The sequence below is a fragment of the Pinus tabuliformis genome, chromosome 9 (assembly GCF_031772625.1).
Source record: "Pinus tabuliformis cultivar Carrire ecotype Pingquan chromosome 9, CPIR1, whole genome shotgun sequence".
Lineage (NCBI taxonomy): Eukaryota > Viridiplantae > Streptophyta > Pinopsida > Pinales > Pinaceae > Pinus > Pinus tabuliformis.
In genome coordinates this window covers 756,251,358-756,323,446 of record NC_142307.1, presented here as the reverse complement: position 1 = coordinate 756,323,446, position 72,089 = coordinate 756,251,358, and the positions used below count along the sequence as shown (strand labels likewise).

The 72,089-nt window shown below is 36.4% G+C and overlaps 1 protein-coding gene and 1 pseudogene across 1 annotated transcript; both read right to left on the bottom strand.

The window, feature by feature from the left end:
* Positions 1-9,634: 9,634 nt before the first annotated feature.
* LOC149150912 (uncharacterized protein C24B11.05-like) lies at positions 9,635-13,372 on the bottom strand. The gene is made up of 9 exons (XM_089443160.1): positions 13,200-13,372; positions 12,982-13,056; positions 12,813-12,878; positions 12,309-12,406; positions 11,709-11,746; positions 11,432-11,519; positions 11,065-11,310; positions 10,275-10,340; positions 9,635-10,173 (listed from the first exon to the last, which is right to left on the bottom strand). The coding sequence occupies exons 1-9, from the start codon at positions 13,357-13,359 to the stop codon at positions 10,006-10,008; spliced, it is 1,005 nt and encodes a 334-aa protein (XP_089299286.1). The 5' UTR covers positions 13,360-13,372; the 3' UTR covers positions 9,635-10,005.
* A 35,196-nt stretch (positions 13,373-48,568) lies between these two features.
* LOC149150911 (uncharacterized protein C24B11.05-like) lies at positions 48,569-51,658 on the bottom strand (annotated as a pseudogene).
* Between the last annotated feature and the right edge of the window lie 20,431 nt (positions 51,659-72,089).

The following is a 72,089-nucleotide window of genomic DNA, read 5'->3' as shown; positions in this document are numbered from 1 at the left end:
CAATCCTTTCTTTTTTCTCATCTTGGAGACCATGGAACATCCCAAACTAAAACATCCTCTAGTAATGCTTCTTCCATCCTGCTCAATGCCTCTCCAGTCAAAATCTGTATATCTAATCAAGTGGACATCATTCCTCTTATCATACTTCAGGAAGTAGTGGATTGTTCCTTGCAGATATCTCAGTATATGCTTGGATGTTATCGAATGGTCATGTTTGGGATCTACTTGGAATTGAATGATAATAGTCACTGTAAAACAAATGTCTAGTCGAGTATTTACCAAATACATCAACGAGTCAATCAATTGTCTATAACTGGTTGGATACACTGGGCTTGATTCGAAACTTCTTAGCCTCTTCAAGTTTATGATCATGGGAGTTATCATAGGTTTTCAATCCATCATGTCAAACCTCTTCAGCATATCAATCACATACTTTCCTTGACCTAGATAAATCTCATCAGGTCCCTTCCAAACTTCCAGTCCCAAATAATAGTGCATCAGCCCTAGATCCTTCATGTCGAATTCTGCTACCAGTTGGTTCATGCACTCTTGAATACGACCTTCCACACCTATCATGAGAATATCATCCACATACAAAAGAATGAGTATGGGCTCATCCTTCACAACCTTGATATAGATATTTGGATTAGTGAAACTCTTCAAGGAACCCAATCTTTGTAGGTATGCATCCATACTTGCATTCTATGCCCTTGGTGCTTGGTAAAGGCCATATAATGCCTTCTTCAACCTGCAAACATAATTTCCACTATCTTTGACTTCAAATCCCAAGGGTTTCTCTATATAGACTTCTTCATAAATAGTGCCATTGATGAATGCAGTCTTGACATCCATTTTATTGATGTTCCATCCCATTTATGTTGCCAAAGAGACCAGTGACCGTATAGTTGTATACCTTGTCGTAGGTGAAAATGTCTCTTCATAATCGATGCCTTCCTATTGAGAGAAGCCCCTAATCAAAAATATTTCCTTGTATTTATCAATACTTCCATCTGCCGCATGTTTAATCTTATAGAGCCACTTGAAAGTTACCATAGATTTGTCTTCAGGACTAGGTACGATCTCCCAAACTCCATTTTTCATTATTGATTTATACTCTTCATTCATTGCTTCTTTCCACTCTTGATGTTTGATAGCCTCTTCAAAGGTGGATGGTTCTTCTATTAGTTTCGTCATATAGTCTGCATACCCAGAATATCTTTTGGGCTTCTTACTTTCCCTAAATGCACCTTTGGCTACTCCATGTCCCTCTGCATCTAAAAGAGTATATTTCAACCAATTAGGTCTCTTTCTACTTTCAGGGATGACCACAATTTGCACAGGTTCACTGGAACCTTCATTTTCATGATTTGAATCTTCTTCCTCCCTACTACATTCCTCTTCAAATATCGAAAGTTCTTCATCAACAAAGTCTATCGGGAGGTCTTTTGATTTCTTAAATGTATTACTTCCATCAAATATCACATATCAACTGACTTCTATTTAGTGTCCTTCCTTTATGTAGATCCTATATTGCTTTGAAGTATTACTATATCCAACATATGTTCACTTCATTCTTGTAGGATCCAACTTCTTTCTCTTAACCTTTGGTGTGTGAATATAGACAGGACAACCAAATATTCGAAGATGGTCCACACTTGGTTTCTTCCCAGTGAATGCTTCTTCAAGAGTCATGTTGTCTAGTGATCTGTGAGGACTTCAATTTTGAATATATATAGTAGTCTTTGTTGCTTCACCCCATATAATTCTTGGAAAATATTGATCATGTAGCATGGCTCTTACACTTTCTTCAATAGATCGATTATTTCATTTTTTAACTCCATTTTGTTTGAGATTATATGGGACTATCAACTCCCTCTTAAGCCCAAATTTCTTACAGAAATTTATGATTTCCTTTGAAGTGTATTCCCCTCCATTGTCATACCTTAGTATATTTATTCTTCTTTCTGTAAGGATCTCGACTTCAGCTCTGAATTCTTGAAATTTGATGAATACTTCATCATTGGATTTCAGCAAATAAACCCACGTTTTCCTTGAATGGTCATCAATGAATGTCACATAATATAGATGACCTCCAAGAGACTTAGTAGACATAGGACCACAAGATTCAAAATGAATGAGATCTGAAATTTCTTTTGACCTCAAAGCACTACTTCCAAATGGTCTCTTGACATTTTTACCCAATGCACATCCATTGCATACTCCTTCATGATCCTCCTTGAGTTCAGGGATTCCATTCACCATTGAATTTAGATTTGGTACAATTTTGTAGCTAAGGTGACCAAATCTTATATGCCAAATTTCACATGTACTTACTTCAATGTGAGCCAAATCTTGAGAGAGAGTATTCAACAATCTATAGAGTTTTCCTTAATGAATCACAATCATCTTTGCATTTTCAATGCTAGAGTTTTTATCCCATACTACAATATTTCTATCTAGATTAGCGACCCTATCTCCCTTATCTTCTAAACATGAAATAGAGAGTAGATTATTTTGGAAACCTGAAACAAATTAGATGTTGTTGAGATGAATATTTCCTCCATTTTCTAGCTCCAACAAGGTTGATCCAATTCCTCGTATAGGATAGCTCTTCTTATCACCAAGCTCAATCGAGTAAGAGGATTTTCCTCTTGATAAGGTATTTAGTTGCTTGTGCTCACCAGTCATATGTCTTGATGCTCCATTGTTGATTACCCAAATATTATCATCTTCAAATGTGCTAGTAAGTGCTGAGAATAATCCTTCATCCTTTGCATATGTCTTGGTCATATTATTCTTGATGGATAGTAGGAGATTCAACAATGCCTTAATACCTTTCTTGAGATGACTTGCCACCATAGAACACTTCTATAGGGATTTCTTCAAAGGAGTAGCGATCTTCATCGTGCCCTTAGTCAATATTAGGTTTGATACCATGTTGATAAATCTATAGGGCAATAGTTAGTTGTCACGCCGACTTGGCCTTGGAAGGTATCTTGACACTTTAAAATACAAAAATAATTCTTTTTACAAGTTACAATGTGCCTGATGGGGTCTTCCTTATATGAAAATGACTATTTTAACTTCTTAACCCTGGGAAAAATCCTAGAAGCCCTCAATGGGTGCTTAACCTCTAAAATAAAATACCTTGAGCATGAAACCCATGCTTCAAAAATGACAATAATAATTTTTCTTTCATTTTAAAATATACAAGAATCAAAAGTACATTTCATATTTATGGGACCGGACCTAGTTACATATTTTTCAACAATCCTAACTTGAAGAGGGTTCTCAAAATGCAAGTGTAGGAATCTATTTTTCTAACAATCTTACTTTTCTCCCTTAAAGATAAGTGAGGAGGAAATTGGCCAGCAGTTAGGAAGCTGGAAATATCACCGAACCATGGAGATATAAGTGTTATGGAAAATAGATTCTCATCCGAGAACTAGTAATCCACCACTTATTCATCATTTGTAGACAAGGTTATTCTTGAAGCAAAATCTACAACAACATTATATTTTCTGAGTTTTTCACAACAGTCAAATCAAATTGGTATAGCAATAGTAACCACCTACTTATGTGAGCATTAACATCCTATTTATTCATTAAGTATTTGACCGTTGCATTGTTAGTATGTACAAAGACCTGATAGCCAGTAATGCAATGCCTAAATACATATTTTTACTAATAAAATAAATTTCAAAGGGAATTTTACCTTCGAGTCATCCTATTACTTCCCCAACTACTTTATTTGATGCATCAATATGGATATGGAAGGGAAAAGTCAAATTTGGACCTCTAAGGACAGGTGCTTTCATTAGTTTCTCTTTAATTTCCTCAAATGCTTCTTGGCATAAATTTGTCCACCAAAACATCGCATCTTTTGTTAATAATGAAAATAGAGGAGAAGCAATATTGTTAAAATCTTTGATGAATCTTTGATAATATCTACCAATGCCTAGAAAAATTCTAAAATCGTTATGTTTTTGGGAAGAGGAACCTTTTTTATGATGGATATTTTGTTAGGGTCCACTTGGATTCCTTTAAAAGAGAGAAAGTTCCCTAAGACAATCCCCACATTCATTAAAAATAGGAATTTCTCATGGCTTGGGTAGAGGTTCATCTCTTTACACCTCTGCAAGACTTTTCATAGGTTTAAGAGAGCCTATTGGAAATCATCCCCATAGGATCTAAAATCATCCATGTAGATTTCCACTTAATCATGCACAAGGTCAGAGAATATACTCAAAACAACCCTCTAGAAGGTTGCAGGGGCATTGCACAAACCAAATGGGAGAACTTTGTAAGAAAATGTTCCCATTATTCCATTCTCCATCCCCTTCGTAGTGTCCTCGCAAAGTTAAGCTACATAACAATTAAATTTTTTTAATCATTTCTCTAAAATAAAAAATAAAAACCATGGAATGTCAAAACTCAAAACGAAATCAACTCTAATTATTTAGGAAGTGATAAAGTTAAAATACTATATATATATATATATATATATATATATATATATATATATATATATATATATATATATATATATATATATATATATATAACAGTTTGATATATTTTTTAATTATTAAAATAGATAATAGGTTTTTTTTTCAATTATCAAAATGTATTGTATGGCTTTATATTTAGGTTAATTTTTTTTACGACTTTATTTGAATTGGAATACTAACTAGCCAACGAATGTACTTATTTCGAAATTAGGTTTTGAAAATATAGGGTTTTAAAAAATAAACACTGAATATTATCCATCGTTATAAAAAAGAAAAAGATGACTATAAACTTAGACTTGACAGTTATTTCTATTGTTTTTCTATTTTTTCCTTTATAATTTTAAATATTTCTAATTGGGGTCAAGTGTCTAGGTAGCCTCCTATAATAATACTACCTTGGCGTAGTTGTAACTTATCGCACAATCTTCTATAGTTATATAATGTTATTGATTATAATCGTTTCTTCATTAGATAGTGGGAAAAGCAGGACACTTACTCAAAGACTATACTTGACCAATGCGATTATTATGTGGCCACTCTGTGGCTCAAAGACAATGTCGATATTCTAGGAGTGATGAAAAATATATAATATGACCAAATGGGGAAAAGTACAATCTTCATATTAGGGATATTATAGCCTAGTAGTGTGGCAATCATAAAGTTTAACATGTAAGTTACAACAACGACACATTTTTTAATACCAATGTCGGGAGTTCATAAATGAAATTGGTTTTCTTCATTTCTCAATTTTGTTTTCGTAGATGCTTCTCATATCAAATCAAAAATTGTATATGAATCACATTCATATTTTATGATTAACAACATGTGTTCACGAGAATCTCTCTTTTCGTAAGTTAAGTAGAATTTATTGCTAATCGGGAAAAATATACAACAACATAGTTAAAACTATTTCCACCATGACTAGGGAAAGTAGACCAACAGCGAAAATGTAGATTGCAAGTCCAAAAAATTACATACAATTCTAATAGATAAGAGTATGACCAGAGTCATCAGAACATAAAGTATAACAAAAAAAAAAACTAAGTAACTAGGTTGTTGTTACCTTGCTGAAAGTATATAATCGCTAAAAGAGAATTCATCAAAAAATTATGAATTGATGTAAGCCACAAAGAAACCAATGTTGATCATATTGAAGTAGACATCTCAATGGGTGCTATAGGGATACCCAAGGAAACTAATCCTTTTCCATTGAAGATGAGGGCCTCAATACGGTTAAGTTGTTTAGCCATTTCTTAGTGCTCTAAAGATAGGTGCCTTATCTCTGCTTGAAGAATACTAAGTTGGAGGTAAAGCCTACTTTTGTGTTCCTCTTTATCTGCAAGGGCCATTTTGATGAGGGTCTTCATGTTCCAGTAGAGATCTATTGTGCACGGATATTGGTTTGACAACCACGAGTGTGGCCTAGGTTGGGTAAACAGTCTATAGTTTGAGATGGAATTTCCTCGTCGGGAATGGAGTCTCTTTCATTCATGGTTTCAATTTTTTCATGGCCCATCATGTGTAAGATAAGTTTAGGAGTGGCCTCTTGATATTGTCGGGTAGAATTTTTGGCACAGGTCCGATTTTTGGAGCTTCTAGCTCCTCTACTAGCAGAAACTCAATGACATTGCATGCACTGTCATGACATGTTGGGCTTGAGGGGGGCGAGCTCGAGGGAGAAGAGACAATGTCAAGGTTAGTGGGTGGAAGATACACAAACAAAGAGAAGGAAGGATTGAAGGTGTCAAGAGAGGCGTTTGTGTCTGGAAAGTATGGTGCAAGAGAGAGTTGTGGACGTCCAAGATGACTTCAGCCCTAAAAGGAGGGTTATGGTGGCATTAAAAACAAAGAGTCGAGGTTTACAGAGCAAGTGATATTCTGATGAAGAGACAAGCCAATGGAAAGTAGGAAGACAACCTCTAAAGAGGCAATGACTCATGGCCAAAATTGTGGAGATAATAAGATATTGAAGACTTGGCCACAATTTACCAAGGGTGCCCCATATTAACAAATTAAATGCATGAGAGAGACTTGGTAATACAAGTTGATACTTGAAATATGAGCTAACCTGAAAATATGAGCTAACCTAAAAATATGAGCTAATACCTTGACATTGAGTCAAACTACGAGTGTTGCGTAAATGTTGGAAGGCCGCGTAGTATGATCCCCTGAAGTAAACACCCCCAATTATGATTTCCACCTTGTTGTTATAGTGTGTAAGGGGACTCAGAGTTACGGTGTAGGGAAAAGATGGTGAACGGGGGAAGGCTAGGCTAAGAGGACATGGCCCTTCCCTCATAATTCAACTGAAAGACTAGAGAGATGGAACAAATTGACTAACAAAAGTCACGAGATTGAATTAATAGGGGGAGGGAGTGGTGTGAACGACAGTGCGAGAGGAAAGGATGGAAAGGATTAAGATCTTCGAGGCACATGATAGCCACATTTAATGTTTGAGTTAAGGTCATTAACATGTGTACCATGGATAATCAGTGAGAGGGGTGGCTGGCAGTGACTCTGTCACTTCACCCAGCCACTCTCTCATGTGAGTCTTTGGGAGAGGCACCTTGATCGCGGGTGTTCACGAGAATACCATTTTAATGTAATCTCTATGATTAAACCAACATTCATGTTTTGATTCCTATCTACGTAAATCGAATATCTTATAGGAAACCCAAGAAAATGTTCTCAACATTCATGAATGGTATCTTTGGGAGAGGCACTTTGATCAAGGTTGTTCATGAGAATATCATTTTAATTTAATCTATATGATTAAACCAACATTCATGTTTTGGAATTTGATTCCTATCTACATAAATCGAACATCTTATAGGAAACCCAAGAAATTGTTCTCAACATTCATGAATGTTATAAGTAAACATCATGTTGATTAGTACAGCTCACGGGAGGACACTCACTCTCACAACAAAACTAGCCAAATACCTACAAAAATAATTATAAAATCACTCTAATTGCATAAATAATATATTTTACTTATATTATCAAATAATAAAATAATTTTATCATTTAATAATTTTTTAAAATAATTTATATTTGTTTAAACTTATTGAAAATATACACTCCCTTTATCATCCCTACAATTTTAAAAAATAATTATATATATAAATTTCAAAATTGAAAATTAGATATACTAATTATATAACTAGTATTTGCACAGGTGTGCGAAGAAACCGTGGAGAGAGAAGGACATGCACGTGTGAGGGACATATTGTCAAAGATGACGAATCTGAACTGAACAATGTCATAAAGATAAACCTCACCATAAAAAAGTCTTTAGCTTAATGAACAATAAGATATTTTTGTTATATACTTTCAATGCTCTATACCATAAATGATAAATCAATTTCATCATATTTATAACTTATTTTTTTATAAATTTAAAATTATTTCTCTATGTTTTATCTTTTTATTATAAAATAAAAAAATTTAAAATAATAAAATGATTAATCAATAAAACTTATTATTTTTAATAATAACCAGTTAATAAATAATGTTCTAAAAAAATATCTTTAATCTGAAATTATCCTGATTAAATATCTAATTTGTTTTTTTACCATTAAAAAACACTTCCCACTAAGCCACAACCATTTAAAACATACTCCAAACCTATGTCTGTCTTTTAAAATAATAATAACTACATTCATGTTTTGATTCCTATCTACGTAAATCGAATATCTTATAGGAAACCCAAGAAAATGTTCTCAACATTCATGAATGGTATCTTTGGGAGAGGCACTTTGATCAAGGGTGTTCATGAGAATATCATTTTAATTTAATCTATATGATTAAACCAACATTCATGTTTTGGAATTTGATTCCTATCTACATAAATCGAACATCTTATAGGAAACCCAAGAAATTGTTCTCAACATTCATGAATGTTATAAGTAAACATCATGTTGATTAGTACAGCTCACGGGAGGACACTCACTCTCACAACAAAACTAGCCAAATACCTACAAAAATAATTATAAAATCACTCTAATTGCATAAATAATATATTTTACTTATATTATCAAATAATAAAATAATTTTATCATTTTTTTTAAAATAATTTATATTTGTTTAAACTTATTGAAAATATACACTCCCTTTATCATCCCTACAATTTTAAAAAATAATTATATCTATAAATTTCAAAATTCAAAATTAGATATACTAATTATATAACTAGTATTTGCACAGGTGTGCGAAGAAACCGTGGAGAGAGAAAGACATGCACGTGTGAGGAACATATTGTCAAAGATGAGAAATCTGAACTGAACAATGTCATAAAGATAAACCTCACCATAAAAAAGTCTTTAGCTTAATGAACAATAAGATATTTTTGTTATATACTTTCAATGCTCTATACCATAAATGATAAACCAATTTCATCATATTTATAACTTATTTTTTTATAAATTTAAAATTATTTCTTTATGTTTTATCTTTTTATTATAAAATAAAAAATTTTAAAATAATAAAATGATTAATCAATAAAACTTATTATTTTTAATAATAACCAGTGAATAAATAATGTTCTAAAAAAATATCTTTAATCTGAAATTATCCTGATTAAATATCTAATTTGTTTTTTTACCATTAAAAAACACTTCCCACTAAGCCACAACCATTTAAAACATACTCACTTCCCACTAAGCCACAACCATTTAAAACATACTCCAAACCTATGTCTGTCTTTTAAAATAATAATAACTAAATATCTTTATAATTTTTAATTCCCGACCAAACCGACCAGTTTTCTGCAAGCCCACATTTGCCATTTTTGGGCGTGCATGACCACACTGACCAATTTCCTGCGATTGGCCCTTTTGGGTACGCATCTTATAATGAAAAAGCTCAATTTGGCGGTCATATTATTTATGAATACGATAATTGTGTTTCCCTATCATGCTACTCAAGTTCTGTTTTGCATCGTTACATCGTTGTCAGTTACTTTTCTGATATGAATTGATGTGATGGTTAATTCTAATAAATAATAAGATAATTAGAATTATATAGTTTGGGTGGGTTTAATAATTGAGAGTATGTGTTTTTTCCCAAAGAGTTTATGGGTTTAAAATTTGAAAAGTTAAAAGTTTAAAACTAGAGAAAGAGAATTTATATGTCTGAGTAAATTTAGTAATCAAATTGCCGAACAAAAATAATATCCGAACAAAAGTAATATCTGGTTTTACAAAAGCAAAAGGGATACATTAAAAAAGCATCTCATCTAATCTTGAGAGAAGAGTTATTGTTCCAAATAAACATGGATTTCATCTATTGATCAATCTGTCTGGAATTAATATTATTGCATCCAGTAATGGGATTCTTCAGATCATATACACATTTCAACAAGGTTAGAGACTACTGGAGTTTCCTTTGTCGAGAGGCAAAGCTCAAGATTATAGAGAACAGGAGTTTCCTCTAACCAGAGCCACACTCCAATGGGGATAGTCTACTCTATTCCCTCATTCAATCAGACTATGGATTATGCAGTGACAACAGTTTCAATAGTTGCCCCTGCTCCTCTTGAGTGCGCAGCATTTTTGGTGCTCTCTGCATCTGCTTCTTCCCAAATATCGGGCAGAGCTTCTCTCATGTTGTGAATACCTTCAAGGGCAAAATCTGCTCCCTCTGTTCGGAACGAAGTCCCTACCTGTTGACGGTGAAAGCCAATATTAAAATTAGATGAAAATTCAACCAATTATGCAATTTTACAAAAACATTATATCCCATTTACAATTATATGGTCTTTACCAATACGGTAAGGAGGCCTGCACGCTTTCCTGCGGCTATATTCCTGGGACTGTCATCAAAGAAAATCTGCACGGAAACATAATAGATTAAATAGAAACTCTTACCATAGATGTTGTTGAAATGATATTTATAAGGTAAATAAAAATTGATGATGTCGAATTGCAGGTTGCCAGATTGGTTTGAGTCTGATTACAATTGCATACAACAGTCCCTTTGTAGCTCCTCTCCACTGAAAAGGGGCTAGGGGCTGTTCGGGAACAGATGTATAATTGAGCAGTATTTGGGAAGTGATCAGGCTAACAAACATCTCTTTCTTATTTAAACATCTCTGTCACACACCTTCAGATTTATGTTTTGGGACTCAAAACAATATTCTCTTTGTAGATCCTCCTCGTTGAAAAAGGACTGTTTTCAGAGACAAGTGGATAATTCTGCGGTATGTGGGACATGATCAGAGCAACATGCATTTTTTTCTTCTGAAAATACCACTGCAACATAACTTCTCAAAAGACAACTGGGTCATTCACCTTGGGGGATTTCAGCCAGAATGGCCATTTTTAGAAAACGTCTAGATATAGAATACCCCTGTACCCTCACAATGGGGCCAAAGCAGAGATGTTAGCTATCCTTGTTTGTTTACTAAGGGGGATTTGGTATAAACTTTCTACAGTACCTTGATGAGTCAATCTTAATGTAGATCTATACTGATTGCTAAGGTATTATATAATTCATTTTCATGAAAAAATGGATAGCAGAAGGAAAATGGCCATCAAAATCTGTAGTACCATACCGTTCTTTGTGGATCAGTGTTTGCCAGGCGAAGAGCCTGCTCCATGGCATCTTTTGAGGGCTTGCAAATTATGGGTGTCTTCGGGATTCTAGAGTTATTAGCGGGCATATTCCATTCATTATTGCTTTCGGTAATTTTTGAAGGAGGATTAAGTGTCTCAAAGCATATTATGCCTTCAAAGCAATCTTCCAATCCCAGCCTGTTAAGGGCCTTTGCAGCATGAACTTTGTCACTGTTTGTAAATATCTGTTTTTGCAAAACAAAGTTACAAGCGGTTAACGAGCACGCTAATAAGTTTCCAAACAAAACTTAGGACTTCATTTAATATCATCGTAAAAAGAATTTGAAGGGATCCATATGATCTTACAATTTTCCTCTGAGGCATGCTTAATAACAAGTTCTTCAGCACAGGATCTGATTTAAGATTCTCATATGGCAATCTTCCGTGAACAAAACTGTATAAGAAATATTTGTTTCCAGTGAGTGAAGCAGGATAGCGTTTAAGGCCAAAACCAATCAACGGTATTCCAAACAGTCTAAACAAAGAAAGTCAAGTCACTGTCATTTTCGCTGATTTTGTTGAAAGTTGAAACATTAGATAGCTGTAAATTTACCAACCAGAAGATACAAGATTTCTTAGATACCTGTGATAATCGTCATAGTCAAATTCATAGCCCACTGCCTGCGTAGAACAAAGAATATTGTCAAAAATATGCAATGAATTCAAGAACATGAAAGTCGGGAAAAGGGATCTCAATTCAATTGCAATTCCTAGCCATGACGTTGATCATAATTCCATATTTTAGAAATCGATATGGGTAGTGGTTGTTAAATAAAGACATCTAGAACACCTTAAATTTGCATTCATATATCATCATTACTGGGGCTAGAAGAGAGTTCCTTGAGGCTTTAAAGACCACAGATGAGAAACAGGGTTTCAGTCTCACGAATTTGCAAAAGATATCTTGGCAGAGTAGTGGCCAGTAAAATCATAGAAAACCATGGAGTAATTATGGGTAGTATGTCTCAGATGTTCTGCAGTCATTCCAGGAAGCAGGTTCTGATTGAAAGCAGCTCATAACCCCACTCTTAAGCTACTTGCTAACCAATGACACATAAGGGGGTTGCAGAATTCCTGAGTAATCAGCTACAGAACGCTCCCAATGCTAAAAATCAGTCATTTTAACCTTAGAAGTTGAAATACCATGTTGAATTACATGAAACAATAAGGATTGAATGCTTACCCTGAGTCCAGCCATGGTTGTCCCATAAGTTTTATACAGCTCTCTGCTCAAGTCAGGGACTCCGCTCTTTTCAACTCCCAGTTTTTGATTCACATAATCTGTCATACAACAACCAGATCGCACACATAATTCAAACCTCAAAAGTTCCCTCAATGGCTTAAGAGAAGTCTATATTGCATCTACAAACCCAGTAGGGGTGGGATGATCCAACTGTGTGTGCAATAGCGCGTTAGATATAGACAGTAAATTGGGCGTATTGAATATGAACACTAAGCCCACAGTCCATCTGGGTCTGATCACCTTCAAGTTGCAAAGTTGGAGATGCATATAACAAGCTCATGTAAATTCCAAGGAATTAAATAGTAGCAATCTAAATATGCAACTCCAAGCTTTCCGGTTTGCATTTCAGACTTTGGTTTAGATTAAAAACTAAAGATTAATATTTCCTTAAAAAGAACACTTAAATTACATAATTTTTGAGGGGCAGATTAGCGACAAGATTACCTCTGATGTTGTTGGTGCATGCTGCAGCTAATCCGGAGCTTAAGGGATATAATGTGTCATCCAGATCTAGAACAGCAGATTGGAATCAGAAACGAATACATACAGCTTTAGATTAATACCATTGAAAAGGGAAAAATTTTAAAAACAAAGAAAGAAGTGTGATGCTCACCAAACAGAAGGCAGTCAAATCGAGGGCCCTGCTCTGTCACGAGTCGATTCTCAGCCAGCACCATTATGGATGACTCTGCAATACATATACCAAAAAATTATCATCCCAATACACTGAAGGATATGCACATCAAAGGCATGAAAACAAGAAAATTATGTTCCAATTATGAAACTCCGATAATTTCAGAAGAATCAAAGAAGATTGGCTGTAAAGAATACCAGATATGATGAATATGGGGAGACGGGCGAATGCAATAGGCAAAGAGGCAATGTATGTTGAAAGAAAGAAACAGCGACTCGCAGAATAAAATGTAAGACAGAAGGGGCATAAACAAGGTAACGATGTTAATGAAATGAAGGGGGAATTGAAGGAGAACATTGGGTGCCTTAAATAGATCGTTTCACATTCATTTGGCGTGCAATTTGTCGAGGCAGTTTTAAAAACTCAAATTAAAAAAAATAAATAAAGATTAAAAAAATGGGTACCGTGTGTTTTGGTTCAGGAAACACGTTAAAAACGTTTCATCGTGTGAATGACGTGATTGTGTTTTCGTTGAAAACGTTTCGAGTTATATAGAAAATGCATATCGACGGCCAAGAAATTTAGACGTCGAAAAGGAATATGGCAGCAAGGGGAGTGCGCACAGAGATTTCGAGTGATTGGCCTTCAACGGAGTTCTCGAGAACCATTTCCTTTGACATCTGCGATTTGTTTTCTATTAAATACAAAAAAGTTAATAATTTCCTCTTGGCTTTTGTTGTGTCATTCTTCCACGGCCAGTTGTTGTGCATTCGATGACGGTGGTTTTGTAATATTTGTTTGTGTACTCCAATACTCTATTTTCATCCGGTACAATTCTCACCTCATTCTACTTTCTAGGCGCCAAAAATTTGGGTGCCCTTCAATGCATACTCAAACTTTAATTTATTGGCAGATATTATTCATGTATTAGAAAATTTTGTTTTAAATTTTTTTTTAGAGATTGATCAGAACTTGGTTTTTATGTAGTTTTCAATAGCTTTGATACCATGTAGAAATAACTCAAAATTCTTAGTTGTTAATAAATTCAGACTGAAAATAATAGACACAAATTTCCTCTATTCAATATGTGGAAAAAGAAACATGCAATAGAAACACATGCAATCATTTTATCACAATGAATACAATTTTTTTCTTGGGGAACCAACTCGGAAAATCCATTCCTCTGTTTGTATTATATCAAATGAGAAATTGATCTATTACAATGATAGTTTAAATCCCTGAAGCTCAACCTACACTGCAATATTGATCTCCTTCTCGTGAGTCTGCTCTAGCAAATACTTGGCCAAATATAGGCCTCCTACTCCTCCTATTTCCTTGCCCGAGGAAATTAACTCCTACTTTCTTGTGCAATTCCCAAAATAAAAGCCTCACTTGCTACATGCAAACACTGTACACTAACTAGTATATAATAATGATTACATTGATTCATTTTTCCTCCATTCAACTAGGCAATTCGAATTTCATGCATGACGAGAGATATTTTTAGTAAATTGACTAGTTAACTGAGAGATTAGTGAGTTAACAACAGTTACAACTACTCAATTGAACTCCTACTAAATCTATTCATAAATAGAGCTCAAACCACCCTCATAATGTGGAAATTCAATTTTTCTCCATTTGACTAAGGCAAAGTCAAATGAAATATTTTCTTACTACAATTTAACATAAATAACCTTTGAAAATCATATTTTTATAAACAAAGTTATTGAAATAAATAGTTCACTTACAAAATTGGTGAAGGTATCAAGATGAGTATTATTTTCATCGTTCCCAAGTAATACTGATAGATGGTTTCATGCATATATTCATTCCATAGTTGAATGCATAATTTTTCATTACATGTGAATATGTATTGTTTTCTTTTATCATGTTTACCAAATTTTAAATAAAAATGTACAATGTTTTATTTTATGTTAATGATTTTATTTTTTTTTCATCATTTTTTTACAAGAAAGACTCAATAACTAAGCAAGATCCTATCCCCGATGGGGTGTTGGGCTGCGGAAGCCACCCGTCACATGACAGATGACAGTTGGGCAAAGGTTAATGTGGGGAGGGTAGGAAATCAACCCCTCCACCACGCAAGAGTTATTGTTCCTATGCTCACTTGTGTGAACCATTCGTTTTCGCCTGTGTGCAATCAATTCGCCTTGATTTGGGATTTAATGGCGTCGTCCCACCTCTGGATATATTGCATGGTTTGGAAAATTCTCCAATTGTTCTATGGCTCTTTGAGTAATGTGCTCCCCTCTCTTCTTTCATCTCCTCTAGCTCTTGGTCAAGGGCGGTGGTCGCCTATCCTATGCACCTCCAACGTGCCTCTTGCGGCATTCTCTCGCTTGCTCATGCTAATCGAGAAACTTTCCCTCTTCTTCTTACTCCGAAGGGTACATCTTTTGCGGTTGAGGTTGGCTTTGGGTTTAATTGTCTTTCAATCTCGGGGTTTCTCACCTTAACCTCTTGGTGGTTGCTTCTGGGGTGGTTTGTATTGGACATCCGGTTGTTTTTCTATTTTTGGGTCTGTCGGTGGTGTTGTTTCCATTGGGGTGGCGGTATTGGTTCAAGGGTGGTACTGGCCTCCAGGTGATCACACATCTTGGCTCTTCCTTTTTAGAGTCGTTGGCCCCTGACCCCTCTCTGGTGCACTATTGCTTCTCTGGTGTTGATTTAGAACTCGGGGCCTTGCCTTTCAATTCCCTCTCGTGTGTTTGTTATTTACTATCTGGTCCTTTCCGCTTGGATCTCTCTCGTCTACTCTGGTCTGGCTCAATTCTAGTCGGGTGGTGAATTTTCGGTGGTGGGAATTTCAGTGTTGGATAACCTCTCCTCTTTGGTTTGTAGCAGAGTCTGCTTGGTCTTGGGTGGCAGATGGTAGCGCTTTGAGTGTCTCAATTCTCCGGGAGGTCAACTTCCTTCTAGGCTCCATCATGAAGCCTAGCCCCTACTCCTCGTGCGTCTTGGCTCTGACAAAGTTTGAAGGCTCTCCTGCTCAAGCTGGGTCTTGGGGTGGTGTCATAATTGTGAGTGGTGGGAGTTCTAGTCAAGGTGTGAGTCCATCAAGGGGCATGGGACGTGGGGGTCACAGTTCCTCGGTAGCTTCCTTGGCGGGCAACCACCCCAATTTGGTTATGCAGTGTGGTCATGGTGTAAGCGAAGGTGGTCGTGGATAGGGACATGGTCATGCTACAACATCCCAGGGTCGCAACTTTCAGGGACGTGTTGGGTCTACGGATTGGGCTACTTCCAGGTGGTTAGGAATCTTGTTGAAAAGTGTGCAACAAGAAATGCTAAAAATAGCACTGCTATAGATAGCCCAGCTATAAATAGCAGTTCAGCCATTGGTGATCTTAGCAACAATGGGTGAAAAGTGAAAGTGCTAAAAATAGATTTTCTAAAAATAGAATTTTGGGATCCCTTCTTATTTTAGTCAGTGCCTGGACTAAACATAGGAAGTAAAATTCGAATTTGATATCAACAGTAGTTTGGAAATTAATTAATTAATTCATCTTGAGTTAATTAGTTAAGGAAAATCAAACTTGAAGTCTATGTGAAGACATGCAATAGTTTCTCCTTTGATTGAGGAATTTAACCTTCAGTTAAAGAGATAAGAGTGAGTTGTAATATTGAGTTGTAATCAGTTGACTTAGTTTAACTTAGTCAAGTCTAGTTAGATTAATTTAATAGTTTGTTAAATTAATGAGATTTCAGTTAGTTAATGCTTGCATGCATGTAACTACTGTATTTCAGATAACTAATTATTCACTCATTGATAACTCATGCATGTCAGTTCAGTCAGAGACCCAGTTGAGATCAGATGGAGGGACAATGTACTATTAGTTGCTAGGATATTCCTTCGTGAATATTCCTTGCATGCAGAAGGAATATTATTCCTTATGGATTGTGCAGTTGGACCTGAGGTTACAATGAGTGTGATGAGGCCAATTCACACATGTGATATCATTGGAATCAAAACTGTGCAAGGAAATAGGAGGCTTGGAGAGCTTGAGGAAGATATATTCTATGTTTGTTGAGTCTGTGAGCTATATTATTTGATTACAGAGAGAGTAGGATAGCTTGAGAGCCGATTCTTTTTGTAACTTGAACAAGATTTCCACTTGTATGATAATACATAGATGGGGTTTTAGGCTGGTGCTTTCCCCAGTGATATGTCTTTTGTGTTATGGTTGATTACTTCTCATTCTCAGTGATATCTATTCATGCTTGATCTTGCTCATGTTCGATTAAGCTTCTGCTAAATTGTTTGTAGAAGTAGATCAAGTGTTTTGCTTTAGTACATTGCATTACCAGGTGATCTACAGTGGGAATTTCTACAAATCTCCTCTGCGATCCTCGAGCTGGTGTAAACTGTCTTTGCCCAGTTGGACAACCTTGATCGAGCCCATAGGGAGGAGTGCGATGCTTTCATGTCCAAACTTGAACAACTTGAATACTTTCAATGTCATGTTCGTGAAAGGGTGGTAGTGGTCTGGCACGGGAAAAATTGCTAACTTAAAAAGTTGAAAAACTGGAAACTTGGCTTGCTCATTTTGAGCACCATGTCAATTTCCTGTATCGCCCTTTGCCTCCTCCAAGTACATGGCCAAATAATCTTGCTTCAATTACTTTGACGACTAATTATGATCACTGGTGTTTTTCTTGTTCTTTTAGTTTTCTGGAATGTTACGCCTCTCAAGCTATGGACCTCTCAGCTGGAAATTTTGCTTTTTGTATGTTGTATGGCTATCACATTGGTCAAAAAACCAGGTCTAGGTGAGACCACATGCATTTTGATATCCCTGTATATGCTTTTTGATTAATAGAAACTCTTTGACTTACAAAAAAAAAACTAAAAAAGAGACTAGACATCTCATATTGGCCACAGACGGAGTGAAAAATCCCTAGGGTTGCCTACAAATTAAGCCTAATCAATACCAGCTTTAGCATGCCTCCAATGACTTGAATCTGGGTGGATGGGATGGAAAGTCACAATCCCAACCACTCGAGCTAAGAACCATTGTCAATATAATAGTAATGAGAATCTCTTAGGAATCAATATAATGTATCTATCATTTTTTAATATAGCATTTGCTACTTATATAGGATTTCCTACTTCGTGTGTAGGATATTTAGATCTTTTAAGATCACATATGATCGTTCCATGGTGGCTTCATTCAATGAACCTCTGACATATCACGTGTGTCCGTGGCATACTAAGCAATACCCTTAATTTGACTACGTATTGGAAAATACCTCTAAAAATCACATTATTTAACCCCCTACCAATACAAACCCAATACATCTTCCCAATTTAAAAATCCTTACCTTCCCTAGATATTGTAGGTATCCATTTTTTCATTAACATTTTTTATACCCCTTTATATTTTTTTCGTTAACTTTGAGCTCCATTTTTTATACTTACCAATATAAAAATCTTTTACCCCTATTGTATGCTCAATATATTATGTCATTTTTTCCTCAATATATATCCTCCAATATGAACGCACGTGGTATAGTATTGCTCCCCAGTAAAGCCCTCGTAGATCCTTCATGAGAGTATATTTATTTAAAAAAATAAAATAGATTTTATAAAAAATAAAATGTTTTTGAAAATATTAATATTTCTTTAATTTACTAATTTTTAAAAGAATTGATATTTTAAGATGAAAATTTTCAAATCTTAAAAAATAAATCCTTAATCACCCTTGTGGATCATAAACTAATTTATCTTTATGTTAAGGTTTAGTCTCAAAGTATCATATATCAAGGTTTTCTCTCAAGGTCTACGTTATGAAGGTTTACTCTCAAATTTTCAACGTTTGATTTATCATTATAGTCAATGCATTATATTACTATCTTATTACTTATTATCCTTTGTGGAAGAAAATTATTTAAAAAAATATATATTTTGAGCTAATGAAATAATTCATAAGAAAGAATCTTTCTAGGAAATAGATTCCTTGAACAAGAAAAGGATCTTGATTTCATGAAACAAATCCCATGGAAAATGAAATGGATTTTAGCAATTCCATTTTTTTTACCCATTAATACCTAAAAGAAATTTATATTTTAATGGAAAACTCCATGCCTAGATAAGGAGTTATCTATCAATATGTCAAGATCCATTACTAAGGTATGATACATCACATATTTCTTTCAAGGTATACTTTATCAATGTTTACTCTCAAGGTTTGATCTATAATTATCATCAATGTATGTTATCACCATTAGATCTGTCTTTAATTGCACTCAGACACTATGATTAGCTTTCCATAAAACCAATTTTATCATTTATAATATTGAGAAATAAACCAATTTTATCATTTATAATATTGAGAAATAGATGCTCCTCACAAAGATGTTTTTATGAGCACCTTCATGCTCATACTAAAATGTCTTCAAAATAATGAATTATCAATGATAATTATAATTTATCAAATTAATCGTTAAAACAATAATGTGCATGAGAAGTCCCTTTCATTATTATAACTTATAGTTATCATTGCCGTGATCCAGTTTTGGTTTCTAACTTTATTATTTTCCTCATTATAATATTTGTGTTTTTTGTATTTGACCTTTGAATTTGGCTTTTCAAAAAATATTGGAAATGTAAGTCTACATCCACTTGTGCATCTCCACTTATATCCATATCGTGACAACTTAAGTTAAATATCTAAAAAAACATATATAATCAATAATTTAACCTCTAAACTAAAAACTAACCTATACTATCAAACTTAACTTAACATTGGAACAATCAAATAATGAGAAGGATCAAATCTTGCATCTAACATTCTATATGTATACTATCAAACTTAACTTAACATTGGAACAATCAAATAACGAGAAGGATCAAATCTTGCATCTAACATCCTAGATTTTGACTCTGTGTCTTATGTGTATTACATGAATGTGATCCTTAATTATTGAGTATAATTTATAATTAAAAGAGTATTATCAAAGACACTTCTTAAGTTTCATGAGGATAAGGTGAATAAAAAAAAAAAAATTATTTAATGACACTAGAAAAATAGTAAGAAAATAATATGATTCATATACTATATGAATTAATATAATAAATAATATATGGATTACATAATGAACCATCTCAATGAAGCAAGAAAGAATCGATACATTTTTAATTGGTACTAATACTCTTCCACCTAATTTTGTAGTGCACTTTAAATGATGAGCAATTTATAAAGATGAAGTTCAAATGCTTATTTGAAATCACATTACAAAGTTATATTTCAAGGTTAACTGATATATTTTTTAGTAGAACCTTATAAATTGGCTACAACTACAACTGGTAGTATATATGAAATGGATAGGAAACTATTAAAGTTTTTCATTACTAAAATTAAGGAAATATTATATTTTTTTGGTTTTAATATTATGTGATGTAAACATTCGATCGGTTATATAAAATTTTGTAATTTATTTAAAATGTTATAGGTTAATTTTAAGTTAAATAGTGAAAGAATTATACACTACTTTATTTTAGGTTTTAGAAAGTCTTTCTTCAAGCAAAATAAGCAAAAAGAATTCATGATTTCGCATCTCTTGCTTAAATCCTACGTTTAATATTAAGTATTACAAAGAATATTTTTATACAAATACATAATTTTTGGTAGGTTATTTCCATCAATATAAATATATTGTTTCAAAGTAAGCAAAAAGAATTCATAAGTAAAAAGAATTCATGATTTTGCATCTCTTGCTTAAATACTAAGTTTAATATTAAGTATTACAAAGAATATTTTTATACAACTACATAATTTTTGGTAGGTTATCTTCATCAATATAAATATATTGTTTCAAAGTAAGCAAAAAGAATTCATAAGTAAAAAGAATTCATGATTTTGCATCTTTTGCTTAAATACTAAGTTTAATATTAAGTATTACAAAGAATATTTTTATACAAATACATAATTTTTGGTAGGTTATCTCCATCAATGCAAATATATTGTTTCAAAGAAAGATTAACATTACATATCTAGTTCTAATTTGGTCTAAGTTGGAGTTTAGGTAAGTATTATTACATTACTAGTCATTATTATGCCTAGGATTTAAGCCACCCTTCATTTGAATATTCCAAGAAAATAGGGTATTCCCCATGAAATCTTTGATGACCCTCAGTATTGCAACAACAATGTTGAAACTCCAAGGGTCTCAACTTTAATTGTTAACTTGAGGTTTGTACAAACTTAAGAGGGGTCAACACTATATGTGCAGTGAACACTATCTCTTTCTTTGCTAACTTTGATGGAGGTGGATGCGTTGAGATGAAATATAGCTATATAAAAACCACTTTAACTGTTCTATGCTATAGGAAAAACTTGAAATTGCATGGAATGAAAGACAACATCGAAACCTATGTCAATTGTAATAAAGGAAGGAAAACTATCTTAACTGTAATGAAATGAAAGCATATCTATTCTATTGTGAAAATAAAGAAAACACACAGCTGAAGTAAAATCTTGCAAATAGTAAACCCTATTTATGCAAGAAAGAAGAAATTTATAGGTCAAGGCATCTACTTGGTATCTCTACTTCTAAATTCCATCTTCAGGGCTCCAGGGATGTTGTAACACATCAAAGAAGTTTAATCATGATGAGAAAACAAATATGTGCAAGTTTCAAAAGCAAATTTCAAACTACTATAGGAGTCTTTGTTTTGCTACAAGAAAGAGTACAATGAATAGAAAAATGTGCTAAAGGAGAGGTTCGAAAGTGAAAGAAGCTAAGGAAGGGCTAAGAAATTATAAGGCACACACGTCCAAGTCATCACATCAATGGTGGTAGTGTTTCTTCATCAAGATACATGGTTATAGGGTTTCTTCTAGCTATAAAACAAGGGATTGTGTAGACACACTAAAAACAGTAAATGATGGATACCAAATAAACAGAAGAAGTCAAAGTGATTTTTAAATGAAAAAGAAAGAATGTTACCTACAAATGTTATCATCTAATGCTCATATTTTTGGTAAAGAAATGCTATTAATCATCTAATTAACCATACATAAAACAAATATTCAGAAATAAACTATAGAAATGAACAAATGCATAAAGAATAATGGTACATAAGGGATCTTAAGCACCTAGGGTGGGCCCTAACCCAAGGAATCTCATAAGCCAGAAGGAGAAGCAAACTAATAATTGAAACCAAAGATGGCTTTCATTAATTGAAGGATAGAGTACACGGAAAAAAGTTGCAGAACTTGAAAAATAGACTTCCTAATGCTCTATATTGTTATTCTCTTACTTCTACTTGTTGCCTAATGCACTGCTCAAGCCCTCTACTTATACAAAATGAATGAGGGGAAGCCTTGTAAAAAGGAGGATTGTCCCAAGCTAGATGAGTTTGAACCACTTGTAGTAGGGGGCAGGCTCCATGAATATCTCTGGTCAGATATCCTCGTAATTTGTGCAAAATCCTCTTAATATCCTCCACTATAATCATGTTAGGCACATAAAGCATGAAAAATTTATTTAACTTTCCTAAGAACTCATTTAAAAGAAAGTGTTATTAAGTGCAAAAAGGAAGGTCTAATATAGCCTTTATGTTCTTAGGAGAGGATAGATGGGCCTTATGTTTTACTTTATTAGGAGGCTTATCATACCCCCTTACTAAAATATTTGGTCACCCTTTCAGCAACCTACTCCTCCTCCTTCCACTATTTTTCCTCGTTCATATATTTGATAATTTGTTTGACATTCCATGTTGAGTTGGAGGAGGTTGTGTCTATTAAATGGAAAAATACATTTTCTTCAATGTGCTTCCACTCCCTTGACTCCTCTTCCTAACTCTAAATCTCTTGAAGTCCCAACAACATGGGTAGATTGAATCTAAGTCCAATCCATTGGTACCCAAGCCTTTGAATGATTATTTTATATAAAGGAGACTGCGCCAGTGTAACTTGTAACCTTTCATGGGAATGTTATTCTTTAATTATCTTGTCATGAGGTAGTACTTCCATCCCCTTTAGTAATCACGTGAGATTTATTCTCCCAACAACTTGAAAGTATCTTCAAAGTGGAGGACGACATCCACTTGCCTCTATTTGTAAACTTTCACCACTTTAGGATCCTCTGCTAGGAGTGCATGAATGGAAGTAAGGATGGATAGATTTGGATGTTCAAGTCTTATCCACAGTGGTTCCTTCAACTCTCCATTCATGGTACTCTTTACTTCTTCAGCTACGACCTCCTCATGCCTTAGCCAAGATGTTAAGACCAATAACTTTTCATCTCCCAAATATGGATTTAGATCCCATATGTTTAGATCTAAAGCACAATATTGTGAAGGTAAAATTAAGTATCATTGACCTTGTCTTCTATGTTGCATTGTAGGAAAAAGTCAATGAAGTCCTTAACTTCTTGTAGAGGGACATCCCCTTTTGTGTAAACATGTTTATCTGAAGCCTACACCATTGCTCTTCCAAGAAAAAGGAGTAATTCATTGAGGGTTTCCTGCAATTGATTGCCTCTAAAGAGGTGTGCCATGGTGCCCAAACATGTTTCCAAGGTTGCAACCTGAGTGTCCCTCTCCTATAGAAATATTTTCATCTGTTGCAATTAGTTTTTCAGCTGCTTATTTTCTTTCTCCAAACGATCTCTTTTATTTTTTTCATCAAACCTTAGGAGTGCCATTTATTCTCTCATTCTCTGCATCTCATTTTCCATTTTGGAAATATCAATGATGCCTTTAGATTGGGAAATCCTCTTCCATCAGTGAGTCTCAAATTTCTCCTGCTCTAATGTGAGGAATAGTTGTGGTGCTAGGTGCATGGGAAATGGTTTTCCTACCTCAATCTAAGAATAAAAGGAGGTGGTTCTCCTTCAAGCTAGTTTCTTTGTTGCCCTTTCTATTTATTGTAATTCTACAGGTTGTTCGTGTGGTAGGAATTTTTTTCCAATAGCTTAGTATCTTGCCCCTCTGATTATGTTTGTTGCCTCATTTCCTCAAAAGGTGTTTGCATTATTGTACCACTGGTACCTTTAATTTTTCTCTTTTAGATCCTGAAGCTCTTATTCTTTTGGGCTATGGGTCTCTTCAATAGTGATAGGAGTTGGAGAAGGAGGTATTGGCTTGCCATTATACCGTACTCTAGTGTTTTTTCTCTTCCGTATGTAAGCAACATATTAGGCATGTTTTCTTGTATTTGGCTTTTTGGGATTTCTAATTGCTACCAATGTAGTTGCAATTTCCTTTTCTTCTTCTTCCAAGAGTTCTTCTCCTTCTCTCTATGTTGTAGGGCTTACCAATGCCTTTTATTTTCTCTTTTAGTTGGCTGCTTTTGTGTTTTTTCAACCACTTCCCAAGGTTTTATTTATTTTTCTTGAGGTTAGGATAACTCTATCTAGGGTTCTGCCAGCTATGTCTGAGGTTTTTTCAACTCTGTATAGGGTTATATCCATTCAACCTGAACCTCTTACAAGGCTTACCTGTCCATATCAACAAAGTTTTCCCAAGTATTTGGGCACTAAATATGTTCTAGTTCATCCATGACTATTAATCTAATCAGGTTGTGATGGGCCAAGTAATTCTGTTTACCCTCCTTCACCTTGGTGCCCATCACTTTTAGGGATTGGAGGAGGAAGTGTGGAATACTTAGCATTTCATGAATAAGCAAGTCATCTTGGAATCTTAATTAATAAAGGAGTTTAAATAGGTAAGCATATACTATGCTTATCCTTCCCTCACATGATATATACTTGAGGATATGATAGGCTATTTCATCCCAGGGGTATGGTAGGATTTCACTTCTTATCCCATTTTTTTCTTCATTTGGTTGCTCATTAGGGAGGAAAAATCCTCTATTTCCATTGATAGCTTCATTCCTTTCCTTTTTACTCCAATATATCCCTTTCGGAAGGGTAGTGACCCTACTTATTGAGTCCTCATCAATTTATATTATCAACCATTTGACTGCACTAATTACTTCTTGGCCCTCCGGATGTTATAGGTTCAAGGAAAACTCTAAGGAAACTTCATCATCATATCTTGTAAGTTTATCAAAGAACCCTAGCCAGTAATAGTTTTCTAGGATGGCCATGACCTTAGGATTCTAATGAATCTGATGGGTATCAATTGTTCTCTCATGTTGAATCCTTCCCCCATTGTATGACACAACTTGCACAAGTTTGGAAAATAATTTTTTCAACGAAATAATATTTCTGTGTTGCTATAGGAATTAGGGTTTTCTTGTGGCAATAGGGAATTTTGTAGCTAAGGGAAATACCCATCTTCCAAAAAAATATTTAAAAATAACTTATCACTCCATACTTTAAAACATTCTACATATTTGAAGACAAAAGAATGACTAATTGCTCCTCTGTAAGTTCATAACCTTGACATAGAAAACCTTTGATTGATAAATGAAAGTAATTAAGCAACAATCTCAATGAAAAATGTGAGTGAGGCAATGACAGGATGTTAGAATTACAATTTCTTGAGGAAATATCCATTCTTCAACTTGTTCAGGGCCTCTATGAGTGTTTCCAGTGATGTTTTGTGTCCTACAGTAGAACCCTTTGTATTTTGTAGCTCGTTACATACTAGCTCCCATAACTCAAATATTTTGGATTCGATGTCCCATAGCCTTATCCTCTAGCAGTGGAAGACTTTGTCAAGTATTTTCAATACTTCCGTCCATGTAGAAAATGGAATGAGAATAGGTGGTGAGATGAAGTTGATCTCGAGGTTAAGTGGTGGTATTGTCGGGTGGTGTATGGGAGAAAACTCAACGCACAGTAGTTGAACTAGCCCTCATCTACCTCTATTGGTCATAGTGCCCTTGTACTCCCACTTTACCTCATAATTAGTAAGAGAAAATGGCTTACTTTTTAAATGATCCCCGGATTTTGTCTTATTCACCTCCTCACACATGGGAACAACTTTTAGACAGAGTGAATTTTTCTACTAAATTTGTCTAAGACCTCTGCTAGTCTATCTAGCTATAAAACTAAATTTATTTTTGCACTCATAATGTTTCATAATGCTTCAAATGAATTTGAAGGGTAAGTGTAATAGATCCTCATACTTGATGTTTTACCTTTTCATGATGTTGGAGGTTGCTATGATGTATTTGTAGGTGTTCTCATGATGTTTTTGCTTGAACAAATAATCTCGTAGCAATGTATAGGAGATATTGTAGCTACTGAGGTCGATTTTAGAGTTGAAAGGGGTTTCTTCACTGCTAATGTTGATCTAGAGATGTAGGAATTTGTTGCATCCAGTGATTTTTATCTGGAGTGTTGGAGGCTTGGGCCTGTAAGATTTCTACAGGATGTTATAGGAATGTGTAGTCTCATGTAGCAGCCACAAAGATCCCTCGTGCTCATCAAAATATTATTCTAAAACATCAAGGGATATTGATAATTCAAGGAGGATCTAATGATGGTGATGGAAAGGCTTATGATTGTGGTTGTGATGGAAAAAACAAGGAATTTGAGTTGTTGTGGGATTAGAAATGGTGAACAGTGGAGGAAAAACTAGGATGTAATATATATTTATGGAATAAATAGTTGTTAGGATTCCTCTAGTGTTTTTTCCTAGCGTAGATGCAAATAAATTCGTTAATCTATAGCTTTTTATGAAATCTTGATTATCCTGTAGCATTACAGGAATTTCTTGTAGTAGTTTAGGGAAGTGGAAAGAAATGCATGGAAAGGATTTAGAGATGCATAAATGATGTTATGGTTGATGGACGATGATGAAAATTTATGTAGGGGAACTATTTGGGCCCTCTAAGAATGCATGAGTTGATGCCTTGGGTTGAATGTGCAGGCTAGTTTGTTCAACCCACCTTGTTGGTATTTTCCTCTATGATAATTGCACACAAATCAAGGTAAGATAAAACCTTTTTTTTTTTAATTTTATCATCTCTTTTTTTCTTAGAGATCCAATGTCTACCTCATGGATGTTTTCAGCCAGTAGGCCTACCCCAAGTGCCTTGGAGGAGGTTTTCACCTATGGTTCTTTATTATTTTTCTTTTTCTCAAATTCACAGCTTACCTCACAGATCTTTTTAACTAATGAGTCTTTCTCAAGTGCCTCAAAGGAGGTTTTCCCTTGAGTTTTTTTTCTTTTCTTTTTTTTCCTCTTTTCTTTTTCTTTTTTCGTTCTAGCTAGTCAGAGGCTAAATGGATTGGGAGCTTTGATGCTCTCAATAAAATTCATCTCCTTACTTATTGAATCAATAAATTCAGTCCTAGAGAGGGGATTCTTGTAGAATTTCAACCGATAACCATTTACCAAAAGTGGAATCTGCTCTTCATCTATAGTGCTAATCCTAACTAAGCCATTATCATGGCATTTCTCAACCAAATACAACCCTAACCTACTAGTAATGAATTTACCTTTAAAATCCTTAAACCTTGATTCATACAAGAGGGCCCAATCACCCGCCTGGAAGGCTCTAGTTTTAATATGTTTGTCATGCCATATTTTTCTTTGCGTCTCGACCACTTTGATATGTAATAATACTTGCATCATATATTCATCAAGTGCATTTAATTGTTGCAACCTTTTATCATGTGCTTCAATGAGATCCATGTCGAGCAGGGTTGCAATCCTCAATGTGTTTTACTCGTACTCAATATATAATAAGGCTTTTTTTCCATATATTAACTCATAGGGGGTGAATATAGGAGTGGTATTCTTGGTAGTGTTGTAGGTCGGGGTGGCCTCAATAAATCTCTCTGCCAAATCCTTTTTTTTTCTACTAATCACCTTGGTTAGAGTGCTATCTAATTCTTAGTATAATAACCACAATTTGTCCATTTTCTTTAGGGTGATATGGACTATAATTCCATTGTTGAAATGTGGTGTGGATTCCTTATTCCCTTGATCATATTGGAGTTGAACTGGGAGCCTTGGTCTATCACCAATTCTCTTGGAAAACCAAACTTGTAGAAGATTTTTTCTTTTAGAAAATCAACTACTTTTTGCTTAGTGTCTTTCCTTTACTTTTTTCACCTTATCTCACTTAGTCAGGTAGTAACTGCACACAATAATATTATCGTTTTTTTTTATGGAGGATCAATAAGACCAATGAATTCCTTGCTCGAATTCTCAAATGGCTCAAAATAAAATTGAAGCTCTAAAGGAATTTCATCCTTTTGAGTGGGCTTCCCCATACTTCAGCATTCATCACACTATGCAATGTATCTCTATGCATCATTGTGATGAGTTTGCCAATAGTATCTTGCAAGTTGTCCTCTTAGCAGTAAAATGGCCCCCACAAGTCCATCATGACAAGTTGAGAGGATTTCATAAACTTTATCTTCCCTCACACATCTTCTGAGGAGTTGATCTAGTCCTTGTTGACAAATCTATAGGATGATTTCGCTTATATTTGATTATTTCTTGTGATGTCTTTCTACTTTTTCTTACTTACTATCTTGTTCTCTTATTATTATGTTGTTCTTATCATCAAAAATCTACCAAAACTAGAATATCAACAATACACAAGAACACAAGATATACTCTGCAAGCCAAGGCCAAAACCTCTCTAGATGAGAGGAAAACCCACAAATCTTTTCTTTTTTTTATAGATTCTTCAATTGATGAATTCTAAGACCTCTAGACCAAAACCAATACCCTTCCAAGACCAAGTCCAACCTTTTGATGATGTGCTTCCTTTTTCCAAGTCAGTCCTAGTAAAATCTCTTCGAGCAGCATAACTTCGACCCCCAGCTACATAATTTTAGCCTTTATGACAGGTCTGAAATTTTCAGCCCCTCTAGCAATTGTTGCCTTCACATGTGTGAGTTGATTTAGGAATTCTATGGCTTCTCTTGACCTTTTCTTGAGTTTCTCCTTCTTCTAGGGCTTGAGGATGACCTGATGAGCCTTGCTTCAACCTTCTTTCTGCAGTTTCTTCAAATTCGATCTTGCAGCAACAAAACCCTAGCCTTCTTTCCTTCGCACATGTGACAAGAGAGAGAGAAATAACCCAAACGCAACGCTTGTCTTCTTCCTTCTTCGTTGGACTTCTTCTTCTTCTCATTTTCTTGAATGATGACATAATGAATTATATCCTAAGGAGTTTGAGTTCCATCCTATATATAGGCCTCCAAGGTGGACTAAATTCCCTAGAATATGCAAACTTCTAAACTACCAGGCCGACTTGGTCTTGGAAGGTATCTTGACACCTTAAAACACAAAAATAATTCTTTTTACAAGTTAAAATGTGCCCAATGGGGTCTTCCTTATATGACAATGACTCTTTTGAATTATTGACCCTAGGACAAATCCTAGAAGCACTTAATGGGTGATTTACCTCTAAAATAAAATACCTTGAGCATGAAACCCATGCTTAAAAAATAACAATAATAATTTTTCTTTCATTTTACAATATACAAGAATAAAAAGTACATTTCATGTTTATGAAGACCAAACCTAGTTACATATTTTTCAACACTCCCTCTTAAATAGGGAGTTATTCATAAATGGTACATGGACATTCTCAATCTAAAGAGATCTCATAAAATGATTCAGATTGGTAATCCATCTCTTGCATCAAATCATCCATCTTTGTCACATAACAAGGCCTTGAATAACAAATTTATCTCTCTATAAGATCAGAGCATAATGCTAGCAAGACCAATGACTAATAAACACCATCATCATTATCTCTCAAGGCACATACCCCACCCGAGTGTTCAAAGGGTATGTCCTTCCAGGACTATTCTTATCTTGGATTCCCAGTCCTTAAAGAATATCAATCCTCTTTGACTACTCTTATCTTGGATTCCCTACGTCATTCGTAAATACTATCGAATGCAAAATGCTTACCCAATCCTCCATTATTTATTCACAAAGTGAATACAGGAATGATGTGTCTATCTCTCCCCCTCAACTAGAGAGGATATATCAACCAAACCAAGCTCGTCTCTCAAGTACACAAGTCTTGTTAGGAAGATATTTTTTCAAGATGTTAGCTACATGTTCATCAATGGAGATATACCATAGTTGTAACACTCCATCCTACACCATATTTTGAATGTAGTGATGTTTTCTATTTATGTGTTTTGTCTTTCCATGAAACATTGGGTCTTCAGACAATCTTATATAGCTGGTGTTGTCATAATGTGTCACCCTAGGGTCCATTGGTGCTTCAAACAAGTCAGACAACAACTTCCTCAACTAGAAAAAGTATCTTCTTACTTCACAAGCTGCAATATGGTCAGCCTCAACACTACTCAAAGCAACTGATTCTTACCTTTTCTCATCCAGGAAACCATGTAGGATCCCAAACTAAAACATACTCTAGTAGTGCTTCTTTCATCTTGCTCACTACCTCCCCAATCAGAATTTGTATATCCAATCAAGTGGACATCATTCCTCTTATCATACTTCAGGATGTAGTGTGTTGTTTCTTGTAGATATCTCAGTATATGCTTGACTCTTATCCAATGATCATGTTTGGGCTCTACCTGGAACTGACTAAGAACATTCACTGCAAAATGATTGTCTGGTTAATCCAAGTCCTCTTATCTAATTCCTCCATTTTCTAGCTCCAGCGAGGTTAATCTAATTCCTCTTACAGGATATCTCTTCTTATCACCAAGCTCAACGAAGTAAGATGATTTTAAAATTGATAAGTTATTTAGTTTCTTGTGCTCACTAGTCATATGTCTTGATTCTCCACTGTCGATTACCCAAATATTCTCATCTTCAAATGTGCCAGTAAGTGTTGAGAATAATCCTTCATCCTTTGTAGATGTCTTGGTCATATTATTCTCTATGGATAATAGGAGATTCCACAATGACTTAATACATTTCTTGAGATGAATTGCTACAATAGAACACTTATGTAGAGACTTCTTCAAAGGAGGAGTGATCTTCATCATGCCCTTAGTCAACCTTAGCTCTGATACCATGTTGAGAAATCTATAGGGAAATAGTTAGGATGATTTTTATTATACTTGATAATTGCTTGTGATGTTTTTTACATTTTCTTACTTATTATCTTCTTCTCTTATTATTATGTTGTTCTTATCATCAAATATATACCAAAACAAGAAGATAAAAAATACACAAGAACACAATATATAGTCTGCAAGCCAGGGCCAAAACCTCTCTAGATGAGAGGAAAACCACAAATCTCTTCTCTTCTTACATATTCTTCAATTGACAAATTCCAAGACCTCTAAACCAATACCAATACCCTTATAAGACAAAATCAAGCCTTCTTCATGATGTGTTTCCTTTTTCCAAGTCAAATATCTTCCAACAACACAACTTCGACCCCCAACTATAGAATTTCAGCCTCTACTGCAAGTCTGAAATTTTTGTCCCCTCCCGCAATTGTTTCCTTCACACATCTGAGCTAATTTATGGATTCTAGGGATTCTCTTGACCTTCACTTGAGTTTCTCCTTCTTATAGGGCTTGATGATAACCCAATGAGCCTTCCTTTGACCTTCTTTTTGTACTTTCTTCAAAATCGATCTTGCAACAACAAAACCCTAGACTTCTTTCTTCCGCATGTGTGAAAAGAGAGAGAGAAATAAACCAAACACTTGTCTTTGCCCTTCTTCCTTCTTCATTGGCCTTCTTCTTCTTCTCCTTTGCTTGAATGATGATCAAATGAATTGTATCCTAAGGAGGTCGAGTTCCCTCCTATTGTTACACTAAAAAATGTCACCATGACTATTTACAGTTAGTATGGCTCAATCAATAGTCATGCTACCCTCTTAGGCAAGTCTTATGCCTCTGCTCTCCATGTCAAACTCCAAAAAGAGAGAAAGTCTTGTATAAATGTATTTATCTCTGGGGACGCAGGTTCTCTCAAACTTACCTGCGGGGACGCTCCCAATGTTCACAAAAGCTGCATCCAAAGACGCTCTGTATGTAAAGGGACAGGTGCGTCCCCCTGTAAAAGTTAGAATGCGCAAGTTTCATCTTTAAAAAGTTACTTGTGGTCATTTCTAGAGCATTCTAGAAGGTTGTTCGACGTGTATTGGGCGCCTCCAGATGGTTCATGCACTCCTATCAAAGAGGAACTTATCCCATCAATAAGGGAGTGATCCCATCCAAAGAGGGGACTATCCCATTGATGGTGGACCTGATTAACCTCCTCTTGAGTACTATAAATACAGGCATTGGGCCAGAAGGAGGAGAGGTTGAAAGCTATACATTTCTAAGGGTAAATGCTACAGGAATTAGGACTCCCATTTAGAAGCTTGTGAGGAGAGATTGTCTTTGCTTGATTCTACTTGGAAGTGGGTGAGCTTTGTCAAAGTAGAGGAAAACCCTTGATGGACCCTGGGAGGAACTTGCACAACACCAAGGCCAGGTTGTAAGAGTTTCTTTGTTTCGTTATTAATACAAACTGGTTCATTTTTCTCAATAGCTTGTGTTAATGAGTTATTTCATGTGTTCCTTGGTCTGCATGTTGAATATATGTTTTATTATATGAGATGCAAGTGCTTGGTAATTGTTTGATTGTTTGTGGTTGCAGGAATTGATGTGAAGGAGGAGCTCATCCGGATCGGCAAGGACGGACTACAACAACAGCGTTTTGGAATAAGGTAAGCCTAAACACTTGTAGTTTTCATGTTTTAAAAGATGTATTTAGAGAAAGATCGCTCCATTTTGTCTTGTTTGTCGCTAGAGAGTTTAGACTCCTAGGGAGGTCAGTTGTGTCCGCACAAACGACTTTTTCCGCCACGACACCTATATATAAGCCTCCAAGGTGGACGAAAAGCCCTAGAATAGGCCAATTTCTTAGTTGTCAGACCGACTTTGTCTTGGATGGTATCTTGACACTTTAAAATACAAAAATAATTCTTTTTACAAGTTATAATGTGTCTGATGGGGCCTTCCTTATATGACAATGATTCTTTTGACCTCTTGACACTAGGACAAATCCTAGAAGCACTCAATGGATGCTTGACCTCTAAAACAAAAGACCTTGACCATGAAACCCATGCTTCAAAAATAACAATAATAATTTTTCTTTCATTTTACAATATACAAGAATCAAAAGTACATGTCATATTATGAAGACCAAACCTAGTTACATATCTTTCAATAGTCCTAACTTGAAGATGGTTCTCACAATGCAAGTGTAGGAAGCTCTTTTTCTAACAATCTTACTTTTCTCCCTTGAAGATAAGTGAGGAGGAAATTGTCTCGTTGCTAGGAAGTTGGTAATATCAGCGAACCATGGAGATAGAAGTGATATGGAAAAAATATTCTCATCTGGGAGCTAGTAATCCACCACTTATTCATCATCTGTAGATAAGGCTAGTCTTGAAACAAAATCTGCAACAACATTTTATTTTCCAAGTTTTTCAAAAACAGTCAAATCAAATTTTTGTACCAATAGTAACCACCTACTTATGTGAGCATTGACATCCAAATTATTCATTAAGTAGTTGATAGTTGCATGGTCCGTATGTACAAAGACCTGATAGCCAATAATGTAATGCTTAAATTTGTTTAAAGAATGTACAATAGCAAGGAATTATTTCTCAGTAACTGTATAGTTAAGTTCATCCTTGGACATATGTTTGCTAATAAAATAAATTCATAGGGAAGTTTACCTTCGAGTTGTCCTATTGCTTCCCCAACTACATTATTTGATGCATCTGTATGGATATGGAAGGGAAAAGTCCAATTTGGAGCTCTAAGGACACGTGATATCATTAGTTTCTCTTTAATTTCCTCAAATGCTTCTTGGCATAAATTTGTCCACCAAAACTCCGCATCTTTTGTTAGTAATGAAAATAGAGGAGAAGAAATCTTGTTAAAAACTTTGATCAATCTTCGATAATATCTTAGAAAACTTCTAAAATCTTTATGTTTTTGAGGAACAAGGAACTTTTTTATGATGGCTATTTTGTCAGGGTCCACTTGGTTTCCTTTAAAAGAGAGAAAGTTCCCTAAGAAAATCCCCCCATTCATTAGAAATAGGAATTTCTCATGGCTCTTGGAGAGGTTCATTTCTTTACACCTCGGTAAGAATTTGCATATGTCTGAGAGAGCCTCTTAGAAATCATCCTCGTAGGGTGTAAAATCATCCATGTAGATTTCCATTGAATCATGCATGAGGTTAGAGAATATACTCAACACAACCCTCTAGAAGATGGCAGGGGCATTGCACAAACCAAATAGGAGAACTTTGTAAGCAAAATTTCCCATGCTTCCATTCTCAATCCCCTTCATAGTGTCCTCACAAAGTTTTACTATATAACAATTAATTTTTTTATTATCATTTATCTAAAATAAAATAAAAAATCATGGAATGTCAAAACACAAAACCAAATCAACACTAATTATTTAGGACATGATAAAGTTAAAATACTACATTAATGTATATAACATTTTGATATCTTTTTTCAATTATTAAAATAGATAATAGGTTTTTCCTTTTTGTCAATTATAAAAATGTATTGTATGGCTTTATATTTAAGTTGAAATTTTTATTTTTATGACCTTATTTGATTTGGAATATTAATTAGCCAATGGGTGTACTTATTTTGAAATTGGGGTTCAAAAATATAGGGTTTTAAAAAATAAACATTGAATATTATTCATAGTAATAAAAATGAGGGATGACTATAAACTAAGACTTTGACGGTTATTTCTATTATTTTTCCATTTTTCCTTTATAGTTTTAAATACTTCTAATTGTGGCCAAGTGTCAAGGTAGTCTCCTATAATAAAACTACCTTGACATAGTTGTAGTTGATAGCACAACCGTCTATAGTTATATAAATGTTATTGATTATAATCACTTCTTCATTGGATAGTGCGAAAAGCATGACACTTGCTCAAAGACTATACTTGACCAACAAAATTATTATGTGGCCACCTTGTGGCTCAAAGACAATGTCAATCTTCTAGGAGTGTTGGGAAAAGAGAGAATATGACCAAATGGGGAAAAATGCAATCTTCATATTAGGGATATTATAGTCTAGGAATGTGGCAATCATCAAGTTTAACATGTAAGTTACAACAATGCCACATTTTTTTATACCAATGTTGGGAGTTCAAAAATGAAACTAGTATTTTTCATTTCTCAATTTTTTTATAGATGCTTCTCATAACAAATCAAAATTTGTATATGAATCACATTCGTATTTTATGATTAACATCATGTGTTCACAAGAATATCTATTTTTTTGTAAGTTAAGTAGATTCTATGGTTAATCAAGAAAAATATACGACAACATAGTTAAAATTAACAGTGGAAATGTAGACTGTGATTCCAAAAAACTACATACATATTGTAATAGATAAGAGTATGACTAGATTCATCAGAATATAAAGTATAACCAAAAATCAACTAAGTAACTAGGTTTTCATTACCTCGCTGAAAGTATATAACCGCTAAAATAGAATTCATCAAAAAAGGATGAAGTGATGTAAGCCACAAAGAAACCAATGTTGATCATACTGAAGTAGACACCTCAATGGTTGCTACAAAGGTACCCAAGGAAGCTAGTGATTTTCCATTGGAGATAAGGGCCTCAATACGGTTAAGTTGTCTATCCATTTCTTAGTACTCTAAAGATAGGTGCCTTATCTTTGCTTGAAGAATACTAAGATGGAGGGAAAGCCTTCTTTTGTGTTCCTCTTTATCTGCAAGGGCCATTCTAATGAGGGTCTTCATGTGCCAATAGAGATCTCTTGTGCACATATACTGGTTTGACAACCACAAGTGTGGCATTGGTTGCGTAACTAGATAATAGTTTGAGATAGAATGTCCTCATCGAGAATGGAGTCTCTTTCATTCATGGTTTCATTTTTTGCATGTCCCATCATGTGTAAGATAATTTTAGGAGTGGCCTCTTGGTATTGTTGGGTAGAATTTTGGGCACATGTTTGGTCTCTGGAGCTTCTAGCTCCTCTACCAGCAGAACCTCAATGACATCACATGCATTGTCACTACATGTTAGACTTGAGGGGGGCAAGCTCGAGGGAGCATAGACAATGTCAAGGTTGGTGGGTGGAAGATACATGGGCAAAGAGAAGGGAGGATTGAAGGTGTTGAGGGAGGAGTCTGTGTCTACAAAGTATGGAGAAAGAGAGAGTTGTGGACGTCCAAGATGACTTCCGCCCTAAAAGGAGGGTTATGGTGGCATTAAGAACAAAGAGTCAAGGTTTCAAAAACATGTGATACCCCGATGAAGAGACAAGATAATGGAATGTAGGAAGACAACCTCTAAAGAGGCAATGACTCATGACCAAAATTGTGAAAATAATGAAATATTGAAGACTTGGCCACGAGTTACCAAGGGTGCCCCATATTGATAAATTAAATGCATGAGAGAGACCTGGTAATATGAATTGATACCTGAAATATGATATAACTTGAAAATATGAGCTAATACCTTGACGTTGAGTAAGACTACATGTGTTGCGCAAATGTTGGAAGGCCGCGTAGTATGATCCCCTGAAGTAAATACTCCCAATTATGATTTCTGCCTTGTTGCTACAATGTATAAGGCGACTCAGAGTTACGGTGCGGGGAAAGGATGGTGAATGGGGGAAGGCTAGGTCAAGAGGACTTGGCCCTTCCCTAATAATTTGACCAAAAGATTGGAGAGATGGAACAAAGCGAGTAACAAAATCAAGAGCTTGAATTTAAAAGGGGAGAGAGTAGTGTGAATGAGAGTGTGAGAGGCAAGGATGGATGTGAGACGAAAATACACCACTAGAAGTAGAAGTTTGATGTAAAAAACCACCAGATTGGGATCTTCAAGGTACATGATGACCACATTTAATGCTTGAGTTAAGGCCATTAACATTTGTACCAAGGATAATTACTGAGGGGGTAGCTGGTGGTGACTCTGTCACTTCAGCCAGCTACTCTCTTGTGTGAGTCTTTGGGAGAGGCACCTTGATCGGGAGGTGTTCATGAGAATATCATTCTAATGTAATCTCTATGATTAAACCAACATTTGTATTTTGATTCCTATCTACATACATTAAACATTTATGGGAAACCCAAGAAATTGTTCTCAACCTTCATGAATGGTATAAATAAACATGATGTTGATTAGTACATCTCACCAAAAAGCACTCACTCTCTCAACAAAAGTAACCAGATACCTACACAAATAATTATAAAGTCACTAAAATTATATATATATATAATTTAATAATATATTTTACTCATATTATTAAATAATAAATTAATTTCATCCTTTAATAATTTTTTAAAATCATTTATATTTATTGAAATTTATGAATATAATATTTAAAATTACACCCACTTTATTATCCCTATAATTTTAAATAGTAACTTTATATATATTTTCAAAATTTTAAATTAGATTTACCAATTGTATAATGAGCAATAAACCAATTTTTATATTTATTAAAACCAACCTAAATCAAGATCTTTATATATTTTTTTTCTTTGTATTCGACGTCCTATGCCATAAATGACAAGTCAATTTCATCATATTTGTAACTCAAATTTTTTATAAATATTAAATTATTTCTTTGTCTTTTATTTTTTATTATAAAAAATAAAATAAAAATAATAAAATGATTAATCAATGGAACCACCAACGTAAATCAAGATCTTTATATATTTTTTCCTTTGTATTCGACGTCCTATGCCATAAATGAAAAGTCAATTTCATCATATTTGTAACTCAAATTTTTATAAATATTAAATTATTTCTTTGTTATTTATTTTTTATTATAAAAAATAAAATTTCCTATAAATATTAAATTATTTCTTTGTTATTTATTATTTATTATAAAAAATAAAATCAAAATAATAAAATGATTAATCAATGGAACAACCAACGTAAATCAAGATCTTTATATTTTTTTCTATGTATTTGACGTACTATGCCATAAATGACAAGTCAATTTCATCATATTTGTAACTCAATTTTTTATAAATATTAAATTATTTCTTTGTCTTTTATTTTTTATTATAAAAAATAAAATAAAAATAATAAAATGATTAATCAATGGAACCACCAACGTAAATCAAGATCTTTATATATTTTTTCCTTTGTATTCGACGTCCTATGCCATAAATGAAAAGTCAATTTCATCATATTTGTAACTCTATTTTTTATAAATATTAAATTATTTCTTTGTCTTTTATTTTTTATTATAAAAAATAAAATAAAAATAATAAAATGATTAATCAATTGAACTTCTTATTTCTTAATATTATTATTAATGTTAATTGATAAACAATGTTATAAAAAAAAATATCTTTCATCTGAAATTATCTTGGAATGGTTTTCACTCCTATTAAATATCTAACTTGTTTCTTTAGCTTTCTTATATATATTTTTGTGGAGGTTGAGTGGAGGAGCGCTGCGAAAGCAACCAACCAGCTCAGTTTTTTCTCTGGGACATGCCGATAACCAACCTATAGCCATCATGCAGGTGCGCATCGATTTACAGCGATTTCTATAGAACCTATGCATGTCTGTTTTCACTATTTCTCACCACGTTCCCCCCTACTCCACTTGCAGACAATCGAGTCTTCTGTCTGAGCGTGGCGCCCTTGCATGCATGTCTACCTCGTGACTCGCTCATGCTTATTTCCACCTGTTTTCGCATGCCTACATAGTTGTCAACTTTCCATTTGCTTGAACACCTTATCAGAAACTGTAAAATTCTATAAATCCACATCTTCGATAGTTTCGCAAGGTTTGGCTCCGCCTTTCCTTCCCTGCACACTTTGGCGCGGGGTTGGTTCTGCCCATCAGCTTGAATTATCACACTCTGATCCTCCATTGCTCAAAAAGTCCTGTTTTCATTGTCCTGAGCTTTTATCGGCGGTTTATGCACCTATTTCAAGCTTTCTGGTTCTGGTATGCTGGCGTTCTTGCGGCGCTCTTCCCTCGGTTCTTGCTCGGTAAAAGGTCAGTTTTCGAATATCTCATTTTATATATGGTATATTTAGGTACCTTGAAATTCATAATCCAGAGTTTTATATCTATCAGGAATGATAGTGCAGTGTTTTTAAAACGTTCCTATTACTCCCGTCCTGGAATTTTTGGCTTAATATGCGAAGTTTGGGCTATCCTCAGTTATTTTTATCTTGATAATATAGTTTAAATTTGTGGAACGGGTTATCTGCTGTTTGTTTCATTATTTTTATTCACCTCCCATGTTCTGGTCTATCTCTTCCGAATGGTTTTGGATTTCCATGAAAAATTTCAGAAAATATTTTATTGTTACCAGCCCATGCGCAGATTTTCGTTTTAAGATAGGCCCTTGGTGGTGCATATATGAAATTTGTTGTTGCTTTATTGTGTGCCCAGGTGCATCCTCATGAATAGTATGTATCATCATTCAATGTTTCCTCTAGTTTTTCCGTCGCCGGGCTTGTTCCTTTCCAGCAATTCGGTGAGGCAGTTCCGTAATATTTTGAATCCCTTTGTCCTATAATCTATGAGTGCCGCCTCATTTCAGTGTCCCAATTTCCCTCCTTTAAAACTGTTCAGGAAGCTTCATTCAATGGGCATTCAATATCTCTGGGCTCTGTAGGCCATCATTTCCATTTTCTACCAATATCCTCTGCTTATCGTACTTTTAGAACTGCCGACCTTCATCTCTATTTTGACTATTTTTGGTCCTTTTTCTCAAACCTTTCCTCTTTCTATTAAATACCTGGAGATATCTTGTCCTTTTTTTTTATCTCCTCGGTAATTGTCCTGCTCTCACGGGGATCTGCATCGACCTTTTTCATAACTCGATAGAAGACTAAATCCCGAGGTGGCTATATTATCTGAAGTAAGATATATTTTTCCACTTTGGCCCATGTCTCTTTTATTTCCTCTGTCTTGTCGTCTTTTGGGAAGTTGGGCTATTACTATCAACTGAGATGGAGATTCTCCACGTTGAATCCGACACGTCGGATTTAGTAAAAGCTGCCATGGAGGCAGAAGCTTTACATTTTGGTACTATTAAAGCCTCCAACTGGCATTCCAAGCTGGCGGGTCACTTGCAATCATCCCAACATGTTCTTGATCTAGGCGCTGATATCCCCTCTATTCCCCATAGCAAACCCAATCATCGGCCTGCAAAGATCACCCCTTCTCCATTTGCTATATGCTTGGATGGTGTTATGTTGGCGGATCGTATTGTAAGTTTGCAATCTCGTGCGTTAATTGGGAAATGGCACTTCCCTGACATGGATGATGTCTAGATTAGAAAATGGCTTGGAGCTCGATGGCATCCTCTCATTGGATACACTCCTACCATTGTTCGTCTGATGAAAGACTTGTACAGCTTTCATTTCCCAAAAGTTAAGGACCTCAATACTATTTGGGGCCTCCCATGGGTGCACGGGTGGAGTTTTTTGGCTCTCCATAAATGGTACATAGGTTTCGACCCTCTTAGAAGCACCCCATAGAACAATTTTATATGGGTCAAATTACCTGCACTTCCTATCAAACTGTGGATGAAGGAATCTCTTTCCGTCATTGGAAACGCAATTGGTAAATTTGTCTACGTTGACCCTAGATGTCTAGGTGCTAAAGACAAATGGGTTGCATGGATCTTGGTTGAGAAAGATTATAGGGGTGGTTTTCCTGACCACATTGACCTGTTCTGGGGAGAATTATCTACCTGTCAAAGGCTTGATTACTGGGGAGTCCCATTCAGGTGCTCCCTTTGTCACAAAACGGGACACCTCAAAGACAAATGTCCTCGGCATCCGCATGGAAAGGTGTGGAATAAGGAATATAGGGTGAATCAGAAATCTCAGAACATGGTTTCGTCGCACTGCTATGAGGATGACAAAAATTACAACTATAAAATAGTATCTCCTATTGCGGATATTTTCTCCCCGAACCGCTCTCACAATTTTTCCATTTCCCGAGATCTATCGGGGGAGCTGTTCCATCGACCTTTCTTCTTGCCCAAGCATCAAAGATCTTCCTCCATATCCTTTCCGAGATTGAATTCCATGGAAAATTTAAACAAAGTGGGTGCTTGTGTCATTCCCTCCCAACCTCCTCCTCCTAAACCATCTCAGGGTATTCTTGTCATATCACCTTCTCCTATTCCTAAAGCATGTTTCCTTTCCCATCAGAATACTGACATTCATATAATCCCCTCTTCCTCTTCATCACCTATTCTATCTGGTCTCGCCCCTAAGAAAGTATCCTCTTTCTCCTCCATTCATTTTACTCCGAACCGCTCCTTTATATCCTCCAAAGGTAAAGCCCCCATGACCTCGGCTTCCCCACCAGCATCTCCTTTACCATCCCCCACTAAATCTATTTGCAGTGACCTCGACATGCTCCTACAAAGGTAATCTCTTCACCTGCTACCCCTGACCGTTCATAAACCTAGAAAGTCTTCTTCTCCTGTCATCACTCCTAATTCAGCGAAGAATATCACTGTTCGTCGAAAACAAAACAGGGGCAGTAGACACTTTAGGGGGAGAAAGGGCATTTCCAATCTTGATTATTAGGAATCTTCCCTTGTTGACATCCCCATTTCCAATCTTCCTGAAAGCGGGCCTCTTAGAGCAGATTTTCCCGGGAAGAGTTTCAAATGATGAACATCCTCTCTATCAACATAAGGGATCTTGGAGCTGATCTGAAGTTTCTATCTCTAAAAGATTTATTTATTTCTTCTCCTTACAGGATGATCTTAATACAGGAAACCATGCATGATCGACAAGACATAATCTCTTTTTTTAGGCATATGCTCCCGTCCTGGTATATTGCGGTAACAGAGGCAGCTGGTCTTTCTGGAGGATTAGTGGTTCTTTGGGACCCGCGATGGATTTTTGCAAATACATTCTGATGCCTTGGGGGAATCTTGATAATTGCTAAGTATGGAGGTTGTGCTGAACGATTCCATATACTAAATGTTTATGCACCCTATAAAGACAAAGCTTCTTATTGGAACTGTTTCCTTTCCTCCGGAATTATGGAGATTGAATCGCTTCTCATCGCTGGTGATCTAAACTGCACTTTGGGACCAGATGAAGTTTTGGGGAAGGGGAAAAACGCTGACCCGGTTGGAGAGAAAATCAGAGAGGCGTTGCTGCAATTCAACTTTGTAGATATTTTCCCAAAATCTTTATCACCTACGTGCGACAATGGAAGGTCGGGGGATGCCTATATAGCTAAAAGATTGGATAGGTTCATTATGCATGAGAATTTGTTGGAAAAAATCGGTTTCCCGAGCTCTCATACCCTTCCATTTTTTATTTCTGATCATCGTTCGATCTTATTGCAATGGTTGGAACAGAATTCGCGGAAAATCTATCCTTTTAAGTTCAACAGGATTTGGCTAGAAGATGAGACCTTCAATAACATTATCCGCGAATCATGGCAATCTAGTGATCCTATGTTTGGAGCTTCCCCTACGGAAAATTTGATTGGAAAAATGAGGAGTCTATGGTCAAAAGTAAAAGAGTGGCAGACCCTAAAAAAACAATCTAACTGTTTAGAACTTCAAGAGATTAAAAATGAATTAGAAAACATTGCCAAAGGTACGTCATCACACTCCCTTCCATGGAGTGTTCGATCTCGGCTTTGGGAAATAGAAAAAAGAAGCAGAAGTTACTATCCATTGAAGAATTGACATGGCAACTTAAGAGTCGAGCCACTTGGTTAAAGGAGGGAGATAAAAACACAAAATTCTTTCATCGTTTTGAAAACAAAAGATGTGCTACCAATTCTATATGGAAAATCAAAAGTGAAGATGGCAGAATTCTGTACACTCAAGAAGAGATCTCCAATGAAGTTGTTAATCATTTTCAGAAGGCATATAATCGGGATGCCCACAGAGAGATAAATGATATTTTGTGGGGCATCGAACCTTCCCCATGTATGTTCGATGAAGAGGAAAATGACAGACCTTTTGTTGCAGTATCAGAGGAAGAATTACTAGCTGTTATGAAATCCTTTAAAAAAGATAAATGCCCTGGCCCTGACGGCTGGACCGTCGACATTTTCATCCATTTCTTTGACATGATGAAAAACGATATATTGGGGATGGTGGAAGAATCCAGAATGAGAGGCAAAATTAGTCATATCATTACTTCTACCTATATTGCATTGATCCCAAAAAAAAGGGACTCCTTATCATTTTCTAATTACACGCCTATCTCATTATGCAATGGTTTTCTAAATGGCAGGAATATATTAGAGGCAGTGGCTATAGATCAGGAATGTTTGCACTCAATACAAACGAAAAAAATAGGAGCTTCTATTCTTAAAATAGATCTCAAAAAAGCATACGATTGCCTAGACTGGCACTATCTGAGGTGTCTTCTCATTAAGATTGGGCTAAATGATCAGTGTACTAATTGGATTACGGCATGAGTGGAAGGAGTCAACTTTGCCATTCTCATAAATGGATGTACCACTTCTTTCTTCTCGGCTGCACAAGGTCTCCGTTAGGGTTGCTCCCTTTCTCCCCTTTTATTCATACTCGTTATGGATACTCTCAGTCTTCATCTAAAAAGAGTTGTGGCTATGGGGAACATTTGTCCTCTTTCCATATCCAGGGGAAGCTCTTTCTCGCATAATTTTTTCGTGGACGATATTCTACTGTTTGCTATGCTCTGTAGACAATCATGGCATATTATGCATGAGATATTAATATCCTTTCAAAGGGCAACTGGTTTATGTATTAACGAAGGAAAATCATCTTTTCACTATGGAAAGGTCAATATGGATGACATGGACTACATTTCTCAACTTTATAAGATTCAGGCAATATCTATCAAAGAAGGTATGGAATATTTGGGTTACTAATTAAAACCCACAGACTACTCCATATCTGACTGGTCATGGATCCTCAATTGATTTTATAAAAGGATATCAGGATGGGAATTCAGATGTTTATCTTTAGCTGGTAGGATGATTCTCTCTCAATCTGTACTTGCACAAATTTCTGTTTATTGGGCTCATCTATATTACATCCCTTCAGCTATCATTAAAAAATTAAACAGTTTAATGGCCATCTTTATATGGGGAGGGTGCAAGGAAAAGAGGAAATACCATCTTACAAAACTGATTAACATTTCCCTCCCAAGAAAAATGGGGGGCTGGGGCATTATGAATCTTCGCCATTTTGGCTTGGCCCTATTATGCAAATCTCTATGGAGAGCGGTTTTTGGAGACAGTTTATGGAGTAATGCTATCAAGATGAAATATCTTGGGAATAAAGATGTCATTTATTGGTACAGGAACAGATCTCTGGGTCCTTCTCAAGGGTCGGCTATTTGGAGGAGCTTCCAAAAGGTTCTTCATTTCTTCTTCAGGAATCTGGTATGGAAATTTCAAACAGGAAACAACATTCTAATTGGCATTGATTCTATCATGGGTGTTGAGGTGGAGTCCCCTATCCCTCAACAACTCCTTATTCTCCTTCAACAAAAAGGTATATTCTATTGGGCACAAGTCATTCAAGGATGGCAGGGAGAAATTCCTAGATGGAAATCAGCTATGGCACTGGGCCTCGATGAAACATTGAATGCACAATGGAACAAGACTATCTGGGATATGAAGCATGCTGGGATTTTCAAAACAGAGGAAAGTGACAACATTGTCTAGCAGATTAAGAAAGGTAGGACCAATGTTTTATTCAGAGATATATATCTCTCCTTTATTGAAGATCTAATGGAGGCCTCCCAGAAAATATTTCCCAACACTTTCTGGAAATCAGGTTGTCCACTAAAAATTATACTTTTTTCATGGCTAGTATTTCATAATAGAAATCTTACATGGTTAAATCTGCAGAAAAGGAACTGGCAAGGGCCTGCTATATGCTCTATCTGAAACAAAAGACAACATGCACATTTTTCTTAACTGCCACCTCACTCAGATCCTATGGAAGCAGCTGGCTTCACATTTTGGATTTTCTATCATATCTCATTCCTCCATTATGGATGCATTCGAATGGTGGGGTTCCCAAAAAATCACTTGGCGGCCTATTCCACTTATTGTCTTCTAGTTCGTATGGAAGTGGAGAAACAAAAGGATATTTCAAAATTGCAAGGAGGATTTCGGGCACATATTCGACAAAATTATCCCCTATTATTTATCAATCCTCCCATATATTCCCCAACAATTGAAGTCTCAGTCTAGTGCTACAACCCCTCAACAGCATATCCTCCCGCGGGCTCACTTTGACGGTGCTGCAAAAGATGGCAAATGTGCATGTGGTGTTTACATCTGCATTGCAAAGGACCAACATTATTCTATCTTTTGGAACGGTGGCCTAGGGACTAACAACAAAGCTGAGGCCATGGCTCTACATGGTTTACTCATTTTCTGCTCATTTTTGGATATTGGCCCAATCCAAATCTTCGGTGACTCCAAAATCATCATAGAGCATGTAATCAGAAAACAATCTCTAAAAAACGACAGTCTTTCTGGATGGTTGGGCAGGATTTCAACTTTATGGAAGCCTTCACTCTTCCCTATCTCACATATAAAGCATTTGCAAAATGAGGTGGCAGACGAGCTATCAAAGAAAGGTTTGCAGTCTCCATGTGGTATGTGGCATCTGAGCATCACTGTAGAATCCAACACATACTTTATTCAGCCATTCTCCATGTCGGGTATATAGTGTCATCCCTATTCTGGTATGTTTCATGATCCCGTTCATATTATTACTGTCTTATGGCTAGGTATTATGTTTTTTTGTCTGAATATCTCTCTGCGTTAGTCCTCATACTTGATCTATCAAAAGAAATATGTATATTCTGAAAAGTTTCTGTCAGATGTTGGGCTCCATCAAGTTCCCTTTTGACCGGAAATATTGTCTATCTCTTCATAATGTACATGTTTTTCTATATATAATATAAATAATATACAACTTTTTCTTCTGAAAAAAAACTTGTTTCTTTAGCTTTAAAAAACACTTCCAACTAAGCCACAACCATTTAAAACATACTCCAAACCTATATATTTGTCTTTTAAAATAATAATAATGAAATATCTTTATAATTTTTAATTCTCGGCCAAACCGACCAATTTTCCGCAAGCCCACATTTGGCATTTTTGGGTGCGCATAACCAAACTGTCCAATTTCCTGCGAATGGCCCTTTTTGGTACGCATCTTATAATGGAAAAGCTCAATTTGGTGGTCATATTATTTATGAATACGAGAATTGTGTTTCCCTATCATACTACTTAAATGTTGTTTTGCATCGTTACATCATTGTCAGTGACTTCCCTATCATAGTGGTTAATTTCCATTTTGCATCGTTACAATGCTCTTTTTAATAAATAATAAGATAATTAGAGTTATATAATTTGAGTGGATTTAATGGTTGATAGCATTTTTTTCTTCCTGAAAGGTAAAGGTTTAAAAACAGAGCAATAAGTTTAAAATGGGAGAAACATAATATATATGTCTTCATAGATTTAACTGTCAAATTACTGAGTGAAAATAGATCCCTTATCCCACAAACAAAATCTCATACACCAATTTAATGTCTAGTTTCACACTCTACCCAGAGTCTTGTGAATAATTTTAAAATAGAGCTCTCCCAAAAAGAAGTTCGCTAAGAACCGAGTGTGGGTAATTTTAAAACAGAGCTCTCCTAAAAAATAAACATGAAAAAAACATCTCATCTAATCAGTTTGTGAGCCTGTACCCAAAGTATTGTGGATAAAATTTTAAAACAGAGCTCTCTCATCACCAACTTCGGCCTCTGGAGTTTTGGTGTTTGGAATCAATTTACAGTAGTCCCACTAGTTTCTCCCAAAAAGAAAACATCTCATCTCAAGAGAGTTATTGTTCCAAATAAACATGGATTTCATCTATTGATCAATCTGTCTGGAATTAATATTATTGCATCCAGTGACGGGATTCTTCAGAGCAGATACACATTTCAACAAGGTTAGAGACTACAGGAGTTTCCTTTTTCGAGAGGCAAAACTCAAGATTACAGAGAACAGGAGTTTCCTCTAACTAGAGTCACACTCCAATGGGGATAGTCTTACTCTATTCCAATGTTACTTGGGAGCAGGAGTGAAAATGGGAGAGGGAGTGACATTTTCAGAAGCTCCCGGTTTGGGAGCGAACCCCGGAGAGTTTTTTATATAATATATATATATATTTTATATTTTGATACATATATGTCAACAAAAACATGTAGAATAATGAATTAGACATAAAAAAACATAATAAAACATAGATTGAACCATATAACAACAATCATCTAGAAGTTATAATCTTCATCAACCACGTCCACAAGTTAGTAACATAGTAACATACAACATATTGAGTCTCATGATTCATCAATCTTAAAGTTTCAAGCTTTCAAAATTCAGTATATAACATTTATCATCATTGATCACCAAAGTTGTACTTGTAAGCTAAGTGTAACCATTACAACAAATAATATCTAACATGAAATGAAATGAAACAACTTTCAACTTTCATGAAGCATGATATTCATAATTCATTACTAATGAGTTATACTTGTCAACTTCAAACTTAAATTGTCATATATTGTTTAAAAAAAATATCATAATAAATATGAAAGAGTCAATAGTTATAAAAACTACCAGAAAATAGAAAAGAGAAGTAAATCTATTATCTATTTCTTATGCTTGGGCCTCTTGCCACCACGAGAAATGTCTAATTTTTTAGTCTTGTTGGAAAATTAGGATCTTTGTCATTATTATCACCCTCTAAGCATTAATATCCAGAGGTATCTTTGTCATTACCTTTGTATCTGTATAGTGATCTTTGTCATTAATATCACCCTCTAAGTATTAACATAAGATAGAAAAAGCATAGCATGTCAAGTCAAGATTTTGTTTGAGTGATGCGTACATTTTTAGGAGGGTCATGATAGAGGAGTTCGACAACCAATGTCACTAACACCAAGGTACATAGAGGGATTGGTGCTCTTGATTAAATACGAGTTCCATACCCTAATACATGACAAAATTCAATGGAAACATTGCAATCCCCCAATCCTGAAAAACTGATAAGTCTGCTGGATTTTGAATGAAATCTAAAATTCTACTTTCTCCATATGAAATCCAATGAGGCCGGAACCACTCTCAAACATCCTGAGTCATTTCATGGTAATGTTAAAAATTTAAGTAAAAGGATAAAAATGAAGATTAAGGAGAATGTCACTTTTACTTCAAGAATTTAACATTACCATGAATAGCATATCAATACTAGTGACATAGACTTGATCATTATGCTGCCCCACTCAAAAATTATCTGTTTCTTTAAAAAAAATTGCATTCAAACATTACTACAAAAAAAAAAATCACAAAAAAGGCAAAACGCTCTCGAAAACTCTCCCGAAAAGGCAGGGAGCGAAATTTTTTTTAGGGAGAGCGTTCTCTTAGGGAGCGACTTCAAACATTACCACAAAAAAAAAATTGCAAAAAAGGCAAAACGCTCCAGAAAAGGGAGGGAGCGAAATTTTTTTTAGAGAGCGTGCTCCTGAAAACGCTCCCGAAAAAGGAGCGATTTCGGGAGCGCGCTCCTGACCTGCTCCCTAGTTGCTCCCGCCCGGAGCGCGGATTGGGAGCAGGATTGGGGGGTGCGCTCCCCCGCAACACTGCTCTATTCCCTCATTCAATCAGACTATGGATTATGTAGTGACAACAGTTTCAATGGTTGCACCTGCTCGTCTTGAGTACACAACATTTTTGGTGCTCTCTGCATCTGCTTCTTCCCAAATCTCGGGCAAAGCTTCTCTAATGTTGTGAATACTTTCAAGGGCAAAATCTGCTCCCTCTGCTCGGAACGAAGTGCCTACCTATTCACAGTGGAAGCCAATATTAGAATTAGATGAAGATTCAACCAATTATGCGTTTTTACAAAAGAATTATATCCCATTTACAATTATATGGTCTTTACCAATACGGTATGGAGGCTTGCACGCTTTCCTGCGGCTATATTCCTGGGACTGTCATCAAAGAAAATCTGCACGGAAACATAACAGATTAAATATAAACTCTTACAATAGATGTTGTTGAAATGATATGCATAAGGTAAATAAAAATTGATGATGTCGAATTGCAGGTTGCCAGATTGGTTTGAGTCTAGATTACAATTTTGTACAACAGTCCCTTCGTAGCTCCTCTCCACTGACAAGCGGCTGTTCAGGAATAGATGTATAATTGATCAGTATGTGGGATATGATCAGACTAACAAACATCTCTGTCGCACACCTTCAGATTTATGTTTTGGGACTCAAAACAATATTCTCTTTGTAGATCCTCCTCGTTGAAAAAGCACTGTTTTCAGAGACAAGTTGATAATTGTGCAGTATGTGGGACATGATCAGAGCAACATGCATCTTTTTCTTGTGAAAATACCACTGCAACATAACTTCTCAAAAGACAACTAGGTCATTCACCCTGGGGGATTTCAGCCAGAATGGCCATTTTTAGAAAACGTATCGCTATAGGATACCCCTGTACCCTCACACTGGGGCCAAAGCAAAGGTGTTAGCTATCCTTCTTTGTTTACTAAGGGGGATTTGGTATAAACTTTTTACGGTACCTGGATGAGTCAATCTTAATGTAGATCCATACTGATTGCTAATGTATTATATAATACCTTTTCACGAAAAAATGGATAGCTGAAGGAAAATGGCCATCAAAATATTTGTTACCGTACCGTTCTTTGTGGATCAACGTTTGCAAGGCGAAGAGCCTGCTCCATGGCATCTTTTGAGGGCTTGCAAATTATGGATGTCTTTGGGATTGTAGAGTTATTAGCGGGCATATTCCATTCATTATTGCTTTCAGTAATATTTGAAAGAGGATTAAGTGTCTCAAAGCATATTATGCCTTCAAAGCAATCTTCCAATCCCAACCTGTTAAGGACCTTTGCAGCATGAACTTTGTCACTGTTTGTAAATATCTGTTTTTTCAAAACAGAGTTACAAGCGGTTAACGAGCACACTAATAAGTTTCCAAACAAAACCTAGGACTTCATTTAATATCATCGTAAAAATAATTTGAAGGGATCCATATGATCTTACAATTTTCCTCTGAGGCATGCTTAATAACAAGTTCTTTAGCATAGGATCTGGTTTAAGATTCTCATATGGCAATCTTCTATGAACAAAACTGTATAAGAAATGTTTGTTTCCAGTGAGTGAAACAGGATAGCGTGTAAGGCCAAAAGCAACCAATAGTATTCCAAACAGTCTAAACAATGAAAGTCAAATCAATAGTATTCCAAACAGTCTAAACAATCAATAGGCATTTTCTCTGATTTTTTTCGAAAGTTGAAACATTGGATAGCTGTAAATTTACCAACCAGAAGATGATACAAGGTTTCTTAGATACCTGTGGTAATCGTCATAGTCAAATTCATAGCCCACTGCCTGCGTAGAACAAAGAATACTGTCAAAATATGCAAGGAATTCATGAACATGAAAGTTGAGAAAAAGGATCTCAATCCAATTGCAATTCCTAGCCATAACGTTGATCATAATTCCATATTTTAGAAATTGATATCGGTAGTAGTTATTAAATAAAGACATCTAGAACACCTTATATTTGCATTCATATATTATCATTAGCGGAGCAAGAAGAGAGTTCCTTAAGGCTTAAAGACCACAGATGAGAAACAGGGTTTCAGTGTCATGAATTTTCAAAAGGTATCCTGGCAGAGTAGTGGCCAGTAAAATCATAGAAAAGCATGGAGTAATTATGGATAGTATGTCTCAGATGTTCTGCAGTCATTCCAGGAAGTAGGTTCTGATTGAAAGCAGCTCATAACCCCACTCTTAAGCTACTTGCTAACCGATGACACATAAGGGACCCCACTCTTAAGCTACTTGCTAACCAATGACACATAAGGGGGTTGCAGAATTCCTTAGTAATCAACTACAGAAGACTCCCAATGCTAAAAATCTGTGATTTTAACCTTAAAAGTTGAAATACCATGTTTAATTACATGAAAAAATAGGGATTGAATGCTTACCCTGATTCCGGCCATGGTTGTCCCATAAGTTTTATACAGCTCTCTGCTCAAGTCAGGGACTCTTTTCTTTTCAACTCCCAGTTTTTGATTCACTTAATCTGTCACACAACAACCAGATCACACACACAATTCAAACCTCAAAAGTTACCTCAATGGCTTAAGAGAAGTCTTAATTGCATCTACAACCCCAGTAGGGGTGGGGTGATCCAACTCTATGTGTGCAACAGTGCGTTAGTTACAGACAATATAATGGGCATGTTGAATATGAACACTAAGCCCATAGTCCATCTGGGTCTGATCACCTTCAAGTTGCAAAGTTGGAGATGCATATAACAGGCTCACCTAAATTCCAAGAAATTATTCGGTGGCAATCTAAATATGCAACTCCAAGCTTTTCGGGTTGCATTTCAGATTCTAGTTTAGATTAAAATCTAAAGATTAACATTTCCTTAAAAGGAACACTTAAATTACATAGTTTTTTAGGGGCAGATTAGCTACAAGATTACCTCTGATGTTCTTGGTGCTTGCTGCAGCTAGTTCGGAGCTTAAGGGATATAATGTGTCATCCAGATCTAGAATAACGGATTGGAATAAGAAACGAATACATGCAGCTTTAGCTTAATACCATTGAAAAGGGAAAAACTTAAAAGCCAAAGAAAGAAGTGTGATGCTCACCAAACAGAAGGCAGTCAAATCGAGGGCCCTGCTCTGTCACGAGTCGATTCTCATCCAGCACCATTATGGATGACTCTGCAATACATATACCAAAAAATTATCATCTCGATACACTGAAGTATATGCACATCAAAGGCATCAAAACAAGATAATTATGTTCCAATTATGAAACTCCGACAATTTCAGAAGAATCAAAGAAGATTGGCTCTAAAGAATACCAGATATGTTGAATATGGGGAGAAGAGTGAATGCAATAGGAAAGGAGGCAATGTATGTTGAAAGAAAGAAACAGGGACTCGCAGAATAAAATGTAATACAAAGGGGCATAAACAAGCTAACGATGTTAATGAAATGAAGGGGGGAATTGAAGGAGAACATTGGGTGGCTTAAATAGATCTCCGAACGGCTCAGTTGAATTGCTGCAAATCTTCTTGTATTGTAGTCATAGACTCGTGATCGACTCCGGTCCCCATATTTTCACATTCATTTGTTGTCACTTTATTGGCGTGCAATTTGTCGAGGATTCCTCAAATGGGTACCGTGTGTTTTGGTTCAGGAAACACGTTAAAAGCATTTCATCGTGTGAATGATGTGACTGTGTTTTGGTGGAAAACATTTCCACTTATATTAAAAATGTATATCGATGGCCAAGAAATTTAGATATTGAAAAGGAATATGGCAGCAAGGGGAGTGTGCACAGAGATTTCGAGTTATTGGCCAGTAGTAACGAGAACCTTCAATGAAGTTATCGAGAACCATTTCCTTTTAACGACTGCGATTTGTCTTCCATTAAATAGTTAATAAATTTATAAACCATTTAGAGTCTGAGTCATTAATCCAGAACTGTTTCCTTTTGACAACTGCGATTTGTCTTCTATTAAATATTTAATAAATTTATAAACCATTTAGAGTCTGAGTAATTAATCCAATTGATTGTGACCTTAGAGTCACCAAAAAGAAACAGTATCAAGTTGAACCATCGCGCACAGAATAAAAGTCCCCACATTCCAATAACTTCTACCCTTGTATTTGCGCCCAAGCCACAATTGCAGCTTAACTGAATATATCAATTTGTTGTTAAAACAATATGGGCACTGCAGTCGCATTCCTGTAATCGAGCAGCAACATCGGAAAAACTTACATTGAGAAATTTCATATAATTTATAATTTATGAATATAATTTATGAATGGCTAGAATCTGGGAAAAACAATTCAAAAAATCTTGTATTTGAATCATGTTTTTTCATGGTGGAAATAGATTTAGCACATGGGGCACCCAAAATCTTGAAGTTTGACAGATATAATCTGGATTTACAAAAATCCCTGTTAGATTTTCTCAAAATAATACCGAAATTTCCATGATTTTTAAGGCAAAAAAAGGTCTGGTAAGACTACTACATTTGGTGGAATGAGCTTTTGGTGGCATGGAGACATTTGGTGGAATGAGCTAATTGTCCAGTGTTCTCTACAAAACGAAAGGAGAAAACAACTAATGGAATCTTTTGCCATCATAGAAATGAATGAAGAGAAAGTACAGAAATATTTTCTGAAGAAAAACATCTGAATCCATTCATGTTACAACGCTAGAATTATTCCTACAGAGTACTGTTGAATTATTTTCTTTTCCATAAGCACAATAAATATACACAGGTGAACAGTGAGCATCAAAAGCGAGGAGAGCTCCCAGACAAGCAGCAGCGCAAACAGAGCAAATATACGAGGAATGAGAAAGTCATTATCCACAAAGACAAGCTTAGGTACAGACACGATTACATTCCCATTTTCATTTGCAAAATTTGAACAATCAAATTCACACAATATATATATATATATATATATATATATATATATATATATAGATATATAGATTTGTCAAAATCTGAGCATTACAGTATATTTTTCAAATGACCAGTAAATAGAACAGAGTCAACCGAACTACAAAACCCCCACGAGGTCACTGTAGGACCATTTAAATACATACATGACCACAAACAACAGAGTCGAAATGGAGCCATAGGCACAGTGACAAGAGATTGCAAAGCCAAGCCAAACTACAACTAAGACTCATAAAACCCTATGAATAGTGAACCCTCAGTCTAACAACAGAAAGACACCAAGGAGCAACCCTACCCGGTTCAGGTGTAGGAGACTTGGCGTGAGGACCACGAGAAAACCGTCACTCACCTACGTTGGCCAACAACCAGGCCATCATCAATGAAGCACAAGAAAATTGCAGCTACGTTAATAGACTGTAACCAGAACAGAGGGTCGAGTTGTGAGAACTTACCAGGGAAGAGCCGAGCCTGTGTAAGCCGACAGAGAAGCCATGGAGTCGAGGTCGCAGCCACAAAGTTTCTCGCTGCCACGAGGAGCAGAGGCTATCAGTGCCTGATAAAAACAAAGTAAAAGTGACTAGCATAGAAAGAGGGCTTACCTTCGGGTGACTTCCGAGTGGAAGCCAGAAGCCGAGCGACTCCATGGCTGCAACTTAAGACAAAACCAAACAAATAATCAACCTGTGAAGCCAACGCATGGAGGGGAGACAAATAAACAAAAGCTACAACTGAGAATACAAGTATAGCCAAGTAAAAGTTGACCACAGAGACTGATACCGAGGGTTTCACACCCAGGTCTCGAAGCCGACCACAAAACAGGACGAGACATCGTCCACCAGTGAAAATCCACACTACATTGCAAACTAGGCACAGTAAAAGTGAAATCTCAAACAAGTGATAGAGCAAACCCTCGTATAGCAGAACCAGAGACCTCACCAGCAGCATAGCAGCACAAAAAAATGAACAATGCAAATGAAATGAACAGTCAGGGTTTCGGGGCATAGAAGGAGCGGGAAGGAACAAAGCCCGAGACCTAGACACATGTCCTCATCTCCAATAACCAACAATACCACCACATTAAAGTCAACCAACCACTGTTTAATAAAAAAATCCAATCAACGTATTTATCATTAATCCGAAAGTCGTAAGGGCTGGACCCATCAAATTTTGGTATCAGAGCAAGAACAGTTAACTGATTTTTCTTATAAAATGGAGGCTGGAAGAAGAGGTCGTGGTAGAGCTATTTGAAGAGTAGTAGATGAGGGATTGAGGGAAGAGATTAGGATCCTCATGCCCACTTGGCGGTAGTAGAAGCAGGAAGGAAAAGGGATCCGGAAGTAGGGGATGACAGTGAAGAAGAAGTTGTAGTTACAACAGATGGATTAGATGAAGAAGGACCTGAAATCAAATTGTTAAGGTCAGTCTTGTTGGCTAGCAGTAAGCCAAAGCCTGAAATTCTGAATTATGATGGCAGTTTGTCCACAGAAGTGTTGTTGGACTAGATTAGTGAGCTGGACAAATATTTTGAATGTGAGGAGGTCAACGAAGATAGGAGAGTTAAATTCGCTGCTACTAAGCTGAAAGGACACGCGGCCTTATGGTGGGATAGTGTCCAAGCAGAGAGGAGAAGATTGAATAAGTTACCAATTAAAAAGTGGACCAGAATGGTCGCCAAGATGAAGGGCAAGTTTTTTCCCAAAGATTACTAGATTTCTCTGCATCGACAGGTACAAAATTTGAAGCAGAGAGGAATGACGGTGAAAGAATATACTGAAGAATTCTATCGGGTGAATTTGAGAGCTGGTTATACTGAAGACACCCCAGAAAAGACAACAAGGTTTGTGAATGGCCTAAGGTTGGATATATTGGACAAGATAAGTATTCTTTCTCCGAAAACCATAGAGGAAGCATACCAGAGTGCCTTAAAGGTAGAAGAAAAGATCACAAGAAAGAAGAATGCTAGGAGAGGACGAGGAACTGGCAGAGGGAAAGGACAATCCTTTGGCAGAGGAAGAACTGCCAACAACAGTGAAGAGGGCAGTGGTTCAAAGACCTTAGGGACAACAAAAAAGGAAGGTAGCACTAGAGGAGGAAGGCCATACGAGAGAGGAAGGAAAAATGGCAGAGGTAGAGGAGCTGCCTACCAGTGCTACAAGTGCCACAAGTGGGGGTACAGATCCTTTGAGTGTCCTGAAGGAGAACAGGCTGGTCAAAGAGGAGCATATGTTGCTCAGATAGAAGAAGCAAAGGCACTGCCTCAAGAGGTAGAGAATGTACCGGAGACAGGAGAGGCCTTAGTCTTGAACAAGGTACTGCTGAAACCGACAAAAGAAATAGCTGAACAAACCCAAAGAAAGGCGTTATTCCGGACTGTGTGCAAGTCACATGGAAAATGCTGCAAACTGATTATAGACAGTGGAAGCACTGATAATCTGGTTGCAATAGAGATGGTGGAGAAATTGGGTTTAAAACGACTAAAGCACCCAACTCCCTACAAGGTGTTGTGGTTATAGAAGGGTCACCAACTGCTAGTTGATGAGCAGTGTGAGGTGGAATTCCATATTGGCAAGTATAGGGACAAAGTTATTTGTGACATCATGCCTATGGACTTGTGTCATATTCTACTAGGTAGACCGTGGCAGTATGACCAAAAAGTTGTTGATGATGGGAAAACCAACTGTTACAAGTTTGTTAAGGATGGGATTAAACATACACTAGTACCCATCAAGGAGGAAGAAACAGCAAAGACTAGTGGAACAAAAGTATTATTGGTGGGTGGAAAATAATTTCTGAAACAGATTGAAGATGACAAGGTGAAGTATGTTGTTGTAAGGAGACCAAGAACAGTGCTGTTGCACACCGAAATTTCTCATTTACCTGAAGAAATCCAAGAAATGTCGCAAGAATTCAGCGACATTGTGGTGGATGATCTACTAGATAAATTGCCACCAAAGCAGAGTATCAGTGATCACATAGATTTCATCCCTGGAGCTAGTTTATCGAATAACGCTGCTTACCAGATGAGCCCCAAAGACAATGAGGAGATTAGGAAATAGGTACAGGAGTTGTTGGATAAGGGACTGATTCGAGAAAGCTTAAGCCCGTGTGCAGTTCCAACAGTTCTAGCTCCCAAGAAAGGAGGCGAGTGGCAGATGTGCACAGATTCACGAGCAATAAACAAAATTACGATCAGGTACAGGTTTCCATTGCCACGAATGGATGACATGATGGACTGTTTGAGCGGGGCAGCATATTTTTCGAAGATAGATCTGAAGAGTGGATACCACCAGATTAGAATCCGAGAAGGGGATGAATGGAAAACAACTTTCAAAACTAATGAAGGGATGTATGAATGGATGGTGATGCCATTTGGGTTGAGTAACGCCCCTAGTAATTTTATGCGCCTGATGAACGAGATGTTGAAGGAGTTCATTGGGAAATTTGTGATTGTGTATCTTGACGATATACTAATTTTCAGCAAGACCAAGGAGGAACATTTTTGACATGTTCGATATGTTCTATAGAAGTTGCAACAAAATAAGTTGCTGATAAATCTGAAAAAATGTACTTTCTTTCAGAAGGAGTTAGTCTATTTGGGTTTCATGATTGCAGAAAATGAGCTGAAAATGGACCCAGAAAAAGTTGCAGCTATACTTAGCTGGCCATCCCCTAAGAGTTTGTTCGAAGTTCAAAGTTTTCATGGGTTGGCAAGTTTCTATTGCAAGTTTATAAAGGATTTTAGTGGAATCTGCGCACCTATGTTGGATACAATCAAGAAGGCAAGTCAACCTTTTCAGTGGACTGAAGTTGTAGAGAAGAGCTTCCAAATATTGAAGAAGAAGATCACTGAGAGGCCAATTTTGAGGCTACCTGACTTCAACAAACTTTTTCAAGTTCATTGTGATGCCAGTGGTATAGCCATTGGAGTTGTACTCAGCCAGGAAGACAAACCAGTAGCCTATTTCAGCGAAAAATTAAATGAAAGTAGGCAAAAGTATACATCTTATGACAAGGAGTTTTATGCCGTCGTCCAAGCTTTGAAGCATTGGAGACATTATCTGTTGGGTAATGAGTTTGTTTTGTTTTTTGATAATTCTGCATTACAGTATGTTATGTAGCAACATAAGCTGAATCACAAACATGCAAAATGGGTGGAGTACTTACAGAGCTTTATGTTAATATTGAAGCATATCAGTGGTCAAGCGAACAAGGTAGCAGATGCACTAAGTAGAAGAGTTCTACTCTTGTAGGAGAGCACGATACAAGTGTTGGGATTTGAACACTTGAAAGAGTTGTATCAAACGGATGCAGATTTTAAGGAGGCTTATGAAGCCTGCCAGAATCCATTGTTGAGGAACAATAGTCCATGGTTGGACTATAACTTGCAGGAGGAGCTGTTATTCAACGGAGGACAGCGGTGTGTCCCAGAATGTTCGATGAGGGGGAACATCATCCAGGAAAAACATAGTGGAGGTCTAGCTGGACATTTCGACATCGATAAAAACTTGGATCAACTCAGTCATTTCTATTACTGGTTGAAAATGTGAAGAGACGTACAACAGTATGTGACCAGGTGTAAGATATGTCAGTTGGCGAAAGGGCACAGTCAGAACACGGGGTTGTACACACCCTTGCCTATTCCAAACAGACCGTGGGATTCAGTCAGTCTAGACTTTGTCCTGGGTCTGCCCAAGACACAACGAGGTTTTGATTCCATCATGGTGGTGGTGGACCGATTCTCAAAGATGGCACACTTTATCCCTTGCAGAAAAACCAGTGACGCTACCCATGTAGCACACTTGTTTTTCACCGAAGTCATCAGACTACATGGCTTACCTAAGTCCATAATTTCTGACAGGGACGTGAAATTCATAGGGCATTTCTGGTGCACCTTGTGGAAAAATCTGGACACAAAGTTAAATTTTAGCTCCGCTTATCACCCACAGACTGATGGGAAAATGGAGGTGGTGAACAGAAGTTTAGGAAACCTGCTGCGGAGTCTAGTTGGAGAAAATTCACGAATGTGGGATTGTGTACTTGCTCAAGCAGAATTCGCTTACAACGATTCACCGAATCGAAGCACATGAAGTAGTCCTTTTCAGATCTTATATGGAATGCATCCCCGAGGAGTGCATGAGCTGCAGGATTTGAGACAGTTAGAGAAAAAAAGTGCTGAATACAATAAGCTGAAATTCAAAAAAATTGGACCTTGTAAAATTCTGCATAAGTTTTCTGCAAATTCCTATGAACTTCAATTGCCTCTAGGTATAGGAATATCGCCCATTTTTAATGTGGCAGATTTATTCCCATACACTGCCAATCTGGAAGAGGACAGTTCAGCACAGCCAAAGCGGGACACCTAGGAAGGGAGTAGTTCGTGGATGAGATAAATGCCTACGGCTCAGCCACTTCAAATCGAAGGAATCCTTGAAACACAAGTGGCCAGGCAGACTCGAAGAAAGGAGTACCTACAATACCTCATCAAGTGGAAGAACTGCCCTATTGAGGACAGTTCGTGGCTTGATATAGTATAATTAGAACGTGCAGGGTATTATATTGAGGAGCTAATGGACCGGAGCCATGATTTTTCACCTACCCCAGGAGCCTGATGTAGGAGCATCCAGCTCAGGGAAGGACATGGCTGGAAGTTTGTCTCTTTCAAACAGTTTGAGTTGCATTAGTTTTCATTTTCTAGGAGTGGCTGTCTAAGCCAATGTTAATGTTTGCTTACATATTTCTTTATACTTTTTATTTAGTTTTATTTAAAATTTGTTTTTAATTTACAAAGCAAGAAAAGAAAGTTATTTAGAAACCATTTAATGTAACCACATATTGTAACTACTGGCAGTTTGCGAACTGTCCAGTGTTCTCTACAAAACGAAAGGAGAAAACAACTAATGGAATCTTTTGCCATCATAGAATTGAATGAAGAGAAAGCACAAAAATATTTTCTGAAGAAAAACATCTGAATCCATTCATGTTACAGCTCTAGAATTATTGCTACCAAGTACTATTGAATTTTTGTTTTTCCATAAGCACAATAAATATACACAGGTGAATAGTAAGCATCAAAAGCAAGGAGAACTCCCAGACAAGCAGCAGCGCAAACAGAGCAATTATATGAGGAATGAGAAAGCCATTATCCATAGAGACAAGCTTCAGGTATAGACACGATTACATTCCCATTTTCATTTGCAAAATTTGAACAATCAAATTCACAACACACACACACACACACACACACACACACACACACACACACACACACACACACACACACACACACACACACACACACACACACACATATATATATATTATTTTTTTCAAAAGCCGAACATTACAGTATATTTTTCAAATGACCAATAAATAGAACAGAGTCGATCGAACTACAAAACCCCGTGAGGTCACTACAGGACCATTTAAATACATACATGACCATAAAAAACAGAGTCGAAATGGAGCCACAGGCACAGTGACAGGAGACCGCAGAGCCAAGCCAAACTACAACTAAGACTCATAAAACCCTATGAATAGTGAACCCTCGGTCTAACAATAGAAAGACACCAAGGAGCGACCCTACCCGGTTTAGGTGTAAGAGACCCGACGTGAGGACCACGAGCAGACCATCACTCACCTATGTTGGCCAACAACCAGGCCATCAGCAATGAAGCACAAAAAAACTACAGCTACGTTAATAGACTGTAACCAAAACAGAGGGTCGAGTTGTGAGAACTTACCAGAGAAGAGTCGAGCCTGTGTAAGCTGACAGAGAAGCCATGGAGTCAAGGTCATAGCCACAAAGTTGCTCGCTACCACGAGGAGCAGAGGTTGTCAATGTTTGATAAAAACAAAGTAAAAGTGACTAGCATAAAAAGAGGGCTTACCTTCCGGTGACTGCTGAGTGGAAGCCAGAAGCCGAGCGACTCCATGGCCGCAACTTGAGACAAAACCAAACAAATAATCAACCTTTGAAGCCAACGCATGGAGGGGAGACAAATAAACAAAAGCTGCAACTGAGAATACAAGTATAGCCGAGCAAAAGTTGACCACAGAGACCGATACCGAGGGTTTCCTACCCAGGTCTCGAAGCCAAGCACAGAATAGGCCGAGACATCATCCACAGGTGAAAATCCACACCACATTGCAAACCAGGCATAGTAAAAGCGAAATCCCAAACAAGTGACAGAGCAAACCCTCGTATAGCAGAACTAGAGACCTCACCAGCAGCATAGTGGCACAACAAAATGAACAATGCAAATGAAATGAATAGTCAGGGTTTTGGGGCATAAAAGGAGCGGGAAGCAACAAGGCCCGAGACCCAGACACATGTCCTCGTCTCCATAAACCAACAGTACCACCGCATTAATGTCAACCAACCACTGTTTAATTTAAAAATCCAATCAACGTATTTATCATTAATCCGAAAGTCATAAGGGCTGGACCCATCAACATCTACCCGGGCCTTTGAAACCCCTTTTACAAAGCTTTTCTCATGTGAGAAATTTATTCTTCTATGCCAGCCACCTGAAAATCTTTAATTTAAAGGGCATGTTCCAAGTCCAAATGGGCTTGAGCCAACACTTTGAAATGAAGGATTGTGGATTCGAAGTGATGTAATCATATATCTCTTTGACACATATCTTGCCTTTGATAGGAATACCACCCCACCAAAGAGGATCAAGGGCATTTCGAAGAGAAATCTCAACCTTGGACAATTCATTGACGAAAGCTTCCCAAATAACAGTTGATTGACCATAAAAACCCAAGTCCACATCATGTTTCTAGGATGGGGTATGTAAACCTGAAGATGTTATTGAAAAGATTTGATAAATATGTTTTATTCCCATATTGTGAAGATGAGTCAAAATCTTGATAGACAGAGTATGGTTGCCTTGAAAACTAGAGATCAGATCAAGTCCAACATAGATCTCGCACAATAGGTTGTTAATGAACCATTGTTTGATCTTCATGAAGCCTTACCAAATAATTGAGATATTTTGTGCGTGCCCAACACCATTTTCCAATAGGGCCAATCTGTATTTTTTAGATATTTCTCCTGAATAATGGGCTGCCAAAAATTGCTCGCCAAAAGCTCTTCAGCATCAATGACCATCCAATTTTTTCTAAAAAAATTATTCCCCACATCCTTGTGTTTAGCAATATCCTCTAGACACACCAAATGGAACTTGTGGCCACCCCTCACATCGAACCAAAGAAAGTTTGAGATAATGGAATCAATTTTCTTGATGATGTGCTTCGACAACATGTATAGATGAAGCTTGTAGACATATATGTTTTGTAAGATTGCTTGTGCCATGATCAACCTACCACCACTTGATAACCATCTAGTTATGAATACAATATTATTGTTAAATTAGAGTATGATAAAAAATATTCATAATGTTTAATAGAATATATTGTAATGTGTAGTTTAATTAATAGATGAAATGGTTTTTCTTTGGAAACTTTTTTTGGGTCAATTTTACCTACAATCCAGTGGGGATTTTTAAGAATCACAAGTTTAAGTTGTTTAACATGAAAAGTTCTAGTTCCTTGGGTTTCTTTTAAGGTGTTGAATCCATTTATGCATTCAAAACTGTAATTTAAACAACAACAAATCATAAAAAAATTATTGTTGGATTCGAGCCCAAAAACTATTTTGTCAATTAGTTACACTGCTCCTATATTTTATTGAAGGCTATTATTTAGAATGGTCCTATATTTTAATGAAGGTTATACATCTCCCTTGTATTTAGTCCTTGAGGAACTCACTACACAACAAGGCTAGAAGCCATTATAAAGATGTACTCATTATGAGTTTAACATGTCACAAGCAAGAATTGAACCTAGGAGGGGCGAATAGTAACATTTCTTCCAACCACCCTAGCTACATCCAATTGACACACACACACAAACACACATATTTTGAAGGAAAATTAAACTTTTTTCTTTCAATGAAAATTATGTAAGTGAGCAGGGATTTTCCTTTTTCACAAGTTCAAAAATGAAAGGTAATACCACATTTCAAATGTAATTACCAATCACCCCAAAATGATTCCAAATCCTAATGACAACAATCAACACACCAATGTTCATAAGAAGACACACCTGTTAGTTTATTATAATATGCAAATTTTTTATTTTCACTAATATGAATGAATAATGAAAATGAAGCAACACTATTACAAACTAAAGATGCTGGGTGGTATGATGTTGGATAAGTCACTATTCACTAGCCAATGTCGACACATGAAGTAATACCTAAAACATTTGAAAAAAATTATCTATGCAATGCAAAGTTCTTGATTTTCAAATGGAAGTACAAATGAGACAAGCACACTACACAAACAATCTACAAGCAACATGCACAAATATTCTTCTCAAGTCATTAGGCCAACTTCATGTAAAGCATGCAACAAAAATTAACAGCATGCTATACTTCCATATATAAATGTTGAGATAAATGGGAGAAGAAACACGTGTTCATATATCTACATGTATGTTATAAGACACCTATAAAGTCCCCAACCCAATCCTACACCTATATCTAAGGGTAAATTGACTCAAAACTAAAAACAATCACTTACAAGACAAATTCCCTATTTTTGTTTGAGCAACAAGAAACAAGAAGGGGGGAAGTTACCTCTTTCCAATTACCAGAAAACAACCAATCGTTTATGAGAGATTATGATGCAACTGTGGGACAAAAGTAAGGAACTTAACAAAATGGACCTAGAATTGAGGGATATGAGGGATTCAAACACTCAGCCAAAGATAACACATAGTGGTGAGCTACTAGAAACTTTGAGAGATAGAAAATAACCAAGGGAATTCTTCAAACTAGGGAAGATAAGTTAGGTTTTCCCTTGTACAGTCACCATTTCTATTGTAAAAAAAAACTCTCCTATGGATAAGAGATTCCTCTCATTCGTTTGATTAATATTAGAGACAAATAGGGGATAGATCCCTATCATGGTCTTTATGCTCTAGATGTAGAATTTTGCATTCAATTTACACTACTAACAATATGAGCACAAGCCTTACCTTTTTTAGTTCTTTTCCTCATGTAATATTAGCTAATGCAACTCCCAGAATCCAATCCTAGCTATTCCAATCAAATACCTACACACAAGTGACAAAATACATATATCAAATCCATTTGGTATAAAGTGAATATAAGTGACATTTATATCTCGTCTATCTTTCTCAAGTAAAAATAGATCTACCAATTCTTGGAAAGAAATATATCATAGTAATTTACACACAATTTAGGGGAAATTCTGTTGAAATGTGGCAACAAGAATATTCCAATTTTAATTTGTCCTTGAATTAAAATTGTAAATTAAAATTCGAATTTAGTCTCACCAGCTACTTGAAAATAATTAATTAATTCATCTTGAGTTAATTAGTTGGAGAAATTCAAGTTAGAAGTCTTTCTAAAGTCATGCAACAGTTATCCCTTAAATTAAGGAGATTATCCCTTAATTAAGGAGATAAGATTGAGTTATATTTGAGTTGTAATTAGTTAGCTCAGTTTACTGAGTTAAGTCCAGTTAAATTAGTTCCAAAGTGTTTGAGGAACTAATTGTGAGTTATCAGTCAGTTGATGCATGCATGCACTCAACTAGTGTACTCCAGATAACTGAAGATTCCCTCATCAGTAACTCATGCATGTCTATTCTGAGAAAGACCCAGTTGAGATTAAAGACAGGGACAATGTACTATCAGTTGCATGTGTTATCTTATAAAGAAAACTCATGCATGCAGTCAAGGAATCATTTCTTGAGGATTGCGCAGTTCTGATAGTGTGTTAGAGCAGTGTTACACTTGGTAACAAGAGGATCACCTAGGAGAAACTGCACAAGGAAATAGGAGCTTGGAGGGCAGAGAGGAAGACTTATGAGAAGTCAATTTTCTCTGTGAGCATCTGTGAGGATTGTATTGAGAGCTGGCTAGATGTGAGAGCTAAGGCTTTGAGTAATTCTGATATATTTTCACCTTGTATGATAATACAAATAGTGGGGTTTTTAGCTGAGGCTTTCCCCAAAGTATTTTATGTGTTTCATGTGCATTGATTCTTCTTCTGGTTATATGTGTTCAACATGATCTTGCTCAATCTTTAAGCTTCCACAAATTGATAGTAGAAGCAGGTTATAGTATTTTGCTTTGGTTATATTGCGCTATCGGGTTAACCTGCAGCAGATCTATAGAGCTAAATTTGTAGACAGAATTTCTACATGGTATCAGAGCAAAGGTTATCAGAGCTGTGAACACTATACTGAGAAGAGAATTTGAAGTTTGAAGTTTGGGGTTGCAGGTGAAAATCGAATTCATATCATACTTCAGGTTGGTCAATGGCATTCTATGGCTTGAGACTCGAGTATGCCTTAGAAGGCAGCTCGAATTACATAGCATGGAAAGATAGAATGGAGGTTGTATTAGAAGACAATGGCTTGAAGGATTTTATTGATCAAGAAATCCCAAAGCCAACTACAGCTAATGCAAAAGAGTTGGCTGAGTGGAAGAAGTGTGTAGCGAAGGCAAGATAGATCATCCTTGAGGGAGTTCGAGACCATATTGTCTCGAGTGTCCATGGGAAGGATACTCCATTTCAATGTGGAAGACATTGAAGGACCTCTACCAGAACAGTAGCAACCAGAGGAAATTGGCGCTCAAGGATAAGCTTTGAAAAATCAATATGGAGAAGGGCGATACTATTTCCACATATTTGAACAAGCTGACAACCTACAAAAATGAGCTTGGTAGTGTGGGAATAACTATTGCTGATAATTATATGGTGAGGCTCACTCTCCTCGGCCTTCCAAAGAGTTGGAATAGCTACCAGGACTCTGTGAATGGAAGTGAGAAACTACCATATTAGGAACGACTGTGGTCGGATCTGATGCAGTAGGAGGTCAAGAGGAGCACACAAGATGGTTCTTCATCAAAGAATGATGATGAAGAAAATATGGCCTTAGCAAGTAAGGCAAGGAAATGAAAGGGGAAGGCTTCCCATTCCAAATCAAATTCTTCTCATGGATGGAAGAAGGGTGACAAGTCTAAAGTGAGATGTTTTAATTGTCACGAGATGGGACATTATGTGACAAATTACCCATCGAAGAAGTCCAAGAAGGGATCCACAAAAGGATTGGAAGGTGAGGCATTAGCCTCTCAGTTTGAAATGGACTTTACCCTCATCGCATGGATGGTGTCATCGATGGTGGGTTGTGTTTGGTATCTTGATAGTGGAGCCTCATTCCACATGACAGGAAATAAAAATTTATTCAGTACCTTGGAGGAGAAAGGCCTCAAGATGCACATAGAGATGGGTGATGACAGAAAGTACAATGTTTCAGGAGTGGGCACAGTTTCTTTTCAGAGGGAGCATGGAGATCCTCTGACCTTGACAGATGTGAAGTATGTGCCTGGATTGAAGAAGAACTTGGTATTGGTCGCGATGTTGGAGGACAAAGGCTACGATGTTGTCTTCAGTAAAGGAAAGGCATTCCTAAGACACATAGCCATGGGCCAGACCAAGAGGATTGGGATTCGGGTGAAGAATATTTATAAACTAGAGGTAGATGATTGTGCAACATTGAGTACAAAAGCAGAATTGGTGCAAAGCCAAGACATTGGCAAGTTGTGGCATACGCAGTTGGGCCATTTGCATCATGGGGCCTTGAAGATAATGCAACAGATATCTACAGGACTTCCCAAAGGTAAACTTGAGCAAGTTGACACATGCAAAGGTTGTACCTTGGGAAAGTACACCAAATCTTCCCTTCATGATCGAGACAGTCGAGCAGAGGCTATCTTAGAACGAGTTCATACTGATGTGTGTGGACCATCCTCGACAACATCCACAATGAAGCAAAGGTATTATGTGATTTTGATTGATTATTTTTCTCGTAAATGCTGGATTTATTTCATGCAGAAGAAGGACCAAACCTTCACAAAGTTTTGTGAGTTCAAAGTTTTGGTTGAGAAAGAGTCAGGGAAGAAGATCAAGGCATTGATAAGCGACAACGGTGGAGAATATGTCTCTCAAGAGTTTAAGGACTTCTTTGCAGTGGAAGGAATTAAATGAGAGTTGATGTCACCTCATAACCCACAACAAAATGGGGTGGCCGAGAGGAAGAACAAAACTATTGTAGCGGTAGCACGGGCGATGTTGCATGACCAAGAACTACCACTTCACTTGTGGGCTGAGGCATGCAACACAACGGTCTATTTGCATAATAGAAGCCCACATCGCATACTTGGGATGAAGACACCAGAGGAAGCTTTCTCCGGTAAGAGACCAGATGTGGGACATTTCAGGATCTTTGGCTCATCGGTATATTACCATGTAACAAAGGATGCACAGAAGAAGCTTGAGTCGACAACAGAGTTGGGGATACTTGTGGGGTACACTGATACACCCCACATCTATCGTGTGTACTTGCCTACCAGTCATAAGACAGTGGTTCGCAGAGATCTCAAGTTTGATGAGTAGAAGGCCATGCGAGTTTCCCTTGAGAGGGAGCTACAGGCTGTGGAGGAACTGTTGGTTCCTAAGGAGGAGAAGCCTCAGACTAATGTGGATTAGCCGCATGCAGAGGTTTCAGGAGTGGAGACATCCACTCAAGCAGAGTCTTCCAGATATGGACGAAAGTGCACAAGAGAAGCTGACAGATTGTTGATGGATGCGAGAGAGAATGTGGGAGAACCATCTTCTCAGCGCAGACAAAGGAGGTCACCTGAGAGGTACACTGGATACACTGGATACATGGCCATCTTCCTTTGAGGAAGTAGTGTAGTAGCCGATTTGGTTGATGCTATGGTGAAGGAGTATGACTCCATAGTTCGTAACAGTGTTTGGGACGTGGTTCCAAGATCGGAGAACAAGTCATTTGTGAGTTCCTATTGGCTTTACAAGGTAGAGCAAGCTGCTGATGGTAGTGTCGAGAAGCATAAGGCAAGATTTGTTGCCCGTGGCTTTTCATAGGTCGAGGGGATTGACTATGATGAGACATTTGCTCCTGTCGCAAGGTACTCATATATCAGATCTATGTTGGCACTATCAACACAGATGGGTTGGAAGATCCATCAAATGGATGTGAAGACTGCATTCCTCAATGGCCATATTGAGGAAGAGGTGTACATAGAGCAGCTGGAAGGTTTTGAGACTTTCGATTGTGAGTCGCATGTGTGCCAACTCGAGAGAGATTTGTACGGGCTGAAGCAAGCACCTCGTGCTTGGTACACCCGGATAGACAACTACTTCACCAGGTTGGGCTTCACAAAGAGTGAAGTGGATGCGAACCTATACCACATCATGGTGAAAGGTAAGTCATTGATCATTGTACTTTATGTTGATGATCTCATATTGACAGGTGATGATCAGTTGATCATGTCTTGCAAGGAGGACCTTGCAAGAGAATTTGAGATGAAAGACATAATCTCATGCATTACTTTCTTGGCATGGAAGTGTGGTAAAAGGATGGGGAGTTGTTTGTGTCTCAGGGCAAGTATGCCAATGAGATACTCAGGAGATTCCACATGGAGAAGTGCAAGCCCATGCAGACTCCTCTAGCAGGTAACTGGAGGAAGGAGGATGCTACTTTAGGTGAAGTAGTAGAGGCTACTGTGTAAAGACAGCTGGTGGGTTCACTGATGTACTTAGTGAACACACGACCAGATTTGTGCTATGCGGTTAACCAGCTGAGTTAAGCGATGGTTCAGCCTACCAAGATGTTTTGGAAGGCAACGAAGCATGTATTGAGATACCTCAGAGGCACATCTCAATATGGATTATGGTATAGACGGACAAAGGGAGTGAAGCTACAGGGCTTCACTGATGCAGATTGGGCAAGGAGTCCATTAGATCAGAAGAGCACATCAGGAGGGATTTTCAACCTTGGGTCAACTGCAGTTTCTCGGTACAACAAGAAATAGAGGTCAGTTGCACTCAGCTCGGCAGAGGCTGAATACATGGCTGCAAGTCAGGCAACATGTGAGGCCATCTGGATGCAGAAAATCCTAGCTGGTTTGTTTGATTAGAGGATGGATCCAACTGTGATCTATTGTGATAATCAGAGTTGTATCAAACTCTCTGAGAATCCAGTATTCATGATAAGTCTAAGCACATCTATATCTGGTATCATCATCTCAGAGACTGTGTAGCGAGGAGGATCATGTTGCTGCAGTATATTTCGACGGAGGAGAAAGATGCTGACATTTTGACAAAGGCATTGTCAAAGTGTAAATTTGGGTTCCATAGAGATAGGATCGGTGTGGAAGATAATCCCTTTCTTGCTAAGAGGGAGTGTTGAAATGTGGAAACAAGAATATTCCAATTTTAATTTGTCCTTGAATTAAAATTTGAATTTAGTCTCACCTGCTGCTTGAAAATAATTAATTAATTCAACTTGAGTAAATTAGTTGGAGAAATTCAAGTTAGAAGTATTTTTTGAAGTCATGCAATAGTTATCCCTTAAATTAATGAGATAAGATTGAGTTATATTTGAGTTGTAATTAGCTAGCTCAGTTTACTGAGTTAAGTCCAGTTAAATTAGTTCCAAACTGTTTGGGGAAATAATTGTGAGTTATCAGTCAGTTGACGCATGCGTGCACTCAACCAGTGTACTCCAGATAACTGAATATTCCCTCATCAATAACTCATGCATGGATATTATGAGAAAGACCCAATTGAGATTAAAGACAAGGACAATGTACTATCAGTTGCATGTGTTCTCTTATAAAGAAAACTCATGCATGCAGTCAAGGAATCATTCCTTGAGGATTGCGCAGTTCTGACAGTGTGTTAGAGCAGTGTGTGAGATCAGTGTTACACTTGGTAACATGAGGATCACCCAAGAGAAACTACACAAGGAAATAGGAGCTTGGAGGGTAGAGAGGAAGACTTATGAGAAGTCAATTTTGTCTATGAGCATCTGTGAGGATTGTACTGAGAGCTGGCTAGTTGTGAGAGCTAAGGCTTTGAGTAATTTTGATATATTTCCACCTTGTATGATAATATAGATAGTGGGGTTCTTAGCTGAGGCTTTCCCCTAAGTATTTTTTGTGTTTCATGTGCATTGATTCTTCTTCTGGTTATATGTGTTCAGCTTGATCTTGTTCAATCTTTAAGCTTCTGCAAATTGATAGTATAAGTAGGTTATAATATCTTTCTTTGGTTATATTGCACTATCGAGTTAACCTCCAGCAGATCTATAGAGCTGAATTTGTAGAAAGAATTTCTACAAATTCCATATATCTATATTGATAATCAAGAGAAAATATAGCAACAAAATATCACCTTAAGACTTGTTGACTTACTTTCCAACTCGAATATCCTTGAGACCTCCTTATCCCTCTGTCCCTTAACTCTAAAGACAACAGGAAGGATGTCTCTCTCTAGCTATATTCTAGTAGCATAAGTTTATCAACCAATTAAGCTCCCATACCCCTTGATTTTCCTTTTTTTTATAGAATGATGGAAGAGTTTTAGGATATATTGAAAGCTTGGAATTTGATGAACAACAAGTCATACACAAGTTCCGAGACTTGTGATGGATCATAGCTAGCCTATCAAGAGTTGATCTTTTCATAAATCTTTAAGTCTAGAAGGTTCTAAGGGTAGGCATACCTTGTAAAGGGACAAGGAGTGATCGGTCACACCTTGTAAAGGAACAAGAAGTGAGTGGTCACACCTTAAAAAAAGGACAAGGAGTGTGTGCTCAAAATATTTTTGATAGATACATGTGATTTCATCAATGACCTTAGTTGGTCCCCTCTGAGGTCTAGGTTAATGAAGAGCTATACAAAAGTTTGAACTCCTTTTTTCTAAACCACTTTACTAAAAAATTCTAAAGTATCCCCTTATGAAGTCTCCTTGTGGCCTATGAACCCTTGCATCTACATCTATATAGACTTTGTGTATATGCAACTTACCAACAAATGGTTGATAATTTATCCAAATTGTTTAGATAGTACACACCTCCTAGATCATTGCCTATTCCTTTTTTGAAGGAATTCTCATGTTTGTACCTTATCCTTTAAGGCTATCCATATGAAATTTTTAGTCTCCATTGATGTTGTAAATTTCCATCACGATATTTTTTAAGGATTCAAATATTATGCCTATATATAGTATTCTAGTTTGAAAAATCATACATATAGAATGTAGGTGAATATTCAATAAGAAACACGTAATTTACTATTAAAACTCATAAATTTTTAGCAAATATGATCAATTTAATCATATCTATGTAAAAAATAGGCCAACTTTTAACCAAATGGATAAATATTTTTGTTAGAAAATGTCCATAAAATAGCTAATTGGAAAAATTTTGCCCCTAAAATATTCTTTGCTTTCCATTTTGGTTTCCACCACTAGGACTAATCATTTTTAATATGATCTGAAAACATTGGCTTGTAGCCTAACTTAGTAATATATGTATCTAGAGAATGGTTTCCAGGGAATACTAATGCATCTTATTTCTCACTTTCTTAAATGATTTGTGATTAAGGCTTCTTCCCTTCTAGTCCCACTCTGTATGCTCCCATCCATCCCTATTTCTAAATATATGTTGTCCCATTTATAATATAAATATTCATCTCTCATGAAAAAGAGTTGGTATTTCATCTAAAAATCTTTAGGAGTTTCCATTCCCAACCCATGGATTAGCCAACAACCTCACATATTCACCATTGTCAATGTTCCATACTAACCAATTTCTTGCAAGTGGAAAAGCTTACACCAGTGCAGTTTAGACTATTGAAGCATTACTATAGATGTTTTTTGTCTTCCTTTTCTTATCAATAATAGTTGGAGGATGTATGTACTTTTGAAAATTTATATGTTTCCACAAATATTCCTAAGAGATTAGTCTCGACATACTTTTTCTAACAAATGTTTTACCAAAAAGGAGATTTTTTTAATCCCTATCCCCCTTCATCCCTTTGTTTTGCGATGTAAGTACATTTGACCCATGAATGGGATACCATCAATTTCTTTATTTGCATCCCATAAAAAATTCAAGGTTTTCCTTACTTTTTTTCAAGTGCTAGAATATAAGTTAAAGTATGAGAATAAATTGGGATTGCTTTAAGTAATAATTTTACTAGGGTTATCCTTCCTCCTATGGATACTAATGTATTGCACCAACTACTCACACTATTCTATGTTTTACCAATAAGCTAACCCCAATATGGTATACCATAACCATTTAGTTTTAATAAAACCCCTAAGTATTTTAACCATGATTGTAAATCACTCTTTTGATTCAACCAAAAATGTCTATTGGCTCATTGTTTCTCAATCATCTTGGGAAAATAAGTTGTCATCTTAAGCATTTCAACAATAATAAGTCTTAAGGGCCCTTTATAGTTTCCTTTAAAATTTTAAGCCCACATTTCTACAACCTCATGAAATATCTTGTCCTTACTTCCATCCTTTTTAGGCATCTCTTATATATTGTTTGTATTACTTCTGTGATTTTCATAATTATGGAAAACTTTAATATTTTCATCCCCATTTTTAAACGGAACTATATACTTCTTATTGTCCATTGAGATTCATTCTCTAGAAATAGTTCTCTTCTAGTTTTTTTCCAAGGTTCTTAGTCTTTCTTTTGATTCTATAGAGGGAAATCCCTCATTTTCCTAAAAAAA

Excerpts from the sequence above, each read along its gene's own strand:
- LOC149150912 (XM_089443160.1), bottom strand. The coding sequence starts at position 13,359 with ATGTTCTCCTTCAATTCCCCCTTCATTTCATTAACATCGTTACCTTGT. Across the intron at positions 10,341-11,064 it reads ACACTGATCCACAAAGAACG|ATTTTCTTTGATGACAGTCC; the intron begins GTATGGTACTAC and ends GTTTCCGTGCAG. Across the intron at positions 10,174-10,274 it reads CAGGCCTCCTTACCGTATTG|GTAGGGACTTCGTTCCGAAC; the intron begins GTAAAGACCATA and ends CACCGTCAACAG.